This window comes from Orcinus orca, chromosome 1 (genome assembly GCF_937001465.1).
Source record: "Orcinus orca chromosome 1, mOrcOrc1.1, whole genome shotgun sequence".
Lineage (NCBI taxonomy): Eukaryota > Metazoa > Chordata > Mammalia > Artiodactyla > Delphinidae > Orcinus > Orcinus orca.
In genome coordinates, this window is record NC_064559.1 from 191,753,151 (window position 1) to 191,810,397 (window position 57,247).

General features: G+C 48.7%; 3 protein-coding genes and 1 pseudogene across 6 annotated transcripts; 1 reads left to right on the forward strand and 3 right to left on the reverse strand.

The window, feature by feature from the left end:
• Nucleotides 1–14,755: 14,755 nt before the first annotated feature.
• LOC117200185 (protein CEBPZOS-like) lies at nucleotides 14,756–23,649 on the reverse strand. Its single transcript, XM_033422484.2, is given in 3 exon segments — nucleotides 14,756–17,760; nucleotides 22,149–23,080; nucleotides 23,512–23,649. A coding segment is annotated over 1 exon segment (261 nt). The 5' UTR covers nucleotides 15,536–17,760; nucleotides 22,149–23,080; nucleotides 23,512–23,649; the 3' UTR covers nucleotides 14,756–15,274.
• On the forward strand, nucleotides 23,582–31,497 carry KDF1 (keratinocyte differentiation factor 1). 3 transcript variants are annotated; one of them, XM_049699324.1, is made up of 5 exons: nucleotides 23,744–23,760; nucleotides 25,007–25,093; nucleotides 28,632–29,702; nucleotides 30,208–30,282; nucleotides 30,839–31,497. In XM_049699324.1, the coding sequence occupies exons 3-5, from the start codon at nucleotides 28,664–28,666 to the stop codon at nucleotides 30,919–30,921; spliced, it is 1,197 nt and encodes a 398-aa protein (XP_049555281.1). In that variant the 5' UTR covers nucleotides 23,744–23,760; nucleotides 25,007–25,093; nucleotides 28,632–28,663; the 3' UTR covers nucleotides 30,922–31,497. The 3 variants fall into 3 exon arrangements, with proteins under 3 accessions (XP_033278374.1, XP_004266671.1, XP_049555281.1); XM_033422483.2 differs by lacking the exons at nucleotides 23,744–23,760; nucleotides 25,007–25,093 and adding an exon at nucleotides 23,582–23,699; XM_004266623.3 differs by lacking the exon at nucleotides 25,007–25,093 and having other exon boundaries at nucleotides 23,660–23,760.
• A 2,340-nt stretch (nucleotides 31,498–33,837) lies between these two features.
• NUDC (nuclear distribution C, dynein complex regulator) lies at nucleotides 33,838–47,675 on the reverse strand. 2 transcript variants are annotated; one of them, XM_004266624.4, is made up of 9 exons: nucleotides 47,463–47,674; nucleotides 44,587–44,664; nucleotides 37,388–37,591; nucleotides 37,231–37,296; nucleotides 36,306–36,425; nucleotides 36,038–36,232; nucleotides 34,746–34,829; nucleotides 34,532–34,650; nucleotides 33,838–34,100 (listed from the first exon to the last, which is right to left on the reverse strand). In XM_004266624.4, the coding sequence occupies exons 1-9, from the start codon at nucleotides 47,541–47,543 to the stop codon at nucleotides 34,049–34,051; spliced, it is 999 nt and encodes a 332-aa protein (XP_004266672.1). In that variant the 5' UTR covers nucleotides 47,544–47,674; the 3' UTR covers nucleotides 33,838–34,048. The 2 variants fall into 2 exon arrangements, with proteins under 2 accessions (XP_004266672.1, XP_049555314.1); XM_049699357.1 differs by lacking the exon at nucleotides 36,038–36,232 and having other exon boundaries at nucleotides 47,463–47,675.
• On the reverse strand, nucleotides 45,278–46,218 carry LOC117200109 (cytochrome c oxidase subunit 5B, mitochondrial-like; annotated as a pseudogene).
• Nucleotides 47,676–57,247: the final 9,572 nt, after the last annotated feature.

Below are 57,247 nucleotides of genomic sequence, written 5' to 3' on the forward strand. Positions count from 1 at the left end.
TGGTCTCCTGGGCCGCAAACTTCACCAGGACCACCTTCTCCAATCTCCCTGCGGCCATGGAGAGGTTAACACAGACGGGCGACTGGCCTCCTAGTGGGGATCTGGCAGTGTTGGTTCCTCACCAGGCAAGCCCTTCACTTGCAGAACAAAACTCAGCACTGCTGCTGAGCTTGGCACGGCTTTCGCAAATCTCGGTGGCCCCCCAGGGGAGCCCCACCCCTCAGTGGGCACAATTCTTTCCAAGTCCCTGCTCCTGTCTGCTCCTCCCGGTAGGTGTCCCCACACCTATCACACAGCGGGAAACAGACCCAGAAGGTGTAGTGGAGCCTTGCCCAAGGTCCGTGGCTCAATCTGGACCGCCGAAAGGGACAAGCTCATCCATGCATGCCCTCTGGGAACTCAGATACCTGGGTCTCCTCACTGTCATTGAGGGGACGCTGCTTAACTGGGACTTTAGTCATACTGGCAAAACGATAGAACTCAGCTCTAGCCATTTTTCCCACAGCGGAAGTGATCTTGCCATACCCCCTCCAAACATTGACCCAGACAACATGACACTGCCATCCACTTGAAAGTGCCATCAGAAATGAAAGGGCTCTGTGTTGGGCGGTGGCAGGGGCTGGAGGGCCAGCAACCAGCTGAGACCAATTGGGAAGAACTGCAGCAGACCGTGGGCTCAGGGGACCTGCCGAAAGTGTGGCCAGTGTGATTACCGCCCCAGGCTGAAGAGGAGGCTGATGGGGGCGCTGCACTGGCTTGATGTGGAGGAGAAGGAGGACGTTGGAGCACACCCCACCCCCACACCACCCCACCCCACCCCTGCATCATGTTCTCTAAGTGCTTTTAAGTGCCTTAGATTGAGTGATTGGGATTCGTGGGCGAGACAGCTCGGCTCCTGAGAGGCAGCTCAGAAGGGGCTCAGAGAGGACGGTGAGGTCCATGAGGGGGCGTCAAGCTCAGTGAAGGGTAAGGGAGGAGGACTTTGAAGGAGGGAGTGAGGAGGAGGGTGTTCAGTGACGGGAGTAGCGGAGGCTCAGGGCAGGGCGAGGAGAGGGGCTCAGTGAGGGAGGGGCTCAGTGATTGTGATGGGCTCAGTGAGGGGAGAGGGGTTTAGTGGGTGCATTGGTGCTAGAGGCTCAAAGAGGGAGAAGAAGGGAAATTCAGTGAGGAGGATGGGGTTCAGGGAGTCAGAGGGGCTCAATGGGGATGACGGAATGCCCTGCTGAATGGTTCATCCCTTTGAATGGTCTCCTTTGTGTCATCAAACTTTGTGTCTTTCTCTGTGCAGAAGATCCCTCCCCCATCACCGTGGGGAGATCTACAGGTGTTTTGCCTGCATCAGGCAGATCACTGCTCCCAACTTCTGGGGATGTACTAAGAGGAACAAGACTAGGACTTACCCCCACCTCCCACCATCAGCCAGATCCAGAGAACCAGTCAGATCTGAGTTCAAATCCCACACACACTGCCCATCTGGGTTACCTTGGGCAAGTTGTTTCTCTGAATAGAAGGAGATACTCAACCTATATTTGTTGAATAGATGAACATTCTCTCTCCACAGTACCCCTAAAGGAGGGGCATCAGCAGCCTTTGTTCCTGATGAGAAACCAAAGCCCAGAGAAGTGAAGAGACTCGCTCAAGGTCACACAGCAGATAAGTGGCCAAAGATTCACAGATGTGACCCACCCCAAAGTCATAGCTCACCTCCCTGCTGTTCTCTGATATGTCCCCTGTTCCTATCCTCTATGGCATTTCCCACTAGTCATATATAAGTATGTATTTATTTATAGTTTAGTTACTTAACAGTCTCTCCTTAGACTGGTTTTGCTTAGCATGAGATTCCCTGAAGTTAGGTAGAGTGCCTGGCCCCATAAGGCCACTCAAACGATATTTGTTTGAATTGAAAAATAATACAAGGGTAGACAGAGCTAGCTGAGAATAGAGAAGTCCCCTTGTTCATTCATTCATTTATCCATTCATTCTTTATTTCACTCATTCAACAAACTTGATCATTACCTTCTCTGTTGAGCTGGCTGCTGAAGGTACAGCAGTGGTCAGATGGGGCCCTGCCCTCAGAGAGCACACAGCCTAGGGAGGACACAGGTGACTGCAGTTCAGTGAGGTATCTCCTGGGATAGGAGAAACACAGCGGCTGTGCGAACGCAGAGCAGACACTGAGCTGGGTGGGGAGGGATCAGAGAGAGTTCCCTGCAGAAGATGATATTTAAACTGAGACCTGAAGGGTGAATCAAAGTGTGAGATGGATGCACAGATGGCGGAGGGACAGGAAGGGAGAAGGATTCAGGGTAGGAACAGCACGTGTACAGGATCAGAGGTTAGAGAGCTTTGGCATCTGCCAGCTTCCTTCCCAGCTTCCTGAATTGCCCTGAGCTCCATGCTTCCAAGAATGGGCAGGGGACACAGCCAACAACCTCTTAGGGCCCAACCAGCCTGCCAAACACAACATTAGGAATTAGAAAATACACTTTTATTTATTATTTTTTTAAAATTTATTTATTTTTGGTTGCATTGGGTCTTCATTGCTGCACGCGGGCTTTCTCAATTGCGGCGAGCAGGGGCTACTCTTCGTTGCAGTGCGCAGGCTTCTCATTGCAGTGGCTTCTCTTGTTGCGGAGCACGGGCTCTAGGTGTGCGGGCTTCAGTAGTTGTGGCACGCGGGCTCAGTAATTGTGGCTCGCAGGCTCTAGAGTGCAGGCTCAGTAGTTGTGGCACACGGGCTTAGTTGCTCCATGGCACATGGGATCATCGCGGACCAGGGCTCGAACTCGTGTCCCCTGCATTGGCAGGCGGATTCTTAACCACTGTGCCACCAGGGAAGCCCTAGAAAATACACTTTTAAATTATAATGATTATTATTTTTTTCTGATCTTCATCAAAGTTATGCATTCCTTTTGTAGGAAAGATAGGAAATAGAGAAAATACTAAAATATAAAAAAGAATAGAGAGGAAAGGCATCTGGAATTGGAGAGACTTGAATTTGAATTGAAGCTCAGTTCTTTCCTAGCTGCACAACTCTGAGAAATGCACTTTTTCTCTGTAAACTTCAGGGCCTGAGGCATGGAACCGCTAATACTTATGGCACAAAGACATACAAAGATCAAGGATTTGTCCAAGGTCTCACAGCGAGTCATGTCTCTCTGTGGTCTGAGTCAGAGACCTTGAAAGAGAAGAGGCAGCCCAGGGGGGACCTGGTTTCAGAGTCCTGTCCATTATACACACTCTCCTTCCAGGACAGCAGCCAGCGGAGACAGAACCTTACGGAGGGAATGGCAAGTGCAGCTGTGGCCCAAAGCAGGATCCACTCCATCAGCTGAGAGTGGGGTGGGGCAGGAGGTTAAGGCTTGAAAAGTCGACTTCTATCCCAGCCTAGAAGATTCAAGGCCTCTGCTCAGAGATCCAACCCCTCCCTTTCAGTCTCTTCCTGGCAACCTGGGCTGGCACCCTCTAGGATGTGATATCAGTTTAATAATTTAGCAGATGCAGACAAAGATAGCAGCTCTGAAAATAACCCAGCTAGGCCCCAGCCTCCATCTCCTCTTTCCTCAGCAGACTCCCCTGCCCTCCTCCCAAGGACTCTGGTTGCCCCACATACCTGTCAGTGCCCCTGCCCGCCATTGGGCACCTGATCCAACACCTCTTCCTTCTTCCAAACTTCTCCTCCCCCTCACCTCCCCTTTCTCTCCATTCTCATATTAAGAGCTTTTATATTAATTAGAGCTTAAAGGAATCTTGGGCTAGAAGTCAGAAAACTTGAGTTTAATTCATCATGTGGACTAGAGCAAGTCCCTTCTCCTTGCTAAGCCTCTGTTCCCACATTTGTCAAATGAAGCCTCTGGATTCCTAAATGTGGCATGAACAGCATGTTTGGGTGGGGGGAGGACAGCAGCTCAGACAGGACACTGGATATCTTTCCCAGGAAGTCACAGCTGCAGTGTCAGCCATCTCAGTCAACAGCACTGCAACCCATCCTGCTACTCCAACCAGAGAGCTCACAGGTTTTCTTTTTCTTTCTTTTCTTTTACAATTTCTCTTGTGATGAAAAATTTGCCCTGGTTCTTATTCCTAGAATAAAAGGCTGTGACTTGTGTTCACAGCGGATGTAGGGCTCTGTTCGTTCCATGTGCTTTTGGGGCTTCATCACGTTTCTGACAAGTAGGAGTTTTACTTCCCTCTGGAAAGTTGGAAATAGCAATACCCCTTCCCCCTTGAAGCTTTACTCGAATCACCCCACCTTTATGGGTCTCAGTTTTCATAGCTCTAAAATGGCCAGGTGTTGAAGGGTAAGAAGGACAAGGTTAGATTCCATGCTCTCTAGACTGTAAGCTCCAAAAGGGGTGCGTTCGAGTCTGCCTTTGTGCTTTCATTCAGCAATGTAATTAGGCACATACCATGTACCAGCCACTGTGCAAGGTGCTAGGGGCACAGCAGTAAATAAGAAAAGCACAAACCCTGTTCCCACAAAGCTTACATTTCAGAAACAAAACTAATTAAATCCCAAGAAATGTGCCACGAAGGAGCAATAAAATACCTGCCAATATTTACCTAACACTTACTCTGGGCCATGTACAGAGTACCTATCCTTTGAGGCATATTATTAACACACTGCATTTTACAGATAAGGAATCTGAAGGACAGAGTTGTTAAGTAAATGCGGCCAAGGCCACATGGTCAAGGAGTGGCCAAGCTAGGATTCAACACCCAGGCAGTCTGCCTCCAGAGCCTGTTTTCAACCACTAGGCCGTAGTGCTTCCCTAGAAATCATGAACAAGGTCTAATCTGGTGACATGAGGGACTTCCCCGGGACTTCCCCGGTGGTCCACTGGCTAAGACTCCATACTCTCAATGCAGGGGGCCTGAGTTCGATCCCTGGTCAGGGAACTAGATCTCACATGCTGCAACTAAGAGTTCGCATGCCACAACTAAAGATCCCACGTGCCAAAACAAAGATCCCATGCGCCACAACAAAGATCCCGCGTGCCACAACTAAGACCTGGCACAGTAAAATAAATAAATGTTTTTTAAAAATCTGGCTACATGATAGAAAGGGGAGTCAAGGAGGGCTTCTCCTTAAGAGGTGACATTTAAGCTGAAACCTGAAAGATGAGCAGGAGTCAGTTATGTGGAATTGAGGAGAGAGATTTCCCAGCAGAAAAAATAGTATGGGCAAAGGTCCTGAGATAGAAAGATCAGTGTATTCAGTGCCTTGTAAGCCAGAAAATGGGGAGAGCTGAGATCAGAGGAGCTGGGTCTGGAGGCCAGGTGAGGATTTGGCGTTTTGCTCTAAGTGCAGGGGAAGCCTTTGAAAGGTTTAAGTGGGGATCAACAGGATCGGATTTGTCTCTAAAAGGTCATGCTGTTAGCCATGTAGAGAATGAACTGAAAGGCAACAGGAGGAGGAGGAGGGAGACCAGTTAGGAGATTACTGCAGTAATCCAGCTGAGAGAGGATGGAGGCCAGGCCAGGAGTAATGGCAAGAGGTGGGAGGAGAGACGATTTGGATTTTATTTGGAGATGAACTGAGAGGACTTGTGGATGATTAGTGAGGGGGTGAGTGAGGTACCATTAGGTGTGGTACTCTTGACTGAGATGGGAAAGACCAGGGGAGGAACAGGTTTCGTAGAGAAATCAAGGTCAAGAGGTTTTCTTTTCTTTTCCCCCTGCATGATAATTGCTTCATTACAAAAATAAGAACAAAAGAAGTTGGGACTTCCTTGGTGGCGCAGTGGTTAAGAATCCGCCTGCCAATGCAGGGAACACAGGTTCAAGCCCTGGTCTGGGAAGATCCCACATGCTGCGGAGCAACTAAGCCCATATGCCACAACTACTGAGCCTGCTCTCTAGAGCCTGCGAGCCACAACTACTGAAGCCCACGTGCCACAACTACTGAAGCCCACGCACCTAGAGCCCGTGCTCCACAGCAAGAGAAGCCACCGCAATGAGAAGCCCATGCACCACAATGAAGAGTAGCCCCAGCTCACCGCAATGAGAGAAAGCCCAGCAAAGAAGACCCAACACAGCCAAAATAATAAACAAATAAAATTAAATTTAAAAAAAATTAAAAAAAGAACAAAAGAAGTCTATAGTAATAGCCCATTGTATCCTCCCATTTTTTAGTCTAACTAAGAAAGAGTATACCTTGCAAGGGGTATACATTCAGTTTCAAAGGTGGAAAGAGGACTTCCCTGGCAGTCCAGTGGTTAAGACTCCACACTTCCATTGCAGAGGGCACGGGTTCGATCCCTAGTCAGGGAACTAAGATCCCGCATGCCACACGCACAGCGTGGCCCCCCCGCAAAAAAACATGGAAAGATTATTTAAAATAATTGACATTAGCACAGCAGCATTCAGATGTTATGGTTTGAGTTACTGTGCACTGGAAAATGAAAGTCTGACTTGTAAAATCGTGCTCTCTGTATCAGTCTGATGCAAAAAAGCAAAACTCAATTAAAAAAAAAAAAGTAACACAGAAAGGGAAAAATATATTTTACTAGTTAGTAAAGGTCTACACACATAGAGGATAGGTAAACCTTTGGAAAGAATTTTGTTTTGGATGCCTATTTTGGAAAATCTTTTCTGTTTTTCTTCTCTATTCTCAATCCTCTATTCACAGAATCCTTCACTTCTGACACTTTTGGTCATTAAATGTGTGTGTGTGTGTGTGTGTTTTCCTGCACCAACCAATTCTTCAACCCTAGCTGGTTGTCCTGCAATTCAATGTGATTCGATTCTGACACTAACCGGAGTTAACGCAGACCCCACAGGTTAAGGACCTATTCCCACAAGACCGCCCTTCACTTGAGACACCAATCACAAGTAGTAGATTCCCCCCAAGTTATCCACAACTTCTGTCTGACTTACCTACAAATCAGAGGTTCCCACGACCCCCTCCTTGGATTCAACAATTTGCCAGAACAGCTGGAGAATTCAGGGAAACACATTTACCAGTTTATTATAAAGGATACAGATGAACAGCCCAATGAAGAGATGCGTAGGGTGAGATCTGGAAGGGATCTCTGAGCACAGGAGCTTCTGTCCCATGGAGTTGGGGTGCACCACCCTCCCAGCATGTGGGTATATTCACCAACCCAGAAGCTCTCCACACCCTGTACTTTGGGGATTTTTATGGAGGCGTCATCACACGAGCATGACGGATCATTAACTGAATCTCCAGCCCCTCTGCCCTTCCCAGAGGTTGGGGTGGGGGTGGGGCTGAAAGTTCCAAGCTTCTAATCATGCATTCGTCTCTCTGGTGACCAGCTCCCTTCCTGAAGCTATTCAGGCACCCACCAACAGTCACCTCGTTAGAACAGAATATGCTCCCATGACCCAGGAAATTTCAAGGGGTTTAGGAGCTCTGTGTCAGGAACTGGGGGCAGACACCAATATACATATTTTTTCTATTATTTCACAACACCCAAGTTGGATATCCATGATAAGTAGGCAGGTGTATAGAAGCTTCTGGAAGTCAGCCCTGGAGAGTCAGAGCTGGAGACTTGAATTTGGGGAGTCATCCATAGATGGTACTTGAAGCCGTGGGATAAGATGAGTGGCCTTGGGAGAAAGTATTGATGGAGAAGTGAACAGAAGTCTGAGACACCACATTTAGAAGCCAGGATGATGGGAACGAACCAGCAAAGGAGCCTGAGCAGGGATGGTTGTCAATAAAGGGGGGAAACAGAAAAGTGGGCTAAGCAATAAATTGAGATTAAGGAAGCAATTATGGCAAACACAGACCATCCTTCTGTGTAAGCTTTGTTTTGAAAAGCAGAGAAATAGGGTGGTAGCTGGCAAGAAAGGGGGTTGAACACGGGTTCTGTAAGATGGGAGCTGCTAGGAGCACCTTTGTATGCGATGGGATTGATCTAATAGAAGGGGAAATATGGCTGCCTTGCATGAATAAACTCACGTGGGAGATTCTTTTCTTTTTTGGCTACGCTGCCCGGCTTGCAGGATCTTAGATCCCCAAGCAGGGATTGAACCCATGCCCCCTGCAGTGGAAGCATGGAGTCTTAACCACTGGACCACCAGGGAAGTCCCTGCATGGGAGATTCTTAAGACAGCAAGAGAGGATGGGCTGTCCAGCAAACTCATTCCTACCACAAGCCTTCATTAAGCACTTACTGTGTACCAGACACTTCTAAGTGCTAGAAATATAGCAGTGATCAAGACAGGTAAGGTCCCTGCCCTCTGAGCACGCTCAATCCAGAGGAAGAGAGAAGGCCATAAAGAATCAAAACAAATATCATTTCAGATTGCATTACATGTATACTTTGAAGGAAGAAAACAGGGTGATACGGTAGGGCATAACCCCAGCAATATACTTTAGATAGAGAAGTCTAGGATGTTGGAGTGGGCAGCTGTGGGCTTTGCCTTCCCACCATTTATGTCCTACTTTTGATAACAATGCCTTTATATTTTGGGGGGATCCACTTCTCCTATATGCTCAGTGCATGTTTCTTGTGGGGCTGACCCCAGCCTATCTCCAGGAATGGGGTTATCATCCTGACCTGGCCAGTGAAACTCAGTACTAGGAAGTTTACTAGAACTATTGAGAAAGAGAAACTTTCTTTGCCCACGAATTGTTGACCAAGTAGACTATAAACCTGAAGCTGCAGGCAGTCATCTTGCCACCACAAAGGAAGTGTGGGCCTGGTGCCTGGCAGGAGAGCCCAGAAACAGAGACCTGATGAGCGTGGAAATCACTTGAGCACCTGATTCCAGCTGTACCCGAAGGTACACTTGGACTTTTCACTTAAGTGAGACGATAGACTCTCCTGTTTTTCTTAAGCTATTTTGAGCTATTTGAACTTCTAATTGAACAAATCCTGATTGATGAAGAAAGCAAAGGAGTGCTTTAGAAGTGCTAGGGAGAAGAGATCCAGGTGGAGCGAACAGGAAGTGCAAAGGTTCTTTGCAGGATAGTTTGGTGCATTTGGGGAACACAAAGGAGGCAAGTGAAGCTGGAATATAATGAGCTGTGGTAATGGAATGAGATGGGATAGACCCTCAGGAAGAGAGCTGCATTTCCAGCAAAATGGCAGAAGAGGGGAGCAGAGAAATGCTTCCTCACATATGGCACTTAAAAGTGATGGATAAATTTTTAAAATTTTTCTTGTAAAGCATCAGTGAGCTGACTACAAAGTAAGGGAATTAACAGAGGTCAGAAGTGACAAGAAAGGGCAATTCCTCAAGAGTAAATGAGTTTTGTAGCTGGTGTTTGCCCTGAAAGCACCTGTTGAACCCTGAGACCTAGACCAGTCAAAATTTTTAAATTTAACCCACAATAAGACATTTCACAACATAATCATTTCATGACGTATATAAGACAAATCAGGACTTCCCTGGTGGTGCAGTGGTTAAGAATCCGCCTGCCAGGCTTCCCTAGTGGCGCAGTGGTTAAGAATCTGCCTGCCAATACAGGGAACACGGGTTCAAGCCCTGGTCCGGGAGGATCCCACATGCCGCAGAGCAACTAAGCCCGTGTGCCACAACTACTGAGCCTGCGCTCTAGAGCCCACAAGCCACAACTACTGAGCCCACGCTCTAGAGCCCGCAAGCCACAATTATTGAGCCCGCGTGCCACAACTACTGAAGCCCGCACTCCTAGAGCCCGTGCTCTTCAAAAAGAGAAGCCACCGCAATGAGAAGCCCGCGCACCGCAACGAAAAGTATCCCCCGCTCAACGCAACTAGAGAAAGCCCACGCGCAGCAAGGAAGACCCAACACAGCCAAAAAAAAAAAACCATTCTGCTGTACACCTTAAACTTATACACTGTACGTCAATTATATCTCCATAGAACTGGAAGAAAAAAAGACATTTTTACACCAGAACCCGGCATGCAGACAAAAATTTCACAAGCAATATTCACCCTAATTACATGTGAGGCAGGCTGATATTCCTTGGTCTAGTCTATTCCATACTACTCAATTGCCTTTTTTTTTTTTTTAATACTGCTTTAGTTCCATTAAACAGTGGAGTGCTAGGAGCTGAAGATTATTCTATTTTGGGAGGGGAAGCCAAGTTGCAATCAGGAAGCATTCAGAAGAAAGGGACCCTTTGGGTTCCCAGCTCCAGCATTTTGTTGGATTTTTCTTTTCTAGGGAGTTAAAGTTTGACCATGTTGAGTTTGAAATGTCAATTAGATATCTGAGCAGAAATTTCGAGTGGGCAGTTGACTTTATATGTCTGGGGCTCAGGAGAGAGGGCTGGGTTGCAGGTGTGAATTCGGAGTCAGATAGGCAGTATTTAACTGGATGAGGTGACCATGGGAGGAGAGAAGGCAGAGGAGAGGCGAGGACGAAAGACTGAGCCTGGGGCACTCAGATGTTAAGCAGCCAGTGGGAAGAAGTGACCCACAGCCTCTACCTTTTTCTTTCTTTTCTCCACGTTGCTGTCAGAAACACAGATGTGGTGGATGCCATCAAGGACCTTAAGACCAGGGCCTCACTCTAGGGATGGTAGAACAGTGAGCTGCTGTGCTGTGGCCGGGGGTGGGTGGGTGGGTGGGGGGGTCTGATACTTCCAGCTGAATCTAATTCCTAACTGACACAGAAACAATACTGAGAAACTCCTGGCAAGATTGACCAAGGGATAAAAAAAAAGGAAGGTGGCACAAATAAACAATGTTAAATTTGAAGAGCAGGACTACAGAACTACAGCTATAGCAGAGATTTAAAAGATAACTGGAGAATGTTAGAAACAATTTTATGACAACAAATTTAGAACAAAGGTAAAATAGACAAATTCGTGGAGAAATAAAAATTTATATCAAAAATGATCAAGTAGAGTATGAGAAAGAAAAATTACAGAACAATATTACTTAAGAACATAGATGTCAATGCCCTAAACAAAAGATTAACAAGCTAAATCTAGCAACATATTTACAATATAATAAACACAGGAATTCCCTGGCAGTCCAGTGGTTAGGACTCAGCACTTTCATTGCTGAGGTCCGGGTTCAATCCCTGGTCGGGGAACTAATATCCTGCAAGCCACGCGGTGCAACCAAAAAAAATAATAATAACATAAAAAAATGATAATAAACACATCATGACCAAGATGAGTTTATTCTAGGAAATTTGATTCAACATTAGAAAATCTACTAGTGTAATTAATCATATTAATGTTAGAGGAGGAAAACCAAGTGAATATTTCAATCTATACAGAAAATGCACCTGATAATTCAATTTTTTATGTTAAAAATTCTTAGCAAACTAAAAAAAAGAAAGAAAAAATAATTCTCAGCAAACTAGGTATAAAGCACCATTAAGCTGATAAAGTGCCCCCTCCTGGAGGGGAGGTTATCTACATATATTTGGAATTCCATAAGGAAAATGTCTCCTCTCCCCATTTATTCAATCATCTCTGATTTTTTTTTTTTAGTTTTATTGAGATATAATTAACATACAGTTATGTACAAGTTTAAAGTGTACAGCATAAATCAGCTCTCATTACAAAAGAAATTAAAACGTTTTTGTGGACCCCTAAAAGTATTGAGACTCCTAGGTACGATGCTTATTGTGTCCAGTGGATAAATCAGCCCAAATGATTAACACCATTAAGGGAATGATTAACACTATTTTCAGGATGTTTTTCTCTGGAAGGATGAGGAAAGGGGAGGCCACAGAGGAGGATCATACAGAGAGCTTCAAAAGTACTGAAATGTCCCATTAAACTAGTGGTGGGTGTCTTCCTTTTTACTGTTTAAATAATACATATATTTTATATTTTTAGATGTATGTATATATACTTGGATATACACACATATATTCTTCTATATGTATATTTCACAGTAAAATTTTTACAATAAAATATGTAAGGACCAGGTCATGGGTGGGTGTGTGGGGGGGGTCTTAAAGACCAGGGTAGGTCCTGGCCGACCACAGGCACAGGTAAATTTGCTCTGAATACTTTAATGACCATCTGGCTCTGGATCAAGTCCCTCCTGCTCACTCACAATGAGGGTCCTGCTCTGCCTGTCTGCCACCCCCACCACCACAGGGGTGGCTGGTGGAGGTTCTGGGGATCATCCTCCAGGCTCCAGAAGGACCACTGCATTGGCCTCAGCTGCTCAGCTGTAGGATGCTAAGGAACAAGGACTCTGCTAAGGGACAGATTCCCAGACCCAGGGTCCACGGGGATGCAAGGGTATGGCTCTGGGACAGAAAACTGCCCAGAGCTTCCAGGGACCACAGTGCGAGGCTCTTTCTCCCACTGTGGGAGTGGCAGTTCAGGCTTCCCGATCCCAGGAAATGGATGGATCTAGGCCCTGGATTCAAGGGGACAAGTGGCATTCAGAAGACTGGACCCCATATTGAATGTCCCTTAGATCACCAAAGATTCCATGTGCCAAGCATGGCTGGCACTGAATGGCACAGTCCCTGACCTGATACGATCATGCTGGTCAGGTGACCAGGGAGGCCTGGTGATCAGACTGAAGAACCTTGTTCATGTCTGGTTCTGTAACACCTCTGGGCCTTGGCCCAACCCTGCGGGCTGTCATGGGTTGAGAGAGTCCAACAATAATGGAAACTGGATTTCCCACCAGCCAGATGGAATGAGGGCTCTGAGTGGGTTTTTAAAAATAGCCTGTATCTTCCCTACCTGATTGTGTGCACCCATATTCATACCCACTACACCTGCTTCAGCCTTTTTTCTCGCTTCTGTCTCTTTCTGACTCTCTCTAGGTGTGTCTCTATCTTCCTTTCCAGGTCTTTCTCTGATTCTGCCTTCCCCTCCCCCCAGCCTCCCTCCCCGGCCCCACCTGCTGCAGAGCACCCTGGCTCCAAGGAAAAGAAGCTTTTGCTGTGAGCGCATCAGATGCCAGGACCTCCCCTCCCACTACCTCCGTCTCCTCCATGCGCCCCCTCCTCCTGTATCTAGGCCTGGGCTCAGCAGCCACTCCCCCCACTGCCACCCCCAGACAAGCTGGGAGGAAGGAGCAGCTTGGATGTGGGGCTTGGATGGGGGTCGGCTTGGATGAAGGGCTGCCTTTCCCTTCTGCAGGGAGACCAGAGCCCAGCTGGCTCGTGAATTATGGAGCTCCTGTGCTAGTGGCTCTACTTGGCGGAGCGCTGGGACCCACAGCACCAGCCTAGGAGAGTGGGACAAACTCAAGGTCATAGAAGAGTGGGACGAACTCAAGGTCATAGAAGAGTGGGACAAACTCAAGGTCATTCAGGTTGAAGCAAGACTCTAAGCTCCCAGCCTCCCTCCTATCCCCTCACTTGAGCCCCCAGGGCTAAACCTGGCAACTCCGCACCTTTCCTCACTTTATGGGGAACCCATCCCAGCCCTAGTCAGAGGTACCCCATGCTCTCCCCTGGCCCAGGCCTCTGACCTCCACACAGTTGCCCTCCATCCTTCGTCCCTCAGACAGAGGGCCCCTGAGGGTGGGACTCCACAGGAGGGGCCTGAGGGCAAGCCTGCTCAGACTGGGGGCTCCAAGTCTGGGTCTGCCCATCCCCAGTCTGTGTCACCACCTCCCTTAATGTCTCCTCACAGGGCTCTACCTTACTTAGGGGAGGTGGCACAAAGCCAGGACCCAGGGAGGGGCACTCCACAGCAGCTCCCACGCCAGCCTCTGGGCACATCCCTGCAAGCTCAAGAGAGAATCCTGCCTTTCCCAACCATCCCTATGATTTCAGCAAGAATTGAACAGTGTGGAAAGAAGCCCAGGATGTGAGGAGCTGGACCTCGGTTGAATGACTTACCCGCTCTGAGTTTCAGTTTGCTCATCCATAAAATGGGAAGAATAATATCTGCAGGTGGTCTTCCCAGAGCCTACTTGTGGGCCTGCTCTCACCTCTTCACTGCCACGGCTAGAAGGCAGCTATAGGGCCCAGGCTGGCCTCTATCTACTCCAGCTCCACTGTCTTGTCTATTTATTTTTCTAGTACTCCTCCATTGGGAACCACTCCTGGAATCCCTCCCCTGAGACCCCAAAATGCCCTGGACAACCTTCCACTGCAGCACTAAGCTGCCACCTCTCACACTGTATTGGCACCTGTGGGTATGATCTGTCTTCCAAGGTCACATGCCAAGTCTTACTCCTCTCTGTGTCTGCAGCAGTCAGACCAGGGCAAGGCGCAGAGCAGGGGCTCAGTGATGCCTGTTGAGTGAGGGAATGGCCTAGAGGCTTTTCAGGTTCTCTACCTTGATTACCACCCCCTCCCCTGCCTCACCATACTTGCCGGGGACTTTGACTGTCCACTGCTGCTGGCTCTCCCAAGCCTACTCTCCTCCTCAGTGGCTCACTTGGGAGATCTGGGGGCGGGACACTGCACCACCACCCTACCACTTCCGACAAACCCTTGAATTTCACCCATTTCCTTAAACCACAAACCCAGGGGGTTGTGCTAAACTGTTACTTTGGTGGCCTCCAATGAAGCAGGCCTCCATGTATCCATGCCCTTGTGTGTCTCCTCCCATGCTGACTCTGGGCTTGGCTATGTGACTTGCTTTGGCCAATGGGATGCCAAGAAGCGTGAAGCAAGCAAAGAGCCAATAAGCACTTGCACAGTGGGGCTTGTCCTCTGGGAAGCCAGGTGCCTCGCTGTGAAGGTCAGCTAGACTTCTTTTCTGTTTGCTTGTTTTTTGAATTTTATGACGAATTTTATTCCAAAGTGGCCCTAGTAGTAAATACCAGAGACATTTATGTAGAGTTTGAATACTGTTTCAGGTAAAGTGAAAATGGATAAAAGCAATATTTCTAGTTAATATGTTTTTAGATAATACGATTTTAAATGTGTGACTTAAAATGTAATAAATATTAATGAACTTATTTACAAACCAGAAACAGACTCATAGACAAAGAAAACAAACCTATGGTTACCAAAGGGGAAAGGAGAGGGGGATAAATTAGATAAACAACAAGGTCCCACTGTATAGCACAGGGTACTATATTCAATATCTTGTAATATACTATAATGAAAAAGAAAAAATGTGATAAATATTTAAACTAGAAGTTTTACTATTTTATCTATTTTGAAAGGTTTATGTATTCAGAATCATAGGGGAGTTTTTTTTTTTTTTAAGGAGAACCACTTTATTTTGAGTAGTGAACAAAACTCCATTTATAATAAACAAACCTTCCATCAATTTCTTCACAGTTAGTCCAAAGAACAAAACCTCTGGCTTAGTTAGAATTTACATGTAACCTTAAATATTCTAAAATCCACCCATGTCAATTTTGGAATTTTAATCTTGCCTGAGACTATGAAATAGGGCAAACCTTGATCGATGGTCAAATTTCTAATTTTTGCTGCTAAGCCACTTTTCTTGACCTTGCTCTTGATTGTGTAACATTCCAGAATGTTCAATGGATTTGTAATAAACTTCCAAGATGAAGGGGAATTTCTTGTTCATTGTTTGCCTGAAATCTTGGCTTGTGCTCTTCTTCTCAAACAAAAAATATGTTCCAAAAAATGCTCACAGTTCAGCTACTCAAACTCCTTTAAAGATCTCCTTTGCCAGTGGATCCGTAGTACGGGCCATCCTGAGGCACGTACTCATGGAGCTGTGCAGCAGACTTCTGAATGGTAAGAGACCAGGTGACGAGAGGTCCTGAGAGAGGCAATGCCCTCGTGGTAATTGAGCCCCCGCTGCTCCCAGCTGAATGCAGACCCATAACCGACACCAGGCAAAACCAGCAGAATTAGCCAGCTGACCCCCGCTGAACCACAGAATTTTTAGAAATAATATATCATTTTAAGCCACTAGGTTTTGGGGTGGTTTATTTCTCAGCAATAGATAACTGAACCAAGGGCCATCCTGAGCCCTCTCTGCCAATGTCTGGCACATCCAGTCCTGTGGGGTCCACATCCAGAATATATCATGTATCCGACCGCTTCTCACCTCCTTCCCAGGCACACCCTGGTCCGGGCCACTGTCACTCTCGCCTGGATTATTCCCAAAGCCTCCTCACTGGACTCCCTGCCTCCACTCTTACTCTCCAGCAATCATCATACAGGGACCAGAGTGAAGCTTCTGGGGTATTAGTCAGATCAAGTCACCACCCCCCACTTGAGACCCTCGTTACTTCCTATATCACTTAGATTAAAAGACAGACTCTTCAGTGGCCTTTGAGCCCTGTGCAGTCCAGTGCCCGCCACGTCTCCACCCCACCACCAGTCACGCTCCCCTTGCTCCATGCGCTCCAGCAATGCTAGCTTCCTTTCTGTTTCTCGAACATGCCAATCTCATCTCCATCTTGCGCCATTCGCACCAGCTCCTTACTCTGCCCAGAAGACTCTTCCTCTAGGTCTTTCTGTCTAAGTCTTCCAGTTCTCAGCTTACACATCCGCATCCCAGAAAGGCTACTTATAGAAGAGGGAACTGAGGCTTGGAGAAGTGAGGTCATGTCCCACGTACCCACAGTTAGGAAGAGTCTGGGCTGAGTTTTCATCCTAGGTCTATGTAAGCCCCCACTCCAGGGTTCTTCCTGCCACATCAGTGGTTTGGGGGGGCTCCCGAGAAAGGGGAGGAGTTGGAGGGGCTTCTTCACTTACTCCTCCCACAAACGCTCCCAGCCATAGCCCTTGGACCCTGTCCTGAGCTGGGTGCTGGGAACTCAGAGATGAATCAGACTAGACTGTACTCTCCGGGAGCTCCTGTCTTGGGAGAGGGAAAGCATCAGAGGAGGGCTCAGACAGCCTCATGCGGTAACTCAGGGAGACAGCCTTCTAGCTGGGGCCTCTCTGGGAAGGCTTAATAGGGGATGTGAGACTGGCTGGGGGCGGGGGGAGAGAGCCAGAAATTGGGGGTGGTGTTCAGTGGCCAGAGCTGCCTATTGTTCCCTGTGAGGGACCGGGAGACTCAGCATCGGCTATGTGTGTCCAAGCCGCTGTGTGTGTGTGTTGTGTTGTGTGTGTATGTGTGTAAGAGAGTGAGGGAGCAGTACCGGGGGTAAGGTAGAGGCTAGGCAAGAGAAGGGCTGAATGAATAGATTTTACTGTTGTGGAAACTAAAGCCCAGAGAGGCTGAGTTGCTGCCCCAGCTCACAAAGCACTAGGTGGTAAAGGCAGGATTTGAACCGAGCCTGTCTTGACACCACCTCCTCCAGGGCCCACTGCTTATTCACTATGTGACCTCAGCTAAAGCCATTCTCTTCAGGAGCCTTATTTCCTCATCAGTAAACTGAAGGAGTTGGATGAAGTTTCTTCCAGCATGAGGACGCTGCAGAAAATACCTCTACTAGAGCTTAGAACCAAATTCAGAACCAAAGAAGCAGCCACCGGCTCAACCTGGTACAGGATGGCTTCTTAGCCTGCAGCTCCCTCCAGGCCTAGCAACTGGGTGCCATGCAAACTAAAGCCAGGGAGCCCCAGTAATTCCCCCAGTGTCAGGTGGACCTGGGGTCTCCCTCTCAACAGCCCAACCTAGAGTTCCAAGAGCACTTATAGCCCAGCTCCAACTACACCTCTAACCACATTATCAGCCCAGCCCAGAGCCCAGCTTACTTGTCCAACATTCCCCAGCATAACTCCAGGACTCCCCTGGTTCTCTCCAGCCTCCAGGAACACCATCCTTTAGCCAAAGAAGGAAAGGGGAGAGGCAACTCTGAATGGTCATTGGCCCACTGTTTGACAAATATAGACAGACTGACCAATCAGAAGAGCCAAGACAGCCTCAACTTCCATGTTCCAATTCTGTTCATCCTCCACCATTCTATTCCCATGGGGTTCCCTTTCAGGTGGTTCCATTCCATTTATGCCATTCAGAATTCCAGGAAATTATATCTGGGAAAGAGAGGTATGGTAAGTAGAATTAGAGCTGATTACAGAAGGAAATTCTTGAGGGGAGAATTCCCCCATTCTGCTGGGGCCTGGGGCATTCTCCAGAGCCCAGTTTCAGTGGTATTCAGAGGAGCCACTGCAAAGAGCTCAGGCTCTGAACAGAAAGAACTTGGGCTCAGTTCTGGGCTCTGCCCCTTAACTAGTTGTGTGAACTTGGGCAAGAGGCTTACATCTCTGAACCTCTGTTTTCTTAGCTATAAAATAAGGAGTTGGGATCTATATTCACTGAGTTATTGCGAGGATTAAATGGGAATAAGGCTCCTAATATACCTAACACATAGTAGATGATTATGGTAAGTCATAGTAATGTGTTCTCCTGCTTATTCTCAGAGGCAGTGGTCTGGCCTCTGAGAGTCCTGGCCCCAGAATAGCTGGGGAGGCAGAGAGGGGGCAGGAAGAAGGGGTTAAAATAAAATAGCTGTCATTTAATTACCATGTGCTGGCCTCTGTAGTAATCACCACATGAAACTATTACTACTTTAACATTGTGGACAAGGCGTCTGAGGCACAGAGAAGTTCAGTAATGTGGTCAAAGTCACACAGCTAGCAAGTGGCAGAATTGGGACATAAATTCAGGCTCCCTGGCTCCAGAGTTCAAACTCTGAACCACCGTTCTGGCCTACCTCACATGAATCCCATTTTAGGATGAGAAACGCTAAGGTTCAAAGAGATAAGTTCACACTGCTGCTGAACAGGGGTATATCTAGGACTCCAACTTAGATCCCGTGACTCTGAAGTTCTGGCAATTTCTGCCGTTGAGTGCTGCCCCCTAGTGCCCCCTATGGGAAAAGCACACCAGAGGCACGGAGCACATACCCATGGATCCACACTCCACTGCCCACACTCCCCTGACCCACTGCTTCTCCTCACACCCAAAGCTGCAGGTCTTATAGCTTCTGAGTATCACTGTGAATGTCATCCATATATACAATCATGATATTTCTTGGCCATCTCACAAATCCTTAAATTCAACAGGTCTAACTCCATGTTTATACTTTTATACCCCAAACCTGCCCTCCCCAGTCATCTCCATCCATCCACTAGCACAAGCCAGAACCCCAGACATCCTTGACACCTCCCTCTCCCCCTCATTCTTTCACCAGTCCAGGAGCCTGAATGGTGGCTGAGGAAGGAGACCAGAAAAGTAAACATCGATCAGAACAGAGCAACAGCGGTGGAAGCAGAGGATCAGGACAATGGCCCCCAGTTGTGGCCAAGAGGAAAAACTGAACTCAGGTGGTTAGAAAGGCAGGACTTTCTGCTTAGAAAGAAGCCCAAAGACAGCTTTAAGGGCCAGGAGGAGGACACAGTGTTTCTTACTGGGAGCCAGAAGGACTGGGTTCCCACCCAGCTCCACTACTAACTCACAGTATGGCCTTGGGACCGTGATGTGCCTCAGTTTCCCCATCTGTAAAATGAATATGACCATGGCTACCTCTAGGGCTTGATCCTTTGTTGTAAGTTTCAAATTTAAAGGTGTTTGCTTTGTAAACTGTAAAGAGAAGTGCACAGGAGAGGTGGACTATTATCTGGAAACTTCACTCCAATAGACTTCTCTCCTTTGTTATGCTAAATGCTGGACCCATAAGGTACCTTGTTTTGTTTTCAAAGAATGTTATCAGTTTGGGGGCTTTTTTTTTTTTTTTTTTGGCCAAGCCAGGATCTTAGTTCCCCGACCAGGGATTGAACCCAGGCCCTCAGCAGTGAAAACACCAAGTCCTAACCAGTGGACCTCCAGGGAATTCCGTTGGGGGCTTTTTTTTTTTTTAATCTTCTCTTTTCTTTTTTTTTAATTGATTTATTTTTGGCGGCATTGGGTCTTCGCTGCTGCGCGCGGGCTTCAGTAGCTTTGGCACGCAGGCTCAGTAGTCGTGGCTCGCGGGCTCTAGAGCACAGGCTCAGTAGTTGTGGCACACGGGCTAAGTTGTTCCACGGCATGTGGGATCTTCCCGGACCAGGGCTCAAACCTGTGTGCCCTGCAGTGGCAGGCAGATTCTTAACCACTGCGCCACCAGGGAAGCCCATTGGGTTGTTTTTTTTTGTTTGTTTGGTTTTTTTTTGGCGGTACGCGGGCCTCTCACTGCTGTGGCCTCTCCCGTTGCGGAGCACAGGCTCCGGACGCACAGGCTCAGTGGCCATGGCTCACGGGCCCAGCCGCTCCGCAGCATGTGGGATCTTCCCAGACCCGGGCACGAACCCGCGTCCCCTGCATCGGCAGGCAGACTGTCAACCACTGCGCCACCAGGGAATCCCTGGGGTTTTTTTAATTGTGGTAAACAAACAAACAGAAACAACAACATATATATATATATATATATATATATATATATATACAGAAAATTTGCCATTTTGCCCATTTTTAAGTTACAATTCGGTGGCATTAATTACATTCACACTGTTGTGCAACCATCACCATTTTCTATTTCCAAAATTTTTCATCATCCCAGATAGAAACTCTGTACCCATTAAGCAATAACTCCCAATTCCTCCCTCCCTCCAGCCCCTGGAAACCTCTAATCCCTGTCTCTATGAATTTGTTTATTATTCTGAATATTTAATATAAGTGGAATCTCAATATTTGTCCTTCTGTGTCTGGCTTATTTTACTTAGCATGATGTCTTCAAGGTTCATCTATGGTGTAGCATGTATCAGAACTTCATTCGTTTCACGGCTAAACAATACTCCATTGTGCGTATATACTATATTTAGTTTATCCACTCATCTGTTGACAGACACTTGAGTTTTCCACCGTTTGGCTATGGTGAATAGTGCTGCAATGAACACTGGCATATAAGTACCTGTTTGAGTCCCTGTTTTCAGTTCTTTTGGGTATATACCTACACTGTCATCAGTTTTTGACAGAGTTTTTCAGTATACACTGTGGCAGGGGTATGGGCCCTTGGGAACAAGGCCCAGTGTATTTGCGTGTGGGAGGGAGAAGGGCAGATGAGGAGAGAGGTTTCAGTGTGGCTATGATTAAAATACCAGCTAACTTGTGCCTTTTGCAAAGTACTCCACAAAACACTCTGGAGGAGGAACTATTATCATCTCCATTTTACAGATGAGGAAAAGGGAAGTGGCTTCTCCAGGGCCCCACAGCTGGTGAGAGGTAGGGGCTCCAGAGAAAGTTTCCCTCACACATCAGCAAGTGCAGGCGGAGGTTCAGAGATCATATTTCCCTTCCTTCCCCTTTTTTCTTTTTTTTCCTTTCTAGACAAAGAAAGTAGTTCTGAGGTGCTTCAATCATCATGTTCCTACTTATTAATCTACAGCATTTTAGGTATTACAGAATCAGAATTTTATAATGTACTTTTACTAAACATGGTCTGGAAAAAGCAAAACTATGAAGACAGAAGAAAGATCAGTGGTTGCCAAGGGCTGAGATAGTGGGGAGCAACTGATTGCAGAAGGGTTTAGGGAAATTCGGGGCGGGTGATGAAAATGACCTATATTTTGATTTGTGGTGGTGGTTATGCAACTGTATGTATTTTTCAAAACTCACAGAACTGTACCCTAAAAAAGGTAAGTTTTACTGTATGTAAATTATACTTTAATCTTTAAAAAAAAGAATGAATAAATGAATGGGGGAAAACTAAATAAGATTCCAGATGCTTGGATTTTTGCTACCTTGAAAACCTGGCAAGTAACCGTGCCCTTAATTATTTAGTTACAGCATAAGTTGCTATTTTTTTCATGCATTCATTCATTCATGATAAAATGAAAGTCCTTGAATCCAACACAAGAATCAGAACATCACTAAAACTTAAATCTGCTTATGGTTCCCCACCATTCCTGACCCCTCCACTACCCCACCCCCAGGCAATCACTATTCTGAATTGTGTTCCTCATTCTCTTGCTTTTTTTTTTTGTTTTTTTTTTCACACATAAATTACGTTTAACCTTCTGAATTTGCCCTCTCCCCCTTTTTTTAGGTTAAAACAGGTCAAAAACAGCAACTTCATATGGTTCAACCCAATATTATGCCTAAATATAGTACTTCTAGTTGTATTTGAACTTTATGAAAAGGATACCATTCCACATGCACTCTTCTGGGGCTTGCATTTTTTTCACTCAGTATTATGTCACCGTGATCCAGCCATACTGCTATTTTTCACTCATTTTCTACTGCTATGTAATTATTCCACATCTCTTTACCTCCTGTCAGTGGCATTTGGATGTTTTCTGTTTGGGGCTACTGTGAATAATGTTTCTACTACCATTCTTGTACATGTCTCTTGGCATATGTGTGAAATTCTTGTGTCTGTAACACAGGAATGCACTTACTGGGTCTTAGGGCACACAGATGTTCAATTGTACACTATGTGACTCACTTTCTGAGCTCCAAATGAAGGTACAATGGCCACTTGCCCCAGGTGAGAATGTGAACAAGATCTGGTGGGAGGGACTGCCAAGGAGGGTCTCTGGTGGAAATTGAGCATCTACTCTGTGCACATGGCAGGGCACCTGTGGAATGAGACAATGGTGTCCTGAGAGGTGAGATAGGGAAGGAAACCCCCCAGTTGCCATGGGAATTAGCTTCCAAGGAGTGTCCCACCCTGGTTGGGCAAGGAGAGGACTAGGCAACTCAAACAGGGCAGACAAAGATACTGTCCTAATTGGCAGTATCTCCATCTAGGCTTAGGAGGTTGTGTATCTTTGGTACACCTGGAGGGAAAAGGGCTAGGCAGTACTGAACTCCTCCCACTTACCAATCCTTACCCCAGTGATCTCTTCCTGTATCCTTTAACTCATTTTGCATCCATTATCTTTTTTAATTCTCCCAGTTGGAGAGAGGTACTATTATCTCCACAGACGAGACTTAGAGAAGGAAGTGTCTTGCCCAAAGTCACACCATTTGGGCCAACTGCCTGAGCAAATAATTTCCCCGTCCTAAGTCTCAGTTTCCTCACCTGTAAAATGGGAATGATAACACCTGAGGTGTTATCCTCAGGTGTAAGGACTAAATAATACTATGCAAGTAAGGGGGTTAGCATGGATCGTGGAGATGTTCCCTAAAAGTCACTTGTTTATTGGTGCTATTGTTGTTATTAAGTTGGTATTAAGGGGAGCAGGAACCCAGAATAATCCAACTCCTGACTCTTGCCACGCAATGATGTTGCCTCTTGCAGAAACCCCATGGGATGCGGTGATCATGGCCCATTGTGACCAACTCTGCTGATCTGGGATGTTTCAGGACTGCACAGCCCAGTCTCCTCTTCCACCCGCCCCAGAGCAGAGGCCTCTGTCTTCCTCTGCAGACTTCCTGGAAAAAAGAAGGTGAACTGATCAGAGCAGAGGAACCAGGACCCCAGTTCTGCCTCAGGACAAACGGAGAAATCAGGTCCCAACAATTCAATCAGTAGAGAATATCTGCTGAGCGCCTAGGATGTGCCAGGTCCTGCTCTGGGCACCCGGGGCATTTGGGAACAAGAGCATACTCTAGTCAGAGGCTAAAGGAGGGGACGGAAGACAAGAAAACAGTGTGCTGAGTATTATGATAAAGAGTACAGAGAAAACCAGACAGGCGTAGGGGTCAGGGAAGGAGTTTCAGGAGACACGCCCTTTGAGCTTAGCCTTTAAGGCCCGGCAAGTCCTCCGCAGCAGCTCAGAGATTGCTGGGCCCATCTGTCCATTTAACAGAAAAGCAAACTGAGCCCCGGCGTCTGTCCACCGTGCCCGCCACACCTCACTTACCCGGACTAGGCCGAGCGCTGCTCTCGCAGTCCGCGGACGGAGGGCCAGAGGCCGGCCGCAGTGCCCGCCCAGCTCCCAGGGCGGGGCCTCGGCCCAGGTGCGCGGCGGAGGCGCTTCGCGGAGGCAGGAAGTGTGTCCCCAGCGGCGACCCGTGCAGCGCTCCCGCGAGACGCTCACCTGCGCCCCAGGTGAGCGGCGAGGGGGGCGGGGGGAGGGGCCGAGCTGGAGGCGGCTCACCTGGCGGGACAGGTAAGCCCCGCGCGGGCCCGAGGGGGCGCGAACCAAGGCGGCACCGGTGTGGAGAGACCCCCGAGACTACGCCCGAGCGTGCGAGGGTCCCGGGGCCGGTTCCATCGGTGCCACCCTCCCACTTCCGGGGTGCGCGGGCCGGGCCCGGCCAGGGAGCGGCCTGAGCGGGCGCCTGGGCTGGGCGGGCAAACTGGGGTGAGGGGGCCGTGTTCGCCCTTAGGGCTGCGCTGGCTTGGGGTGGGAGCCGTGCTTGCCGGGGAGGCGGGGGCGGGAGGGGAGAGGGGGCCGTGCACACCCTGAGGAACAGTGTCGAGAGGCTGGGTCCGCCCGCGGGAAGAGGGCCCCTGCATCTGGAGAAGCTGGTGCTTGCCCCGAGGGCATTGCTGCTGTAGGGGCTATGCTAGTCCGAGCGGCAGTGCCTGGGTCTGCTTCTCCCTTGCCCCCGGGACTAGGTGCCCGCGGATGCGGGAGTCCCGGGCTGAGCCTTTGGGGCAGGAGATCAAGGGTGCACGGATGCCAGGCACGAGAGCCGACGGCTGTTTCGTGAGCAGGGCTGGGGTGCCACTTTCGGCCGGGTGTGCAAGACTCGAGTGGGTGGGACACAGGCTGGTGCGACCGGTCCTGACCTGAGCACCTTCGGAAGAAGGGGATGGGATGGAGACAGACCTCGGAGTGTGTGTGTTCTCAGGGACTAAGGGGGAGTGGGAGAGCATCAGTTAGAAGTTTGGGGAGGGTGTGCCTGGGGCCTGGGAGCTTCTGACCCTGAGGAGGATCCCTGCAGTGCCTTGGGGCGCCCAGTGACCCAGCCCCTCCCAGATGCCAGGCACAGCTCTAAGGCCCCTGAGCAGTAAGATCTCATTTAAACCTCAAGGTGGCCCCTGAAGACACTCCTCACTCCCCTTGGTAAAGAAAAGAAAACTGAGGCCAGGAGTCTTACCCCAGGCCACAACAGGAGCCCCTGCTAAACCAAGAGACTGGTGTTCCTAGGATTTTGGAGGTGGGGGCAGCAGCAGTGAGGGGGAGATAGAGCCAGGACAAAATGGGTTGAGATTGACTTTAGGAGGGTTTAGGGCCTAGAAAGGAGGGGAAAACTGAAGTCAAGCACTGTCCTTACCCCAGGTCTTCTCCCCCTTTCCTCCATCCCACCCCGCCCCACCCCCTCCTCGAGATGTGTGGCACAGAGCAAAGTACAGGGGCTCCAGAGTCTGGCGGACCACAGTACAAATCCAGCTCCATTCCTTTCCAGCTAGGTGTCTCTGGGCAAGTCACTTCACCTCTCTGAGCTTCAGATTCCTGACCTGTAAAGTGGAGATATAATACTTACCGAGCAATTGTGAGTGTTAAATAAAGCAAAAGTCCTCTTGGGCTGGAGCCTATTTCTGGCCCATTTGCTGCTGCTTCCTCAGCATTTAGTACAGTGCTGAGCACATGGTAGGTGCTCAGAAAATATTTGTTGGATGAATTTAATGAATGGTAGCGACTGCTAAAACCTTGGAGGTAGAGGAGGAGACAGTAACCAAGACCATGAACAATAACCTCTTGTTGTTCTTACAAACCCCAGGTACCCCAGAGCTCAGTGTGGTTCAAACAGTGTAGATGTGCCCACCCTCCTGATCCAAGGGCTGAGCCTGGAAGACTCAGGGCTCTCCCTATGCAGGCCCTCCTTGGGCACAGGCTCACCCATGGAGCTGGCAGCTGACCACTTTGCCCCCTTCCTCCCAAATAATAGATGGGATGGGGTAGTGGATAGGAGTCTGGGCCAGGCCACTTGCATTCAAACAGCTGTGTGACTTTGGACAACTTAGTTAACCTCTCTGTGCCTCTGTATAACAACAATAACAATAATACCTACAAATAGTTTTGTGAGAATTAATTAGTTGAATACATTTAAAGCACTGAGAATAATGTAAGCTTTCAATAATTAACTCTTTCACTAGAAGGCAAACTCCTGAGGTTAGGGAATTTTGTCTGTTTTACCACTTTATCCACGGAATTTAGAAGTGTCTGGCATACAGCAGGCTCTCAGTAAATATTCATTAAATGAGTGAATGAATAAATACATACCCACCCCAACATTGCTCAAACCCAGGCAAAGGTTTTTAACCGCTTGCCTCTCTGGATTGTGAGGGACTTTCAAGTCACCTATTACAATTTCAGTTTGCACACCTTTGGAGGGGGACTTCACCTTACTCTCGCCAGACTGCTGCTCCCCCCACTCTGGTCAGCCTGGAGCCTACGTCCTTTCTCTTTCTACCTAATGGTCCTGGTTCTACCCAGAGGTCACACAGAATGTATCAGTCTCCTGAAGTACTTACTGTACCAACCCTGTTCCAGACACTGATGCAGAAAGGAATCAGACACAGTCCCTGCCCCTCGGGGTCATATAGGCTTATCTTCAAACAATTGGTTCAAAGCCAACTCAGCTGACCAAGAGCCCAGCAGAATGCTGTGGGGAGAGGGGCTCCCATCTGACTTGAGGTTCTGGAGTGTCCTTGGAGAAGGACCAAGCGGGGCTGGGGGAATGGGTTGAAGAGTTGCAGGAATAGTTAAAGAATTCCTGTATCCTCCTCATCCGCATTCACCATGGCTAACATTCCCTCCTTTTCTCTGTCTACACACATATACCTTCTGTTTTGGGGGGAACACTTTGAGATTAGGTTGCAGGCATCATGCTTCTTTACCCCTAAATGCTTCAGTATATGTTGCCTAAGAATAAAAACATTGTCTTATTTAACATTGAATTTAACATTGGAAATTTAACATTGACGTAATACTATTAAGTAATATACAGTCTATTTTTAAATTTTACCAATTATCCAATTTCTCCTTGTGATCCAGGATTCAATTCAGGATCACACAGTCCATTTAGAGTCATGTCCCTTAACTTGGGCTTGTCTGATGTTTCTTCATGATTACATTCAGGTTATACATTTTTGGCAGGACTACTCCATAAGTGATGCTGTGTCCATTTTAGTGCATAGTATCAGGAGACACATCATGTCAGTTTGTCCCATTATTAATAACGTTAACTTTGATCATTTGATAAGTAGTGTCTGCCAAGTTTCTCCAGATTTGTGTTTTGTTGTTGTTGTTGTTTTAAATTGTCCCTGGCTGCCATAAGTAGAAGGGAGTAGAGGTGGCCAGAATGGGGGCCTTGACAGTATGTGGGTGAGAGATGGTGGTAGGCCAGTTTAGGGAGGTAGCATTGATTTGCCCAAAGCACATTGCCTATTAGAGCCAGAACTGGGACTAGGATACAGATATCCTGATGCCCAGTCCCAGGTTCCTTTCACATCAGGGATAAATAAAAAGTTAAGAGATTAATGTCTCAGAAAATCCAGGCTAAGGATAGTAACTCCCCAGCACACCCCTACATGTGATCAAGGACCCTCCCAAGTACATCACTACGTAATGTTCCCGCAGGCAGAGTTGTTTACTCCCATGATGCCCCATATATCCTACGTGTTCCAGCTCATGAGCTTTTAAGCATCTGTTTTCCCTACAAAACCATGTGTGAATCACAGGAACAGCGCCTATAGTTCATTCATTTTTGGTTCTTCTGTACCTAACACAGGGCCAGGTTCAGTGAAATCTTAGCTCTGAGCTTGCTAGCAACCAAGTCGAAAAGGGAAAGAAGATGTATTTTGAGGCTTGGCTTTCTCGTCTAGTCAAAGGAAGCAAAACAGTGCTTGATGTTAAATGTTGATAGGAGAGCAAATCTGAGCCATACTGAAACATTGACCGGGGACCTGTTGATTCCCATGTCTGATTTGAAAGAGGAGGGGAAGAAAGGGAAGGTGGTAATGATCAGGTTCTGTAGCAAGTCCATGGAAAGGCATTTGTTGAGCATCCTCAGAGGCTCTGTGCTGCTGGGCTTACCAACAGTGGGAAGAAACTCAGGGAGACCGTTGCCCAGAAAGTGAGATCCCAGGAGATTTTTCTTTTTATATGGTAAAATATGCATAAAATTTACCATTTTAATTTTTTTAAGTAATTTTAACGTTATAGTCCTGTGACGTTAAACACATTCACACTGTTGTATAACCATCACCACCATGCATCTCTAGAACTTTTTCATCTTCCCAAACTGAAACTCTACCCGTTATATACTAACTTTCCATTCTCCCCCAACTCCAGCAACTACCATTCTACTTTCTGTCTCTGTGAATTTGACTGTTCTAGATATTTCATATAAGTGGGACCATACAATATTTGTCCTTTGGTGTCAGGCTTATTTCATGTAGCGTAACGTCTCAAGGTTTATCAATGTTATAGCGTGTATCAGAATTTCATTCCTTTTTAGGGCTGAATAATATTCCATTGTGTGTATAGACCACATTTTGTTTATTCATTCATCCATCAATGAACATTTGGGTTGTTTCCATCTCTGCCTATTGTGAATAATGCTGCTGTGAACATTGGTGTACCAATATCTGTTTGAGTGCCTGTTTTCAATCATTTTGAGTATACACGCAGAAGTGATATTGCTGGATCAGATGGTAATTTTATGTTTAACTTTTCGAGGAAACTCCACACTGTTTTCCACAGCAGCCATACCACTCTATATTCCCACCAGCAATGCACAAGGGTTCCAACTTCTCCGTATCTTCTCCAATGGCTGTCATTTCTGTTTTTAATAGTAACCATCCCAACGGGTGTGAAGTCCCAGGAGATTCTGATACATAGTTAGACCACAGAGAGAGCTTCCTCTCTGGGGAGCAAGGGGATACTAGACAGGGCTCGTGGGCATACTTGGGCCCATCCACATCACAGAGCTCTCAGAAACCAGAAGTCTGAAGCTCCTCAGGTCATAGCGCAGGAGCTCGCCGCTGACCTCTGATCCTGACTCCTTCCTGGCCTCTCCCCCACAGGTGCCTGGCTACGGCAAACCATGCGGTGAGCCATGCCCCGCCCTGGACACCCCCGCCCATCATCTGGGCCCCCACGCTTGGGACCCTGGGAGCGGCCAACGGAGCTATGCCTGGAGACATATGACGAGCCATCCTGGGCCCCACCGAGCCGCCGCACCCGTAGGCCAGACCCCAAGGACGCCGGCCACCATGGACCCGAGAGCCTTACCTTCATCTCTGGCTCTGCTGAGCAGGCTGCTGAGCCCCCAGCCTGCTGCCTGCTCTGGCGACCCTGGGTGTGGGACTGGTGCCGGGCTGCCTTCTGCTTCCGCCGCTGCCGGGATTGCCTCCAGCGCTGTGGAGCCTGTGTGCGGGGCTGCAGCCCCTGCTTGCCCGCTGGGGACTCCCCTGAAGGGGCTGCTGAAGCCAGCTGGGTCAAGGAGCACAACGGAGTGCCCCCCAGCCCTGACCGTGCCCCTCCCAGCCGGCGGGACGGCCATCGGCTCAAGTCGGCCATGGGGAGCAGCTTCAGCTACCCTGACGTCAAGCTCAAAGGCATTCCTGTGTATCCCTACCGCAGCACCACCTCCCCAGCCCTGGACGCGGACTCCTGCTGCAAGGAGCCACTGGCCGACCCCCCACCCACGCGGCACAGCCTGCCCAGCACCCTTGCCAGCAGTCCCCGAGGCTCTGAGGAGTACTACTCCTTCCACGAGTCGGACCTGGACCTGCCCGAGATAGGCAGCGGCTCCATGTCCAGCCGAGAGATCGATGTGCTCATCTTCAAGAAGCTGACAGAGCTGTTCAGCGTACACCAGATCGACGAGCTGGCCAAGTGCACCTCAGACACTGTGTTCCTGGAGAAGACCAGTAAGATATCGGACCTTATCAGCAGCATCACCCAGGACTACCACCTGGATGAGCAGGACGCTGAGGGCCGCCTGGTACGCGGCATCATTCGCATCAGTACCCGAAAGAGCCGTGCCCGCCCGCAGACCACAGAGGGGCGCTCAACCAGGGTGGCTGCCTCTGCTGCCCCTGCCCCTGACAGTGGCCATGAGACCATGGTGGGCTCAGGGCTCAGCCAGGATGGTAGGTGGGGCCCCACAGAGCTGAGGGGCAGAGTAGAGGAGGCTCTGGACAGGGAGGGTTGCACTGGGGTCTTTGGCCACTGTGGGTCCCCTCTCAGCCGGTCCCAGCTCTTCCTCCTCCTTTTTCTCCACTCTTCTACATCCCCTAACAGGTTCTTTGTCCCCTGCTGCCACCTGCCAGAGTAGCTTTCAGGCCCAACCAGCTAGCCTAGTTAACAGGACCCAGGAACCCATGCGAATTTGGACCTCTGACCTGGCCTGGCCTAACCAAAACCCCTATCCACCGACTCATCCCTGCACAGACAGACCAACAGACTCTCTCTCTCTCTCTCTCTCTCTCTCTCTCTCTCTCTCTCTCTCTCCCCCTGCGTCTTTGTTTTAAACATCGTTTCCCTAGCCCAGCCCAGGGGTGAATGGCCCCTCTCTCAGTGGGCTGGGGGCAGAAGTGGGGAATAGGGTTGAAAGGATGTGATAATGACCACTGCCCCTTCATGTTCCCTCCCTAGAACTCACAGTGCAGATCTCCCAGGAGACGACCGCAGATGCCATCGCCAGGAAGCTGAGGCCTTATGGAGCCCCAGGTTTGGTCCTGACATGAAAGTGTGGAGAGGAGAGGGGACTGCCCTAGCAGCCCCCCACCTGTCCCTCTCCCAGCTTCCTCCTGGGGTGGGTGAGGATGGGATCAGAAAGGGACGAGAAGCCTGAGCAGCCTTATACCCCATCCCAGTCCCGCAAACTGGCTTAAAGGTTCAGCTGGGAGAGATTCAGGGGGATGCCCCTGAACCAGAGGGGAGGGGGGCAGGTGCCCAGAACTTGCATCTAAACCCAGGTCACTGGAGAGGAAAGTGGAGGGCGGGTGAGGGGGGCCATCCATTGGTGCTGAGAAGGCACCATGTGTGCTTTCTACTGCTATCCTCTTGGCTTTTACAAGCCCTGGGAGCAGGGTCATTACCCTTTAGAGAGCGAGACTGGGGTTCACAGAGGTCAAGAAACTGAGTGGATCACCCAGCCAGGATCAGACTGACCCAGGCTCGAGTCCCCCTCTGCTCCTTCTCAACAGGTTTCTCCCTGCCTGAGGGACTTGCATGAGCCCCTCCCCATCTCTGAGCCTCTGTTTCCTGCTCCCTTTCCCCTCAGGATACCAAGCCAGCCACGACTCATCCTTCCAGGGCACCGACACAGACTCTTCAGGGGCACCCCTGCTCCAGGTCTACTGCTAACCCGCACTGGGCCCAGGGGCCGCAACCCCTTCTGAGAGAAGCACATCTACTGCATGAAGAGAGGGACCAGAACCCTCTTTGTGGGAGGGAGGCCACGAGCCCAGAAGCAGTGCCCACTCTGGCTCCTCCTGCCTTGGCTGACTGGTTCCTGGACCACATGCATTTCACTGGGCCACGGTGCCCACGTCCGCCGGGTCCTCCGCTGGCCTGACCCCTGCCTGGGCCTGTTCCTTCCTGCCCACAGTCTTCAGGAAGCCTAGGTCATGGAAAGCGAAGACTGAGGGGTTAATTTCTGGAACTGGATCCTGACTCTGCCCCCGTAACATGCTCCCCCTGTAACATACACCCCATAACCAATCATGCAAACCTCCCCCTCCCCAGGACAGCTGGGAGGGAAGGTAACAGGTAAGAGAAGCTTGTCTTAAATGGATGGGGTTTGGGGGCAGGCAGGGCCTCGGGAATTCTGTGGGCAGTGCCCGATCCACGTTACGTCCTGTTGAGCAGTTAGGTTCCCGGCTGATGTCCTACATGCTAACGTGACGATAGTACAAAACTTAATAGACATCTGTCTGCTCATCTTGACTGTGATACTGTCCTTTCCGTCCCATTTGCCTGACTGCTGCCCGGAGCAGGAGACAGCATAGAGCATCCAGCCTGGCTTAGTGTCGTGGGGTTGAGGTCAGAAGGCTAAACTGAGAGCAGTGATGCCCATCTCTCAGGCTCACGGTGAGTTCTAGAGCCAGTCACAGTGTCTGTGCCTGAGAAGGGTTGACCAAGTGGTTTCTGTCATTGTTGAGAGGTCCTTCTAGGCAGGCCTGCCTGGACTCCCTCTGTTGCCCCAATTCACTGCCTGTAGGCTGGCCTGCTTCTGGCCATCCCTGCAGTTTCCGCAAATCCCGGAGCACGTGTCAGCCCACCCCCCCTCAGACTTGCTGCTCCCTCCACCTCCCCCTGGTGCGGACAGCACTCAGGGTCATGGGTGTCTGCTCAGCACTCCCAGGAGTGCGGGTCATTCTTTCACAGGTGCTGGCGCTCAGAGGTGTCAAGGAATTGAGTGGGTCATGCAGCTAGTAACTGTGGCTCTGTATCCGGAAGCTGGCCTCTTGGCAGTTGTGCCCCCAAGCTGGCAAGCTGACCTGCTTGGGGTAGAAGCAGGCTCCCCCCGTTTGGACATCAGAGCCCAGCTGGGTTCAGAAGGACCTTACTTGGCTACTCCTCACACACAGGGGTGTGTTTGTTCTCTCAGTGAGACCGGAGCAGGCCCAGCAGCCCAGTCTTGACTGATGATAAGCTAGGTGTCCAGGATCCCTCACCGCCCCACTTCACCTGCAGCGCCCCCACCCCCAACCTTCTATTGCCCTCATGGGCACCCTTTGGAAAGTGACTGGACAAACTGTACTTGTCTGTTCAGTTTCCTATTGGACACACAGGATGGTCCCTTGTGGCCATGACCACAGGGCCCAGTACCAGTGATAAAACTGGCCCCTTTCCTTAGGCCCTCTTCCAGGTCAAGGCCTCTGCGATTGAAAATGACCACAGGCCGGGAATTCCCTGGTGGTCAGTGGTTAGGATTCTGCATTTCTACTGCAGGGGGCATGAGTTCGATCCCTAGTCGGGGAACTAAGATCTCATATGCCATGCCACATGGCATGGCCAAAAAAAAAAAAGGTAAAGAAAATGACCGTGGGACTTCCCTGGTGGCGCAGTGGTTAAGAGTCCGCCTGCCAATGCAGGGGACATGGGTTCGAGCCCTGGTCGGGGAAGATCCCACATGCCACAGAGCAACTAAGCCCGCACGCCACAACTACTGAAGCCTACACGCCTAGAGCCTGTGCTCCGCAGTAAGAGAAGCCACCGCAATGAGAAGCCCGCGCACCGCAACTAGAGAAAGCCCACGCGCAGCAACGAAGACCCAATGCATCCAATAAAGAAAGAAAAGAAAAAATGACCACAGGGTACTGAAGCCCAGGGATATTGCTGGACACAGTAGGAGAATGATGCCACAGTCCTTCCATCTTAGCCTTGGCCCGAGAGCACAATTTTCCAAGCTTAGCCTTGGGAACTACTACTGGCATTCCTGGAAAAGAGGGTTTATAAGTTTGGTAAACAGACAAAGCCAAACACTGCATACCTTCTTTAAATCTTTAACAAGCTATTCTGAAATGCCAAAAGGACAGACATGCTGTGTTCCAGAAATTCAGGGGTCACCCACGGCCCACAGAGCATAGCACCCTGGCCAAGCCAACCTAGACATTCTTGCTGTAACCATGACCTCTGTGGCACCCTGCACTGTGACCTGTACTCTCCCACCAAAGGGACAGCTCTGGTGGCTGGATGTGGACCGAAGGGAACACCTCTCCAGCCCTGGCACTCCCTCGGTGGCTCACTGTGAAGCCCTACAATCTGCAGAGGTCCAGGTCAGAGACACACAATAGGCTCCACTGGGCTTCACCCTGCCTTCCCGGCCAGATCCCCACCACACACACAGCCAATCTGAGGCCTGGGCGGTTCCCCAGCCTTTGCTGCTCTCTGCCCCTGGGAAATAAGAGTGTAGTTTCAGAAACACTCGCTCCAGGGCTAGAGGACAGACCCATTGCTGTGGGAAATTGTCTTGGAGATGAAAATGGAATCAAGCCGGGCTGGTCTTAAACTTTGCTGAGTCATGGGCCCCTGTGAGAATCTGACATATGTTCTGGTCCCTTTGGCCACTTTTGCTCAGAATCATACACAGACTAAAAGCCTTGTTTAAATCCTCCATTTAAGTAATGAGAAACTGAGCCCCAGGGAGGGGCAAGGACTTGCCCTTGATCACATGGCAGAACCTGGGCTAGAAGACAAGCCCCCAGATCCCAGCAGCAGCCATAAGAGGCCTGTCCCCCAGGGAAAGGCCAGAGGGAAGAGAGGACACAGGTGGAATTGGGTAAATAGTTTTAATGTGTAACAGCAGGCCAAATGAAACAAGACACCCCCAAGGCCCCAGCCCTTTTCCCATGATGCCCTCAGACCTGTGTGTGGGTCAGCCCCACGCCTGCCCCAGCCCTGAGGCCCACAAGTCCCAGGGAAGGGTGGGAAAGGAAGGTGGGTAGCTGGGAGTTCAGCCCCAAGAGTTCAGGGAGGCAAACACGGGCTAGTTGAATTTGGCCTTGGAAAAGTCCATCTCTGGATGCTGATCCATGAACCTGGGGAGGGAAAGTAGGAAGAAGGTGAAACAGGCCATCCCTCTCCCCCAAATTAGTCCCTTTCTCTTAGCTCCCCACATGAGGTCTAAACTCTAGAACGCTGAGCAACTTGGAGCCAGGCCCCAAGGACTCTCTCTAAGGCCCATTTGAGGACCTGAGGCTGAAAGCTGAGGTGCCAACACTGGCACTGTTTTTCTGTCGGTGACAATGACCGCCTGTTACCCCTTCCTACCCTGAGGTGGCCTTGCCCTCAAGATGACCTCACCAAGTGATTACGGGAGGCAAGCCAAGGCTATAAAGCCATAAACTTGGCTGGCTCATCCTGGAAGGGGCAGGGCAGCTCCTGTGTTCCGCTCAGTACACACTCGTTGCTGTCGCCCAGGTACAAGCCCCAGACACCTTCCCCAAACCCCCATCTCTCAGTTGCTCACTTCTTCAGAATCTCCTGTTTCTTCTGCTCATCTGAGGTGGGCAGCCCCATGGACTTCTGTCTCTGGTCGTACATCATCTTCTCCACCATGCTGCGGGTCTCACTGTCCAGGTCTGACAGCTGGGGGGCAGGCATTGACAGGGATGGGTGAAGCTCTGGGGCCACCTAGGCCCCTCACCTCCCAACCGAAGCTCCTCCAACCGGCCAGGGCTCACCTTGGAGTTCTCAGGATTGATCTTCTTGGTATTGATCTCGGGGTCACTGGACACCAAACGGCTCCACCACTCCATCTTGTTGATCTGAGAGGAAGAAGAGGACCACCGGGGGATGGGTGGTGGCTTGCTCTGTGCCCTGGGAACCACCACCCAACCCTTCCAGAACCAAACTCTCTCCCATCCACATCCTGCACTGGGGACCTGCGAAGGCCTGTACTGGGACCTAGGGTGCAAATGAACAAGACCTCTGCCCTCCCCAGTGGCTGGGGGAGACAGACACGGAGACAGTCACAAATCAGCATGATAACGGAAAGAATAAAGTACAGAGGGAGGACTTCCCTGGTGGCACAGTGGTTAAGAATCCGGCTGCCAATGCAGGGGACACGGGTTCGAGCCCTGGTCCGGGAAGATCCCACATGCCACGGAGCAACTAAGCCCGTGCACCACAACTACTGAAGCCCGGGCACCTAGGGCCCGTGCTCCGCAACGAGAGAAGCCACCGCAATGAGAAGCCCGCGCACCGCAATGAAGAGTAGCCCCCACTGGCCGCAACTAGAGAAGGCCCATGTGCAGTAACGAAGACCCAGCGCAGCCAAAAAATAATAAATAAATAAATAAATTTATACCCAAAAAAAAGTACAGAGGGAGATATTCATCCAGCATGGAGGGAGAAGTCAGAGCAATACATGGATGGGCTAGGCCTTTAAGGACATGCAGTAAACCACATTAAAAAGCAGGGAAGGACATTCCAGGTGGGAGTAAGTGCAAGGGCACAGAGGCAGCCAAGGCCAGTCAGGTAGGCTGGGTCAGGTGGTATGTACCATGGAGGCCTTCCTTGGACCCCTAGCACTTTACAGAGACCACATTCATTTACTGGTGTCTGTAATCCCAGCTCTCTGAGGGTGTAAGGGAGGGAACACAGGCTTCCTCAGGGCACAGTTTTCTACGTGTTGTTCACTGTTCTCTCTCCAGTGCTTAGAACAGTCTCTGGCACGTAATAGGTATTCAAGTATTTGTTGAATTGAATGCATGTACAAACCTAATGGAAAGGAAAAGGCTTTGGTACTAAGGACACTTCTGATCCCAACTCCACCTCCTCCTAGAAGCAAAAGCCTGGGCAAATCTCTGAGCTACCCTTTTCCTGACTCTAAAACTAGACAGACCTACTTTAAAAGTCTCGTTGTGGGGATTAAAAAAGGTATGTCCATCAGGCCCCCAGCACGGTCTCCGCGTTCATGAGCAGCCCCCCTCCCTAAGTCACAACACAGGCCAGGAGACGGGGCTTCTCGCACCTTCTCCAGATGCACCGTCACCACCTTGCCGTCCTCGATGAGCCACGAGCTCTCCTCCACCTTCACCTCGTTGTAAAGCTCCCCGTCCACGATCGCCGGCTGCCCCTTGAGCCCCACCCGGAGGCGCCTCCGCTGGATGTCCACCACCACGTCCTTCCCCTTCAGCCGGAAGTTCACGGGGAAGGGCACTGCCAGCTGCACGGGGCAGGAGCAGTCAGGAGGGGCCCCGGGCTGGCTCCCTCACCTCAGCCCCAGCCCCTGCACTCACGTCCAGCTCCGACAGGGTCTGGGTCCAGCGGTAACTGGGCAGGTCCGCCCCATTGCCGAAATTGGGCTTCAGCTTCCCTTTGTCCTTCTCGTCCTCCTCCTCCTCAGCCTCCTCAGCCTCCTGCTCACAGATGGGGTGCTCAGCTACTTACTTGACAGACCTAGACTGAACCCCACTGGGCCAGGCCCAGGGCTGGCACTGGGCATACAGCCACAGAACAGTACAGACCTGGTCCCTGCCCAGTCCACGGCCCACTAGGAGCCAGAGGTAAAACCTGTTCTGATCTCTGCCTGAGCTCAGACTGCTAGACCGTGTGACAGCTGGGGGACGGTGACAGTCAGAGATGGACCCACGGGACCCACCCAGCTGGCAGTTCAAGCCAAAGGACTTAGGAAGAAAGCCCAGCACAGAACAGGTCATGAGGTGGCCATCAGCAGGGCTGTTCTAAAATAAAACCAGGCTGACAAATGATCAACTTCTTTTTTCTGTGTCTCTAGGGTTGAGACCCTAGTCTCAGACCAGAACTTCTGCAAAGCCAAATGAGTGCCCCAAGGATTATCTGGGAAGCTGGACTCAAGTCAATGGGAGGAGCCCTGAGGGGAACATGCCCCAGGTGTGTCAGAGTAATCCACCATGAAGGGCCAGGCTGGGCCCACGGACCCAAGCCCACCCAAATGGTGCCTGTACAGGCACTGCCCTCCCTGGCTCTTGGGCTTTCCTGCCAAGGCTTAAAGCCAGTGGTTTTTTTTTTTTTTTTAACCCACTTTGGTCCAGTGTGGAATCTTGGAAGTATGGGGTGGATTCCCAAAGCTAAGGAGGGGTGGAGTGGGGAAGGGGAAGCCTTTCCAGAGAAACGGAAAGGCTGAAGAGTCCCTGGAAGTTCCCAAGCCCCCTGCTAGTCCTGAGCAGCCCCAGTCCATCTCACCTGCTTCCCTGGTGAGCCGAGACTGCCATTCTTGAGCTGGGCTTCATGACTCTCTGCATCCTTTTTCTGTGGCAAAGGGCAAAACATTTGGCAAGAGGGCACCCACTTCTAGTGCCAATGGGGATCAGGGGGGCAGGGGAGAGAAGCCCACTCCTACTTGGTCAATTTCCAGCTGCAGCCTCTCGGCCTCCTCATCAGTCAGTTCCTTGATCTGGGGCCCAGAGGTCTCTGACTTGGCCTCCTTGGCCAGCCTGGCTGCCCGCTCCGCTTTCTCCCGCCGCTCAGTCTCCTGCTGAGCTCTCTTCTCCCGCCTGGCCTTCTGTGCCAGCTGGTTGTGGTGGTTGAAGGTCTGTGTGATAAGCTGAGGAAGGAAGAGAAGGCAATGAGGCATCAGGGGACGGGACATGTCCCAAGACGTGAGGCCAGTCCTATCTCTATTTGCTGAGTGCCTGGGCAAGGCACTGCACTCAGAACCTCAGTTTCCACATCTACAAAATGGGATTTAATACACACCTATATCATTGAGTTGTAGTAAGAATACCTGCAAAGAATCTGCTTCAACAAACAGCGACCACTTTAAAAAAAACAAGGCAGTCCAGGGACTAAGACCCAGCACTGAAGTTGGACAGCCTGCATTCTGATCCGGGCTTTGTCACGCACTAGCTGTTGTATTTTTGGCAAATTACTTAACCTGTTAAGAGCTTCAGATTCCTTATCAGCAAGGATGAGTCCCTACCTCACAGGGATGTTGTGCAGACCAAATGATAAGTGCTCTGAAAAGTCCTTCATTGTGGAGTGAAGCTGTTAAAAGCAGAGCTCCAGCCTCAGCCCCTCTGAGAAGCTTTTCCCCAGCTCTCAGGCCAGAGACCTTTCTTGAGGGAAGAGGTAGTCTCCTCCTCTCCTCGGCCTGCAAGCTATCCATTTCAAATCCTACCTCTCCCATGAAAACTTCCCAGGATGCTTCCAACACACATCCTGCTAGCTGCTCCTCCTGTTGCCCAAGAGCAACCCCAATACTGTTGCCACCTGTCTGGCTCTGTGGCCTTGAACAAGTAAACAACTTTGACACTTTCTAAGCCCCAGTTTCATCAGCTCTCATGACATGTGTCACCTGGCTGAGGCTAACTCAGTGTCAGCTGGTGGCAGGTAGGGAGAAGCACCTTCTCTGCTATGAAAATACAATGGGAGAAATGGTTCTACCTCATGTTTTACACCAGCAGCTCTCAGAGTGTGCTCCCCTGACCCGCAGCAACAGCGTCACCCAGAATTTGTTAGAAATGCTAAGTCTCAGGCCCCACTCTAGACCTACTGCATCAGAAATTCTGGGGATATGACCCAGCAATCTGTGTTTTTAACAAGCCCTCCTGGCCAATTCTCGTGCATACGTGAGAGTCACACCTACATTTGAGATCCTGGTCTACTCCTACCTGTGTGACCCTGAGGTCATCTCTCTGTGCTTCTATCTTATTATTTCTAAAAGCAGTCTTACATAGCTATTCTTTGCCTATAGTATCCTTGCCCCAATTCCCAGGTTGCCTGGCAAACTCCTACTCATCCTCCAGGACCAGCTCAAGTGTCTCTTGAATTTCACCTCTTCACCTCTGGCAGGCTCAGGAATTTACCCAACTTAGGAAACCCAACTCTGTGTCAACCCACACACCTGGAGGAGGCCTCAGAGGGCACCCCCCACACGATCAGCGGTCAACAAACCATCTTTCAAGAATCTCTGAGCCATAGCTGGAGGGAGAAAGGGATCTGCAAGAGCTGAAGGGAATCACGTGGGGCTCAGGGTCACTGGAGTCAGCCATGGGCTCCCAGATCTGGGTTCTGCCAAATGCCCTGTGGCCTCTCATTCATTTGAGGCCAGTTCCTCCTCTTACCCTCAAACCTCCAACCTCACACCACACTGCAGTAGCTCCACACTCTTCAAGGTTAAACGGTACCAAAAGAACGCCCAAACCAAATGGGTTAACAAAATGAGGTGTGCGTAAGAAAGAAATGAGCCACCTGAAGGCCATTCTGCTTCAACAGAAGGGATCAGTCATGGCACAATTACGCCAGCAGAGGCTGTTCCACCACAGGGCCTTGGTCCCAAGTCCCTAATCAGGACCTTGAACTCAAGCCATCTGCCAATGAGTGGCCAAGGGGAGGCAGGACTGGAGCCATCCCCTCTTCCAGCTCCAGTGAATCATGTTGTGTCCCATTCCGTCCTGTTCTTTCCTAGCTCCTGGAGGTTAGATGAGGGCAGAGCTGAACCACCAGGCACAGTCAAGGCCAATCACAGCAGCCTCTGACCCCCTCCTCCCAGTCTCCTCCCACCAGCTTTACCCAGGCCCAGCCCCAGGTAGAGATCGCTGGGAGCACGTAGCCTACGCAGGAGTACCAACTGGCAGGCTGTCAGAGCCAAGCTTCTGTCACATCTTTGGGAACCACAGACCAGCAGAGTGGGGAAGCGGTAAGGAGGGTTGTTGGGCCAGTTCTAAAAGACAGCCCCAGACTGCTAAGTGGGCATACCTGAACACAGTGCTCCCTGACCTAGGCTGGGCGATAGGGGAGCAAAGGGTGGTTCCCACCAGCCTGGCCGGGAGACCCCAGAGGGAAATTTAAGCTAAACCCAAAGGCATGAGGTCCTGAACCTGACCATAGGGCGGGGGGACACATCTGAGGGAGAAGACACACTCCTGTTCTAGAACTTCATATAAATGGAATCATTCAATATGTGCTCTTATCTGTCTTCCTTTAAAAGGCTGAATAATATTATGTGTATATATGACATTTTGTTTATTCATCCATCAATGAACGCTTGGGCTGCTTCCACTTCTTGGCTATCATGAACGGTGTTGCTATGGGTGTACAAATCTCTCTTCAAGACTCTGCTCTCAATTTTGGGGGGTATACACCCAGAAGTGGGATTGCTGGATCATATGATAGTTCTATTTTTAATTTTTTTTTTTTTTTTTTTTGCTGTACGCGGGCCTCTCACTGCTGTGGCCTCTCCCGCCGCAGAGCACAGGCTCCGGATGCACAGGCCCAGCAGCCACGGTCCACGGGCCCAGCTGCTCCGTGGCATGCGGGATCCTCCCGGACCGGGGCACGAACCCGCGTCCCCTGCATCGGCAGGCGGACTCTCAACCACTGCGCCACCAAGGAAGCCCTATTTTTAATTTTTTGAGGAACCGCCATACAGTTTTCCACAGCAGCTGCACCATTTTACATTCCCACCAACAGTGCACCAGAGTTCCAATTTCTCCACATCCTTGCCAACATTTGGTGTTTTCTGGGGTTTTGACAGAAGCCATCCTAATGGGTGTGAGGTGACAACATCTCATTTGTGATTTTCATTTGACTTTCTCTAATGATTAGTGATGTTGAGCATCTTTTATAATAAAAAGTTTTTAAACAGCTATGATAATTCACTTTTACCAGCAATGTCTGAAGAATACCCTTTTTTCCACATCCCTGTAAGCAATTTTTAAAAAAATATTTTTGTCAGTTTGACCAGAAAAAAAAGGGCATCTCACTGTTTCTTTCTCCTACATTTCCTTGATTACTACTGAATTTAAGCATCTTTTCACATGTTCTTCATGGAACTGTCCATTTTTCTGTTTATCCTTTTCTTGTCAATTTACAAGAGTACCTGCATATTAAGTTGGCTATTAAATTTTATGTCCTCTGCAATGCATCTTTTCCAGATCTATTGTTTTTCAACTGACTTCATATGTCATTACGTCTCTTTTGCCACACATGTGTTCTATGTTTGAAGAAGCAAACAGCTACCTTTTATTCTGTAGTTTCCAGGTTTCTATCCTTGCAAGGTCTCCTCCACACAAGGTTATACATAGTTTCCCAGCTTTCCTTACTAAGCTCTTCTTGATCTGCAATTTATTTTTAGATATGAGTAAAACAGATGGTACAGTATGGTACACGTTTTGCTTTTTTACCAGTAGCCAGTTGTAGCAGCATGAATTATTAAATCGTCCTTTGCCTACTGAACTGAATTACCTACCTTATGGGACACATCTTAAATCCTCATACGTGCTAGACTTTTTCTGGATTCTCTATTCTGCTTCACTAGTCCATCGTCTCTTCCTATGTCAATAACATACTGATTAGATTATGGCTTTCTCTGAATCCATAATGCCTAGCCCCAAAGCTATAAAAACTAAAAGTATTTTTGTATTTCTCTAAGTTTGTAGCATGAAGGTATTTACAGTCATTTACAGTGGGAGTCATATCTCCCACTTGGTATAAATATTGATACACATTTCTCTGTAGAAATATTAATGTTTCATTACATGATGCTGCTCCAACCCCTGGACTGGGGTACTATACGTAATGTACAATATATGCACTGTACTGCCTCCTAAAATCCAATGAATTCTAAATCCCAAAACACATCTGGTCCCGAGAGGTCCAAAAAAAGGGTCTGTGAACTTGTATCCCCATGTGCCAGCCACACTATATGACCTCTTTTTATCCTTAAAACAGCCCTGTGAGGGAAAGATTATCCCCTCTTCCAGGGAAGAAAACTGAGGCTCAGAAAGTGATTCACCCAACACCACACAGCTGTCAAGCAGGAAGAGGGGGAGACCAGGATCCATTCACATCTGCCTATAGCTCCAGAGAACATGTTCTTAACCAACGCACTTGGAAACGATGCATCTGGTGGCCTGGTGCACAGTAGGTCCCCAATACAAAGAAGTTACTGGTGTTACAAATGGAGACCAGGCAGGAAGACTAGACAGATTTCTGCCTGCCTGAGAGTTGGACTAACCTCCTGGGAAAGAGCCGACTCTAAGGGAACAAAGAGCCAAGGAGCATAACAAGGTCTAAGAGGGACCAGCAGACATCCAGTACACAGCAGTGACACCATCATCCCGTGACACCTGAGACACCACTTCTCAATATTATTCATCTCTCTCCCTTCTGCCTGCTATCTTACTCATCCTTCACACCTCAGGCACCTCTTTCTCATCAAGTCTTCCTTGAGCCCCCAACCTATGTTAGTCCCCATTTTATGCTCCCAGGACTTCCGCCCTAACACCCATCACTTCTTCATTGTCTTTTTTTGGGGGGGGGCGGTTTGTAAGGGGGCTACACTGTGAGATCCATGAAAACAAAGACCATTGTCTGTATTCACCTCTATAATCCTGAAGGCTCTGTCATAGTGGCTAACACAGGCAAAGTGTTTAGTGCTCAATAAACATTAGTTTACAAATGAATGAATGCACATATTACAAGGTCGAGGCCCACAGAAAAATGGGAGGTGCTAGTGCTAATACAGAAAGAGTATTTGAGCCACAAAGGGCCCTACAGGTCAGTGAGTCCTCCTTCTTCCATTTTACAGATGTGAAGATTAAAAGGAACAGAGAATTGTTGGGAAATCAACCAGGCCACACAGCTAGACCAAGAACCCAGGACTCCTACTCCAGGCCAAAGTGTCTATAACAGAGTAGCCTCAGACCATCAAGACACATTATCAAGCATTTCAGCTTGTTAGAACCCTGAAGCCACAGAAAGCAGTTTGCAAAATATCTCCTTGTTATTATGTCTCTTAAATTTAAGTGAAAACAAATATCAAGGTTATAAAAATCACGGTTCAGTGAGGTGACATCATTTACCAATCTTCAAAAACAGAATCACAACCTAAGGAATTAGAAGATGTTCAAGGTATCAGAACCCATACCACAAAACACAATTCTCAGGAATCACCTCACATCAGTCAGGATGGCCATCATCAGAAAGTCTACAAATAATAAATGCTGGAGAGGGTGTGGAGAAAAGGGAACCCTCCTACACTGCTGGTGGAAATGCAAATTGATACAGCCACTATGGAGAACAGTATGGAGGTTCCTTAAAAAACTAAAAACAGAGCTACCATATGATCCTACAATCCCACTCCTGGGCATATATCCAGGGAAAAACATGGTCTTCAAGGATACATGCACCCCAATGTTCACTGCAGAACTGTTTACAATAGCCAAGACATGGAAGCAAGCTAAATGTCCATCAACAGAGGAATGGATAAAGAAGATGTGGTGTACACACACAGACAGACAGACAACACACACACACACACACACACACACACACACACACACACACACAGGAATATTACTCAGCCATAAAAAAGAATGAAATAATGCCATTTGCAACACCATGGATGGACCTAGAGATTATCACACTAACTGAAGTTAGTCAGAGAAAGATAAATATCATATGATATCACTCATATGTGGAATCTTAAAAAGTGATACAAATGAATTTATTTACAAAACAGAAATAGACTCACGGACACAGAAAATAAACTTATGGTTACCAAAGGGGAAAGGGGAAGAGGGATAATCCAGGAGTTTGGGATTAACACACTGCTGTATATAAAACAGATAAAAAACAAGGACCTGGGGCTTCCCTGGTGGCGCAGTGGTTGAGAGTCCGCCTGCCGATGCAGGGGACACGGGTTCGTGCCCCGGTCCGGGAAGATCCCACATGCCGCGGAGCGGCTGGGCCTGTGAGCCATGGCCGCTGAGCCTGCGCGTCCAGAGCCTGTGCTCCGCAACAGGAGAGGCCACAACGGTGAGAGGCCCGCGTACCGCAAAAAAAAAAAACGGACCTACTGTATAGCACAGGGAACTATATTCAGTATCTTGTAATAACCTATAACGGAAAAGAATCTGAAAAAGTATATATATATATATATATATATATCTGTATGTGTGTGTGTGTGTGTATATATATCTGACTCACTTTTCTGTACACCTGAAAACTAACACAAGATTGTAAATCAACTATTTCAATTAAAAAAAAAATTTTTTTAAACCCTGCAATTCTCAAATCCTTGAACTTTTGCTTACAGCATCTGGGAAGACTGGGATAGCCGGCTTTGAGTTTTCCTATATCTCTGTCTTCTAAGCTCAATTTCTAACATTTGCCTACTCTCATCTCCCAGCTAGGTAATTAGATAAAACCTCAATGGAAAAGGAACCAAAAAGCATGGTGTCAGGGGCAGAAGGCAGTTTTACAACAGACTCTGGCTCCAATCCTGGGTCTCCCATAACTCAGCTCAAATATTTGGACAACCCTGGCTCTCCCGTAACTCAGACCAATTTCCTCACTTGTAAATGGGGATAGTAACATCTGCCCCTCTCAAACTTCTAGAGGACCATGGGGATAGGGCAGATAAGCACCTGGCAAGGAGAGGGGCTTCAATAAATGACAGCTTGCTTCCCTTCCCCGACTCTTTGCCCTTGGCATTTTACTTCTGCTATAGGTTATTATTATGCCAAAGGAAGGCCAAGTAAGCTCTTCTTCTGGAGAAACAGAGCTGCCCAAGGGACAGTGGTCCCCAACACTCACCTTCTCTGCCATTCCCTCTTCTCCTCCAACGAAAAAGTCTGTTTTGCGTCGAAGGAAGCTGAAGAAAGTGTTCACGAGCTGAAAGAAGACAAAGACCAAAGCTGTAGAGATGCCATATTGGGAGCCCCTCACCTACACAGAAGCTAACTTCCTTAGTGTAGAAGGGAACTTGGGACTGGACTGTTTCGTCGCGAGCCTCCCCACCGAGAAAACAGGCCCTGACTTAGTCACTTCTGCCAGGAAGCCTAGCCTAACCTTACCTAGATCACCTGAAAAGCAGATTTCTCATTTCTTGTGTGCATGTGTATATGTGTTCCACATTTTTTGTGGTGCTAGAAGCAGCCTGAGGATATTGGACACTCCTCTGCATCCAGGGCTTGAAACACCTGGGATCCAGCTTTCCTCTCCACAAAATAAAAAGCCCATCCAGAGTGGCACTGGCTGAGTTACTGGGGCAGAGCTAGGAGGAGGGGAACAAATGAAGCCACTTCAAAGAAGGTTAAAGGGGCTTCCCTGGTGGCACAGTGGTTGAGAGTCCACCTGCCGATGCAGGGGACATGGGTTCGTGCCCCGGTCCGGGAGGATCCCACATGCCGCGGAGCGGCTGGGCCCGTGAGCCATGGCCGCTGGGCCTGCGCGTCCGCAGCCTGTGCTCCACAACAGGAGAGACCAAAGCAGTGAGAGGACCACGTACCGCAAAACAAAACAAAACAAAAAAACAAAGAAGGTTAAGACCAACTAACTCTGGCTGGGTTATCAGTGCAGCCAAGTCATTTAAGAGCATTGGTCTGGGTATCAGACTGATACACATTAGCTCTGTGGCCTTGGGAAAGTTTCTTAACTCCACAAAACAGAACCAGCAGCAGGACCTATTTCTAGGGATATAAGTGAGGATCCTCTGTGAGGACCAAAGGAGGTAATGGAGGTGAGGTGCTTAGCAGTGTCTCGCCCAGAGCAAGAGACCCTCTGCGGGAGAGTGAACTCCTCACAAGCAGGCACTGTGAACCATGATTTTGTCTACATCCCCAATGCCTAGCACCAGATCTGACTCAGAGTACATGCTCAATAAAATTTTTGCTGAATGAAAAGACCTAGTAGTGACCTAAGATTAGCACATATAACTAAGCCTCCTTTTTTTTTTTTGGAGGAGAAGCCAATGTAATGGCTAGTCTTTATTGGAAAGAAGAAACTTTACATTACATTTTGAGTGAGTTAGTGCAGGGGCTCAGTGGGCCAGCTGGTGGGGCACCAGCGTGTAATGGGTTCCACAGCTAGGGCATCACTGGGCCTCGCCTTTATGCAGCCAGAACCAGATGACAGCACTGTTGTCTTCTTCACAGATGCAGCCCACTATCCGCTTATTGGTGATGGAGGGGACTAAATTAGGGTCTTCCTTGGTACCTGAGGCTGCCTTTGGGGCGAGCATATTGTATGGGTCTAGTCCCTGCGTGCAGCCAGCATGACCTCCCTCTCCAGCCCAATGGCCTGCTCATCATCAGTAGGAACACCACCTCCAGACGCCATAGAGTGCACCACGGAGACTCTGCTGGGACCGCGGGCCCTCAGAGCCTGCGTGGCCAGGGCTTCAGCTCCGCGCAGTAACCTTGAAGCCTTCACGCCAACTAAGCCCTTTTACTTGCCCAAGTGAGTGGTTCTAAATCTGATGCTAGAATTTATCTCAATGGTTTCAATTCCTACTTCTAGACACTTTTTCAATTCACTCAAAAACGAACTCACTCCCAAATCCAACTGTGTCAACAATTTGGGGGGTGGGGGATGGGAGCCTTTCACATCTCCAAATTAATAGCACTCTTCCCACCTCAAAGGGCTTAGGAGTCCTTGGTCACCACAGGCACCTAAATGAGAGAATGGGAATGGAAAGCTCCATGAAAACTTGTCCCCAGAGAGACACAGAATCAGAAATAGCCTGTGGAAAGCACACACTGGCCTAAGGATTCTGGTCCCCTCTAGGTCAGGACCCTTTTGGATGATCTTGGGCAAGTTCCTTCAGTTTCTTTATAGAAAGACTGATTTTGATAGGCTTTTCTACCTTTTGAACTTTCCATGGTTCAAAACAACCAACTCTAGAATCTCGACTAGTTGGTTTTTATCCTTCATACACTACGTGTTATTGGGTCTGGTCACTACGCATGAATTATGTTCCTGCACACATCAATCACTCAACAGATACTTGTTGAATGTTCAAGCCTGATTACTGAGAATTCCTCACTGTCCTTCACTTCAAGACTACTCTCCTACAAGTTCAGGAAATAAGGATTCGTAGCTCTGTCTCAAAGAAAGAAACTGAGGCCTGGAGACGTGGAACGGTCTCAAGCTGATAGGTGGTGTAGAACAATTGTGAACACAGGTCTCCTATTCCCTCATTCAAGCCCTAAAAAGACCACGTGTTAACATCACCACCCCACCCCCACCCCCACACACCGCACACATTCTTCCGCTCGTTCCAAGTCTTGGTACATGCAAATCTCAATGTCTAGAACAGTTCATCCTAAAGGATGCTCTTCGGGAGCGGCCAGCAGAAAAGAAACGGGGCCAGAAGTATGTGGGAGAAAAAGCGTGGGGGGCGGGGAGAGATCCCAAGACTCTGGGTCTTTTCAGGGGCGGGTGCAGGGACGCCGGAGCTGCTAAGACAGGAACTACTGAGGGGCCCCGGGGTCCCATGACTGATACGAGTGCAAGACTTGAGGCAAGGAGGCCAGGCCGGAAGCTGGAGTGCAGTAAGAATGCGGGGGGGATCCCAAAGCTCGCGAGGCCCAGCGGTGTATCTCGGCCCTTGAAGGCAGAGAAGGGCGGAGAGAGCGTCGCTGGGGCATCCCGGTTGGGCCAGGCCGAGCCAACGCCGCACGGGCCGTTACCTCCTGCACGCCGCCCTCGTGCTGCTGCGCCATGGCCAGCAACATGCCGTCGAACCGATCCTCCTCCTGCTCTCCACCCATCGTGCCGGCCGCTAGCCACGCTCCGAAATCTGAGCTCCGCACACGCGTCCCGCGCTCTCCGGTCCTTAGGGTCGCGCCCGGTCCAGCCGCTCTAGTCCTCGGCCTTCCGCAGCGGAGCCGGAAACACGCACACGCCCCACCGCCCAGGCCCGCCTGCTAGTTCTCTCTTCCCGCCTCTCTTCCGGCCTGCAGCCATTGACCGCGCGGCAAACAGCCCGCTTCGCCGGCCATTGGTCAACTTGCTAAGCCAATCAAAGAGCTCGTCAGTGAAGCTGTGGGCGGAGACGAGGGCCCCTGAGTTTGGTGTGAGTTGCTATGGTCACCAGACGATTTTTATGGAGCCTTCCAGAAAGCCCTGGGCCCAACTCCGGCGGGATTGGAAGCTAAAAAGGCACGAACTTTGTTCCTATGGGAATGACCTCCCAGCTTGTAGAACAGTGAAGTGGAAAGTGTTCTTAGTCATCTCTTCTAACCGTTCAATGAGTCAATTGAGGCCCAGAAAGGAGAAGGGACTTGCCCGAATGACAGCCCACCTCCGGCATCATCACATACTCCATACAAATTTGAAGGGTCCCCGAGCTTATAAGGGCTCTGTGCTTGGGTTAATGCTCTTCTGCTGAAGTCCTGAAAAATTTTTTTTTTGGCCCCGAGGCATGCGGGATCTAGTTTCCCGGCCAGGGATCCAACCCCTGCCCCCCCGCAGTGGAAGCGTGGAGTCTTAACCGCTGGACTGCCAGGGAAGTCCTCTTAAATTCTCAATAATTTTTGAACAAGAGACTCCACATTGTCATTTTAAACCGGTCCCTGCAAATTATGTGATGAGTGCTTTATTCAACGTTCACTTCAATTAATGTGTGGGACGGGTCCCAGCCATCTAAGGCCAACCACTTTACTTTTGTATTGAATTTCATCATCTTAGTCTTTTCAGGGATTCTACTCTTATTATCCCTTTTTAAATCTCCTGCATCACAATCGTCTTTCTTCTGGATCATCCCTTTCAACTTATAAACGCAATTCAATGTCACTTTTTTTTTTAAATAAATTTATTTATGTATTTACTTTTGGCTGCGTTTGGTCTTCGTTGCTGCGCATGGGCTTTCTCTAGTTGTGGCGAGTGGGGGCTACTCTTCGTTGAGGTGTGTGTGCTTCTCATTGCAGTGGCTTCTATTGTTACAGAGCATGGGCTCTAGATGCGTGGGCTTCAGTAGTTGTGGTGCGCGGGCTTCATTAGTTGTGGCGCACAGGCTCAGTAGTTGTGGCGCATGGGCTTAATTGCTCCGCGGCATGTGGAATCTTCCTGGACCAGGGCTCAAACCCGTGTCCCCTGCATTGGCAGGCGGATTTTTAACCGCTGCGCCACCAGGGAAGCCCATCACTTCTTTTTTTACTATTCTATGACCCCACCTTCTCCTCCTACCACCCCAATTTTCAGTTCTCTTTCGCAGCAAAATTTGAAAAGATTGCTTGTTTCTCCACTTCCTCACCTTCCATCTCTTTTTTATTTACTCTAATTAGTCTTTTTTTAATACTCTGACCAAGGTTACAATGACCTACTTATTGCCAAAGCCAGTGGACCACTATTGCTTTACTTGACTTACCTGCATTTGACACAGTTGACCCCTTCTTCCTTCTGGAAATAATTTTCTTTTTCCTTAGGCTTCTGTTATGGACGGAAATGTATTTCCCCCAAATTCCTATGTTGAAACCTTAACTCCCAGTGTGACTGCTTTTGGAGATAGGGCTACTTAAAGAGGTAATGAAGGTTAAGGGAGTTCGTAAGGGTGGGGCCCTAATCCAATATAACTAGTGTCCTTACGAGAAGAGGAAGAGACCCCAGGGACTCATAAGCAAGCAGAGGAAAGGCCATATGAGGCAGCTATCAGCAAGCCAAAGAGAAAAGCCTCAGGAGAAAGCAAACCCGCCAACACCTTGACCTTGGACTTCTAGCCCTGAGAACTGTAAGAAAATAAATTTCTGTTGTTTATCACTCAGTCTGTAATAGTCTGTTATGTCAGCCCTAGCACACTCATAGAGCTTCCATGTCACCACAATTACCTGGTTTTCTTCCCACCTCACTAACACTCTTTCTCAGTGTCCTGACTTACTCAGATTTATAACTGTTGGGGGCTCTGTCCTTTATCCCCTCCTCTTTTCCTCTATCTATACTTTCTCTGTAGGTGATCTCTTTTTTTTTTTTTTTTAATTTGGCTGGCTGCATTGGGTCTTAGTGCTAAGATCCCTTAGTACACGGGATCTTTGTTGAGGCATGCAGGATCTTTCGTTGTGGCGCGCAGGCTCTTCTTTGTGGTGCGCAGGCTTCTCTCTAGTTGTGGCATGTGTGCTCAGTAGTTGCAGCACGCAGGCTTAGTTGCCCGCGGCATTGTAGGTGACTGCATGATGCCTCTGGCCCAGACCTCTCCTGAGCTCCTGGAGAGCCCCACTTGGGTCGATTAACAGATATCTCAGAACTCACATGGCTGGTGATGGATGGTGGTGACGGTTGCACAATGTAAATGTACTTAATGCCACTGAACTATAGACCTAAAAATGGTTAAAGTGGTAAGTGTAATGTTATGTATATTTTAACACAATAAAAAATTTATAACTTTATGAGACAATCTGAAATTTGAATTCTTAATAGATATTCTATTATATTCAAGAATTATTTTTATTTTAAAAAACCAACATGGCCAACACTGATGCTCACACACACACACACAAATTCCTCCCAAAGTCTTCCCCATTGAGCTAAATGGCCCCTTCAAGCACCAATTTGCAAAAGCCCAAACCTCCACTCATCTATGCATTTGGACGAGCCAAAATCTGACCTCATCTAATCCATTAGTAAGTCCTGTTAGCTCTCCCTCCAAAATATACCTTGATTCTGTCTCCTCACCTTGCTGTGTGAAGCAAGATGCTGTTACTACTCCAGTCTAAACCAGCATCATCTCTTGCTTGACATCTACTCCGACAGCTTCCTCTCTGGTCTCCTTACCTCCTTTCTTGTCACTTTGTAATCCATCCTCCACCCAGCAGCCAGAGCAATTGCTCTTAAGGATAAGCCAGGTTTTGTTATTCCCTTGCTTAAAATTAGCCCTATTAGGGCTTCCCTGGTGGCGCAGTGGTTGAGAGTCCGCCTGCCGATGCGGGGTACATGGGTTCGTTCCCCGGTCCGGGAAGATCCCACATGCCGCGGAGCGGCTGGGCCCGTGAGCCACGGCCACTGAGCCTGCGCGTCCGGAGCCCGTGCTCCGCAACGGGAGAGGCCACAACAGTGAGAGGCCCGCATACCGCAAAAAAAAAAAAAAAAAAAAAAAAAATTAGCCCTATTGCCATTGCATTCAGGATAGATTCCAAGCTCCCAACCATGGCCTCCAAGGAGCAGCAACATCAGGGCCCTGCCCACCTGTCCAGTCTCATCTTGTCCCACACACTCCCCTTCACACACCAGGCTCCCTCCTCACTGGCCACTTTTACTTCCTCAAATGCCCTGTCCTAGTTCCTAGACCTTTACCAGCAACTCCTTTTCACCCATCAAGTCTCAACCCAAATGCCACTTCCTCTGTGAGGTCTTTACTGACCTTGAGATACAGATTAAGTCTCCATCTCCATGATTTTTGCTTTCAAAGTAACTTGTGCTCATCCTGTGTAATTACTTACCACAATTGAAATATACAGTTAAGAAATTTTGGTTCTAGGGACTTCCCTGGTGGTCCAATGGCTAAGACTCCGTGCTCCCAATGCAGGGGGCCCGGGTTCGATCCCTGGTTAGGGAACTAGATCCTACATGCATGCCACAACTAAGAGTTCACATGCCGCAACTAAGACCCAGCACAGCCAGATAAATAAATAAATAAATAAATATTTTTAAAAAGAAAGAAAGAAATTTTGGTTCTATATCCATCCCCTTTCCCTGGAATATAAACTTCAAGAAAGATAGAAACTGTCTGATTCATCCGAGCATTCAGCTCAGAGCCTCAAATGTAGAACCTCAATAAATATTTGGGGAATGAATAAATGGTCTGTGCCTGTTACTGTTGACTCTCATTATAGAACTTTTCAATAAACATTGGTAAAATTTATTTTACAAATTGGTAAAATTTAAGTGCCCAGTACCGTACCAAACACTTTATAAACATTATTTGACTTAACATAATGCTCCTATGTTGTTATCTCCATTTAGGGGAGGAGAAAACAGGGCCAGAGAAATGAAGTCATGTGCCCAAGGCCACACAGCTGAAAGGGTAGAGCCAGGATTCAAACCCACGCAGCCTGACTCCAGCGCCCACACACTTACCCACTTCTTATCTCAGAGTTCTGCCTCCCTGAACTGGCATTCTGATTTTATAAATCAGACCCAGGTGCTTGTTTGATGTGACTCCCTGCTGAGAGACCTAGGCCTGATCTTGAGCCCTGGTAAATTCACTGAAATAATAAACGTTGCCCAGGAAGGCCTCTTGGTGATAAGTCAGCCTCCCCTAGTCTGACCCCATCTATATTTGAACACCATCAACAGCAGGTAAGTACGTGATTACACCACCATGTGCTAAGTTCTCTATTTGGGGGGTGAACCCGATGACCTGGGAACTCAGGGAGCGAGCAAATTGTTCTGCCAAAGAGGTGGAGAGGGAAAAACTGTGAAGCCTGTGCTAGACCATAAAGGGTGACCAGGAATTTACCAAACTGAAAGGGTAACAGAAAGACATCCCAGGCACAGGGAACAGCTTGGGGGCACAAAGTTGCATGACGTGTTCAGAGTATGAAAACGCATCTAGTCCTGACCCTGCCTCCCAGTTCCAGTCCCTAACCCAGGCCCTCTGCTGCCCAGGGTTTCCCAGCTGCATCCTCAAGTAGTCAGGCCTCTGTACAGAGCAAGAGCATACGTGTGCACCGTGGTCATAGGATTGCAAAGCACTTTCACCCACATTGCCTTGCGGGGCGCCCTTTAATTTACAGATGATGCCCAGCCCAATGCCTGACACTGGGCAGTAGGTGCTCAGTAAGTGTCACTGTTTAGAATGATGATGGTTGTTGTCCCTGTTTGAATAGTAACACCTTCGTCCCATTGTCACATGACGATTAAATGAGATAATTATTGGGAAAGCACTTTGTAAACCATAGAGTGCTGTACAGATGAGAGAGTGTTGTCATGACCTTTTCCTCCAGAAAGCCTTCCAAATTCAAGCTACTCAGCCCCGTGGCTCCACTGTAGGGTTCCCGCCCCCCACCGACGCTCCCCTGTTAGAGCTACTAGGAGCAGGGCTGTCTCTCCCTCCCCAGAATGGGGCCTCCTCAGGGCTGGCCTGTGTCTCCCCATCACACTGAAGACCCCCAAGAGCCAGGCTTATCTCCTCTATCAGACTAGGGTCTCTGGGGCCTGGCCTGTGCCATCCCAATTAGGTCTGGGGTTCCTAGAGCTGTGTCTTCCTCTTGAGACTGGGGACTCCTAAGGGTTGACCTGTGTCTCTCCCTTCAGATAGAGGGCAGCTGATGGACCATCTTCCCCCAAGAGGCCTCCTACCCCTCTGAGTGAATGGCCCCAGTCAGGCTCCAGGCTGTGGAGATCCCAGCTGAGGATCTCACCCTCCAGGGCCTCCAGGGCTGACCCTGGCCTTCAGGCCACACACAGGGCTCAGAAAACACAGTTCCTCACAGTGCAAAAAAAAGCAAGACTTAAAACCCGGGATCCCAACTTCCAGCCCAGCTTTTCCATGACCCCCAGTGAGGGTTCTCCTCCCTCCTCTGGGTCTCCTCTTCCTCAACTTCTTCCTCAACCTCTTCCTCTAGGAAACAAGGGTGAAAGCATCAACAATAACAATAACAATTGTCCTCTTTTACAGAGCACTTGCTGTGCCAGGCACTTTATGTTCTCACAGCACCTAAGAAACGCATTATTAGAAGCAGGTTTGCTGTGAAACTAATGAAGCTCAAATTCCAGGACCTTGCGTTTGCATGGGCCCTTCCAAGGCAGCAATGTCTTCTTAGGTCCCAGCAATGTCTTCTTAGGGTCAAATACATGTATATTTTTTTCTTTTTAATTGCAAAAAATAAAAATTTAAACTACAACTGGTCAAGATCACTGTTTTTTCCCACTCTATCCTTCTTCCCAATATAAATTATTCCCAAGGCACCTGGAAGTATGCGGGTGGTGGAGGAGAAACAAGGATTTGTATGGAGCAAGAAGCAAATCTGTGCAAAATTCTTTCGATCATTCATCACTAAGTTGTCATTTCATATTGACACCAACTCTAAAAGGAAGTTCCCTCCTATAAGGAATAGGCAGCATATGCAATTATAAATGTTCCATGCATGTTTTTCTTTTCCAATAGGCATTACACAATGCAGAATTTATAAAAATTCTGATTACAAACCTACAAGCAGTACTACAGGTAGCAAATACTGGGTTGGCCAAAAAGTTCCTTTGGGTTTTTCTGTAAGATGTTATGGAAAAACCCAGATGAACTTTTTGGCCAACCCAATACATCTATGTGTGAAAGGGCATGTTTTACATCTCCTTACTATCAAGAATAAAACTTAAAAAAAATTAACATTGCAAGAGGAAAGACAGAATCATCTCTCTATTCTCACTGTAGAAATTTATTTTTAAAAATCATTGACAGCTCTACCTCCTTCTCTTCCTTTGTCTTCCTGAAAATGTCCATCCTAAAACTATTGGGTAGAAAGGAACAAGGGAAAAGCACACACCAGTGAAAGAGGGCACCACAGTGGCCTCAGCAGGGGCAGGAGGGTGTCCTCAAAGAGCAGCGACCTGGCGTAGAGGGACAGGCCCAGCAGGGTGAAGAAGTCCATGAGTGGGAGGGGGCAACCTGACCCGAGGTATCAGAGCCCAAGTGGGGAGAGGAAGGCATCTTAGAGCAAAGAGGGTTGTGGCGGAGACGGCAGATTGGTTACAAATGGAGGCTTGATCCAATGAGTAAATAAGTTAAAAATAATGAAAACCAGATTTCTCAATGTCAGAGAAGAGAGGTATAATATAGAAAGGGCGAAAACTAGAATGAATCCCATTATAGTGGATTAATATTACAGGTAATAGTATGAACTCATGTTTTTCAGTATGTGTAAATAAACATAGGTATAAAGGTGTGTGTGTGTGTGTGTGTGTGTGTGTACATTCCCTAACTCTGGAAGGGCTGGGAAGCAGTGGCACCCTAATAACGATTAATAGATCTTCGTTTCTAAATATGATTCTGGTACCCAGATCATGGTGGGGTTTTTTGTTTTGTTTTGTTTGGATTTTTTTGCGGTACGCGGGCCTCTCACTGCTGTGGCCTCTCCCGTTGCGGAGCACAGGCTCCGGACTCGCAGGCTCAGTGGCCATGGCTCACGGGCCCAGCCGCTCCGCGGCATGTGGGATCTTCCCGGACCGGGGCACGAACCCGTGTCCCCTGCGTCGGCAGGCGGACTCTCAACCACTGCGCCACCAGGGAAGCCCCCAGATCATGGTTTTTAAATACTATTCTCTACTAAAAGATTAAATCAGAGCTACGCGTAGTACTAGTTGATTCCAGGGGCTGGAAAAGTGATATCTTCATATACTAGGAAACAAAGGATGTTCAAAGAGTAATGGGGGCATGTCAAAAGGACATAGACTCCAGCTTAAAGGGGATCCCATCAGCCAAGTCTGTGACAACCTGAGCATCAAAATAAATAACGATAGTAACGACTACAAGGCACTGAATAAAATAGGAGACCATGAATTCATAGTTAAATACAAACACACACAAGTACATTCAATGTATGAGGAGGAATGTTTACATAGTTTCAAAGTACCTCCTCAAGAAATACTGATTCAGGGACTTCCCTGGTGGTCCAGTGGCTAAGATTCCTCGCTCCCAATGCAGGGGGCCCAGGTTCGATCCGTGGTCAGGGAACTAGATCCCACATGCTGCAACTAAAGATCCTGCATGCCGCAAGGAAGATCCCGCATGAGCGGCAACAGAGATCCCGCGTACCACAACTAAGACCCAGTGCAGCCAAATAAGTAAATAAATATATATATATATATTAAAAAAAGAAAGAAATACTGATTCATTAAAAAGGGGGAAAGAGTAACTGGTATACAGAAGAGTCTGACAGAAATCCCCTTAATCAAGTGACCAAGTGAACCCTGGGACAAATGGAAATGTGTCCTCCCTGATATATCAGGGTGTATCAAGAACACAACATCACTTCCAGGGACAGTCTAATCACAAGAAAGCCACAGACAAACTCCAATTGAAAGCCATGAGACAAAATAACAACTCTTCAAAAGTTTCAAGGTTGTGAAAGGCAAGGACAGACTAAGGATAGTTTTCCTGACCAGTAGGGGCTAGAGTGACATGGCGAAGAAATGCAATGTGTGATTCTGGACTGAGCCCTTTTACTATAATGATTTCACTGGAGCATTAAAGGTGAAAACTAGAGATTAGATATTAATTTCCTGATGTTCAATGAGATTAGATGTTAACTTCCTGGTTTTATTCAATGTTAATTTCCTGATGTTGATGATTATGTTGTGGTTATGTAGGAAAATGTCCTTGTTTGTAGGATTTACACATTAAAGTATTTGGGGGTGATGGGGCTCAGGTTGGCAATTTACTTCCAAAGCGTTCAAGGTAAAAAAAAAGTTCCCTGTACTGTACCTGCAACCTTTCGGTGTTTGCGTCAGTTTCAAAATAAATATCATTAACATGTGAAGAGGCGAGCAAAGAGTGTGCAGCTAAAATATGTAGGCAAATATTGTCAGGCAATTGATCAGTAAAAGTACTTTGTTATTCTCCTGGGTTTGTGATGTTTGTACTTTGTACTGATTTGTTTTATCATTTATTAAATGTTCACTTTCACACCTGATTTTCTATTCTTAATGAAGGCCCTACAAAATTGTATCGGCTTCATGCCCCATAAAACCAATACTCATGCGTGGGCTTTCTTACTACCCTTTTAAAGATGAGAAAACTGAAGCGCAGAAATATAAAGAGACTTGCCCAAGGTCTCTCAGTTAAGTGATGAAGAAGAATTTGGACCCAGACAGTCTGACTGTAGACTCTCCTTCCACGGGATGTTGTGAAGACCCAGTAAGATAAAAGGGCATTAAAGGAACTTTATAAACGTAAGAATGAAGATTATTATGCAATTGTAATTGCATGAAAGATGCGTGCCTGTCTGCTGGGGCCTGTTTGCCTTAGTTCCTTAGTCAGAGGGAAGGGGAAGCAAAGTCCTCCTACTGTATGCCAGAGACTGCTTGGAATTCAACACGTAGGATCTCACTTTGTCCTCACAGCATCGCTGCAAGCAGGCGTTGTCCCGGATGAAGCTTCTGAGGCCCACAGAGATTTGGGGTTCAGCCCACAGTCACATAACTGAAAAGTGATAGAGCCAGGAGCAGATGCCAGGGATGGTGATGGCTGCCCAATAGTGTGTTAGCAGAAGGGTTGCCAGGCTGGGCTTGCCAAGGTCTACAGACATAACGCAGCCAAGGAACTTCCCACCAGCTCTCACACCCATGCCCCAGCATCTGAGACAGATGCCTGGGACAGGGGAGCCATATGGCTGGTGGCAGAGCAACGTTTCTGCCCAGATCATAAATGGGCAACATCTGCAGACCAGGAAGCAGCAGCAAGGCAGGGGCCCAGGTAGTCACCAGCTCTGGCTGCACAACTGGGGCAGTGGGTCCAGGGGAAAAAGCAAGGACTTTGGAGTCAGAC

What these genes read in the sequence shown, in the direction of transcription:
- KDF1 (XM_033422483.2), top strand. Translation starts at nt 28,664, where the DNA reads ATGCCCCGCCCTGGACACCCCCGCCCATCATCTGGGCCCCCACGCTTG. An exon ending in CTCAGGGCTCAGCCAGGATG is followed by an intron (nt 29,703 to 30,207) that starts GTAGGTGGGGCC and finishes TTCCCTCCCTAG; the next exon opens with AACTCACAGTGCAGATCTCC. An exon ending in GAGGCCTTATGGAGCCCCAG is followed by an intron (nt 30,283 to 30,838) that starts GTTTGGTCCTGA and finishes CTTTCCCCTCAG; the next exon opens with GATACCAAGCCAGCCACGAC.
- NUDC (XM_004266624.4), bottom strand. Translation starts at nt 47,543, where the DNA reads ATGGGTGGAGAGCAGGAGGAGGATCGGTTCGACGGCATGTTGCTGGCC. An exon ending in TCAATCCTGAGAACTCCAAG is followed by an intron (nt 34,651 to 34,745) that starts GTGAGCCCTGGC and finishes CCTGCCCCCCAG; the next exon opens with CTGTCAGACCTGGACAGTGA. An exon ending in AAACAGGAGATTCTGAAGAA is followed by an intron (nt 34,101 to 34,531) that starts GTGAGCAACTGA and finishes TTCCCTCCCCAG; the next exon opens with GTTCATGGATCAGCATCCAG.